At 52.8% G+C, this 69,320-nt stretch overlaps 2 protein-coding genes across 2 annotated transcripts; one reads left to right on the top strand and one right to left on the bottom strand.

Annotated features, from left to right (window-relative positions):
* Positions 1 to 13,351: 13,351 nt before the first annotated feature.
* IGFBP2 (insulin like growth factor binding protein 2) lies at positions 13,352 to 38,480 on the top strand. Its single transcript, XM_060623515.2, has 4 exons — positions 13,352 to 13,913; positions 35,291 to 35,520; positions 36,267 to 36,407; positions 37,979 to 38,480. The coding sequence occupies exons 1-4, from the start codon at positions 13,454 to 13,456 to the stop codon at positions 38,141 to 38,143; spliced, it is 996 nt and encodes a 331-aa protein (XP_060479498.2). The 5' UTR covers positions 13,352 to 13,453; the 3' UTR covers positions 38,144 to 38,480.
* Positions 38,481 to 45,018: 6,538 nt separating this feature from the next.
* IGFBP5 (insulin like growth factor binding protein 5) lies at positions 45,019 to 66,362 on the bottom strand. Its single transcript, XM_060623516.3, has 4 exons — positions 65,230 to 66,362; positions 51,611 to 51,840; positions 50,896 to 51,015; positions 45,019 to 49,768 (listed from the first exon to the last, which is right to left on the bottom strand). Exons 1-4 carry the CDS (start codon positions 65,561 to 65,563, stop codon positions 49,637 to 49,639), a joined length of 816 nt encoding a protein of 271 aa, XP_060479499.2. The 5' UTR covers positions 65,564 to 66,362; the 3' UTR covers positions 45,019 to 49,636.
* Positions 66,363 to 69,320: the final 2,958 nt, after the last annotated feature.

The raw sequence follows: 69,320 nt of genomic DNA, 5'->3' as shown, positions 1-69,320 counted from the left end.
AGAGCACTCCGGGACCTCACAGTCTGTTGGAGAAGGCCTGGGTGGGCCTGGGACGTGTGCTGGAGAAGGGGCCTGCAGGGACAAGGGTCCAGGCTGTCAGCTTCCTGGAAGGCCACATGAAACTCCTGCCTGGCGCTCCTCTCAGAGCAGGTGACAGCACACCTTCGGGGACAGGAGCAGACCCACTCCACCCCCTCTTCTGCATCCCTGCCAAGGCAGTCCAGGCGAGTTGCAGGACCCAATGCTGGTGAAACGCACCCTCTCAGCTCACACGGTGACCCAGAGGGGATGGGAGCCCAACGGGGTGGGGGCTGCACTGTAAACAGCTCCACTGGCTACACGCCGCCGTGCTTATCTCCACAAATATTGACTCTGAAGGATCAAACAAGTGGCCCAAAAAACAATAATATTTTCCCCCAGGGAGAAGCTCCTGTTCCAGACACTCAGGACCTACTAGGGCGGACAGGCCGCGGCAGATGGCAGTCCTGCGGGGTGAAGGTCTCCTGGGGGGGCCCTGCCTGGCCTGGTGGATCCCTTCGGAATCATCGAGTCCAGGGAATGAGAGATGGGGCTCAGGCGCTGACAGGTGGTGGTGAAGAATGCCAGGCACCCCATATTCTGGATCCGAGTTTTCAAAGTCTCAGAGGATGGCTCCAAGAGGCCAGAGCCCCTCAGAAAAGACCAGCTTGGGTTTGGCCGACAGTGAATGGAGCCTGCTCCTCGGACTGGCCGTCCCGCCAGGGGCCTTCACGAGTGATTCCACTCGATCCTTACAGAAACCCCGGGAGCTAGGTGTTCTTACCCCATTTTGCAGGTGAGGAAACTGAGGTTCCCAGCAGTTTGGTGACCTGCACAAAAACCACCCTGTGGATTACGTGGCAGGGCTAGCCCTGGGGCCCTCAACTAACAGCCTGTAAAGTATGTTGTGCCCATTCTGGTTGTTCCAAGCTACGAAGTCAGTGGTGTTATGACTCAAATGCCCCTTTACATACTGAAGGTCCAGAGACCAGGATTCTGGACAAAGAACAGGAACTGAGGTCATTGACTTGGCCAAGCCTCCGGGTTGTTTACTATTTTGTAAAGATGTGGATGGAAATAATTATTGATTCTCCATTCTGGCTCATGGGCAGGAAGCACAATTTGGAAAGTATTGGCAAGGTGCCCGATGGGCTGCGCCCCAGCCACACGGGTGTGTGTGTGTGTGTGTGCACGCGCGCGCAATGGTGGTAGAGTTTCTCTGTGACTCTAAACTCTCCCTTCTTCCCATACCCCAGACAATGTTACCTCAGAGTCCTGGCCACTGATTATCATTACAATATAGCAGAGTCTTTAGGACTTTTTCTATAGAAGGGAAGGGCTGGGTCACTGGAGGCCTCTAGCCAGTTTTGGGGGGGGGTGGTGCATAGGCATGAAAACGAATATCCTTAATGAAGACAACTGATGAAAAAGAGGCAGAAAACTCAGGAAGACAGAAAGAGACCCCAAGGTAAGCTACAGTGGAACAGCGCACCAACAAAATAAGAGATAGAAATAGTTACACTGTGACAAGTTACAGAGAGAAGAAACACTTTACAGACAGTGAGGAAGATAAGTTCCCCGGAGGCCGCAGCCGAAAAGATTTCCAGGGAAGGAGGTGCCCACGGGAGGCTGCAGGTAAGAGGAGAGGAGTTGGGGGGCAGGCCATGGAGGGGACTCAGAGCAGCAGAAGGTGCTAGCCCTGGAACACATCACAGAGACTCTCTGTGTTGCTGTGGACACTCAGACGGCCCCGACATCCTGACAACCATCAGCAGCCCCCCGGAAAAGCAGTTTTTAACAGGTACCTGCTGTCCACGGCTAGAACCCAAGGGAATGTGGAGTTGAGATGGGGCAAAAGAAAAAAGGATTCCAGAAACATCCTCACAACCAAGGAGCCAGAACTGTGTTTCTAACACCACCTTCAGGAAGCCTTCCCAGCTCACTGGTTAGGCTGCAGAGCTCCCTCTGATATATCCAGAGGCTTGTTCTTCCCTTGCTTTACATTCTTGGCTCACTAGAATTACAATCAGGGTTATAATTCCCTATAGGTTCTTTTATTTGTGTTTTTCATGTGGGTGTGTATTGTTTCCTTTAATAGCCGGTACATGTCTCTACTATTTCTGTTATATCTCTTTGCAGTATCTGGTGCAGGGCTCCTGTTCCTTTGAGTTATGTATGACACTGTTGCTCTTTCCTCTTTTAGCAATTTATACTTAAAAAAAAAACAACCAACTCCTATGCCTATTAAATTATGCCATTCTCCTGGCCATGTCTTCTATTAAACAACCCCTTCCTCCTTGATAGCTACTGATCTTGCCCTTGACCCTTCATAGGGTATTGATTATCTTGTGAAGGCAGAACAGGCATTTTTCTTCTTGTCTTACAGATAAGGGGACGGATCCTCAGAGACTTGCCTAAAATATGCAACCTGACCAAAAGATTCAAATACTTTCTATGTTTTGTCCCAACATATGGTATGCAAGCCAATTTTAGGTGGTATTCCAAGAAACATCTTTTATTTGACAAGTTACGTATTTCATTGTCATGTGTAAAGGAAAAAGCGTGTTTTAAACCTGTGTTTTTAGGCATATTCTTGCTTACAATCTTTTAGTTAAATAAAATGAGTTGACTTAAAGAGAACATTAAAGGCATCATAATCAAGGCAGTTCAAAGATATGGCAAAATTAGGAGCAGTTTCTCGAATGGCGGATATTTGGGAAGTGCTGCTTGGCAAAAGCTCTGTACACAATGGCACTCACTCAGGGGGAGGTTATTACCTGCCCATGGCCAGCATGAAGAGGTAGGAGTGCCTGGTGGAGTGACCAGTGCTTGGGCAGTGAAATCACATTCACCCAATGGCCTGTGTGAAGAGGAGCTTTGTTTCTTCAGGTCGCAATTCCTCCATTCACAGAGGCATCGCCAAGGCTCGCCATAGAAGGGCATGTAGGGAGAATGGGGTAATTAATCTCCATCTACTGTGGGCAAAGTCAAGCAGAAGGGGTATGGGGGTGGGGGGGTGGGAGAGGGGTGCCCAGGAATCAGGGAAGACCAGTCCCTGCCCTCACCAAGCTTTTTGTGTCTTGGGAAACGGGAAGGATTGATGGGAGACCCAAAAAGAAACACAAAGTAATATAAACTAAGATCTTAGGACAGCTTGGATGGGGCTCCAGTCCTGAGTGGTGGTGTCAGAAGCAAGGGACGGGGACAGATGAGGTCTGCCTCACCTTCAGGAAGGTGCTCTATCAGGAGTGAAGCAAGAACCGAAGTCTAGAGAGCCTCCTTCTCTCAGGGGATTTCTTTCATCCTCCCCTGTAAAGAATCTTGGAACTTGTTGGGGTGGGGGGGTGAGGGAGGGTCTTTTCTCTTCCCCGAGGGAATGATTCTTTGCTACCTCCACTCACACCCCACCCCCAAGGGTTTAGTTTCCAACCTGGATGATTTCATCATTCCCTCCCACACTCAAATCTCCCTCCCTTCCCCCTCAATCCCCGTGGAGCAGTCAGGCTGGCTTCTGATTGGAGGAGAGAGGCTGCAGCTTAATTACAGAGCAAAGGAGAACCAAGGCCTGCCTGTAAAATTGCAGTGTGCAGTCTCTACAGCCTTCTCCCAGGCGGGAAAGAGGTGGGGAGGCAGAGGGGTGCTGTTCCAACCCATTTTTCACCACTGCTCGGCAGCAATTTTGTAAGAGACCAAACGTGCCTACAGCAACTTCTTGCTTTCCCTGCCTCTCTGCTGAGGCAACAGATTTCCTGGAAAGGGGAGTTAGGGCCATGAAGTGTGTGTGTGATGTTGAAGGAAGGGAGTGAGAGGACTGGGGAGGGGGAGGTCTGTGTGCTCAGCTGGACACACAGACTCTGCAGCCTGCGTTGCGACACGCCTTTGCGGAGGACTTGGGTTTCATCTGTAGGAGGGGTTCAGCTTTTTTGTTGATCTGACTATGGGGGGAGGGGTGGGTGGAGAGGCTGGTGCCCGGGGTTGGGGGGTGGGGGGTTGTAGAAGGCAAGCTGAGCCTATGCGCTTGTGATTTTACACCGCCAGGGCTCAGAAAAGCTGGCTGGGTCCCCTCCCAGCCTTTATTTATTTAGCTTTGCTTGCTCCTCTGTGGCCTCAAGGGGGTGAGGGTGGGGGTAATGGGGAGATGAGATAATTGTGGGGGCCTGAACAAGTTTGCTCAGACAGTTTTGTGTGGCTGAGATCCTCTGAATGAGATAGAGAGAGAGAGAGAGGACCCTGAAAGGAGGTGGGGGGGGGGGTGGGAGAAAAACCGAGTATAACAACACTGAGAGTAAACGTGAAGACTCAAAACCAAGGGTCGAGGGGTCAGAGGTAGCAAGAGTGAGCAATCCTTCTCCCAGCCGAGGGCTGGGGAGTGGGGGTGGCAGGGATTTGCAGAGAGGGGAGGGGGTGCCCGCAGACAGATTTAGGATTAAGAAGTCTGCTGTGTTTCAGAAGCTCCCCCATTGGAATAAGATGGGCTGTTGTTTGCCAGGGCCTGAAAGGTTTACTTAACGATTCCAGATAGAGTATCACTTGTTCCTCGAAAGAAGAGCTGCGCCGGTGGGGGGAAGGGGCAGGCCCATCTGATGGAGGCAGCGGCCCCACTCACGTTTTCTGGAGACACTCACCCCGCTTGAAACCTTTTCAGGGAAGCCAGTTACCAGTTCTCCCCCATTCTGATCCGTGACATCTGCCTGGCCTCCCTGTGCCTCCTGGCCTGCCTTCCTTCTCCAAGAAGTGTCAGGGGGAGAGCCCTGTCCTCTCCGAGTCTCGTCCTGGTGACCAGGAGGGTCCGCTGGGGCCGGGCCAAATGCCAGATGGAGACTCTCATCTGGTGACGCTGGGGACCCGGGCACCTCACTGTGGGCTTCTGGGAGGGAATGAGGATGGAGAGGAAAGCTGGGGGAGTGGGGACCCTTGTAAAGAATCCAGAATGTGATGTGTCTGCAGCTGGCCTTTCCAACAGGCATCCCGGGGGTCACATGTTGGGACACCACCATGCTGGTCACTTGAATCCAGGTTGGGAGTGATTCTGCGGGGTCTACGTTGTCTCCTAGGCCTGACAGTCTTTGAAAGCCTGCTCCCTATAAATAAGGAGGCCTTCGTGCAGGGGTCGGCGTACTGCAGACCTCGGGCCAGTTCTGGCCTCCATTTGTTCTTGTGAATAAAATGTTATTGGAACATAGCTCCTGTGTTTGACTGTCGTCCTTGGCTGCTTTGGGCCTGGAATGGTAGAGTTGAGTAGTTGTGACAGAGACCATCTGAAGCCCGCAAGGCCTAGAATATTCACTGGAGGGTCTTTTACTTTTGCCGACCCCCGATCTAGAGAATTCAGGCTGAGGGATGCTTTGCTCAACACCCCTCCTTCAGATGCAATGGGCCCCAAGGTCTTGAACCCATCCAGACTTTCCACAACATGTGGACCCCAACAACCTCACAAAAGGAGAGGGGGAGAATTTGATTTGTTTAACGGCAGACCTCTGCCCGAAGCTTGGTCTGCAGCGGTCTTTGTGAAAGTGTGAGCTTCAGGAGCTGGGGAGCTGTGGGTGCCCCAGTGGAGGGAAGGGCAGTGATTGGTTTTATTCCTATCATTGCCTCTGGAGAGCAGTGGGGGGAGGGGTGGGGGGGTGGGGGGGTGGGGGGGTGGGTGGGGGTCCTCGTCTCCAGGGAGGGAGCAGCAATTTGAGAAGCAGAGGGAGGTAGAGTGACAGCCTGCCTTCCATGCAGGTGTTCTCATCAATGAGGAGGGGTGGGGGGCTGTGCCCCGTTATGCTTTCCAGAGATGACCTGAACAATCTCTTCGGTCCCACGTGCCAATTCTCCACCCCCTTGAAGACGAGATGGCCTGGCGGCTGTCTGACCAGCAGAATGAGGGGGCATGATGTGGTGGGACTTCTGGACATCAAGGAGCCTTGCAACTTCCTCTTGGTTTCTCGGAACACTCACTCTTGGGACACTGTCTCAAGAAACCTAGCCTTGTCACCCTGAGAAACCCAAACCCATGGAGGAGCCAGAGGGGGGCGCTGTGGTTGACCACCTGGCTTAGCTGAGAACCAGGAGCCAGCACTAACTTCTGGCCAGGTGAAAGAACGACCCTCTTGGATGTCCAACCCCAGCCAGGCCTCCAGATGACCCATGTCGCAGACACTGTGAATTACAACCCCATGAAAGAGCCTGTGTGCAAATCACCCAGCTGAGCCCTGCTAATCCACAGTACCGCAAGAGATGATGCCAATGGTTGTTCCAAAGCTTAAGTTTTGGGATGGTTTGTTACACAGCGAGAGGTAACTTACCAGAACAAGGCAATGGCAGTGTGGGCCAGGAGGGGCATGGGGGACAACTGTGGCCACACCCCTCGATCTTAGCAGATCTTGGATTAGAGTTTTGGTCCCCAGGGTAGTGGAAAGGTGAGGGTTTGGCATCTGGCTCTATTAAATGCTATAGATCTTCCTTGACTTCCAGTGGGGTTATATCCTGATAAACCCACTGTAAGCTGAAAGCATCGAGAGTTGAAAACGCGTGTGATACCCTAACCTGCTGAACATCACAGCTTAGCCTCGCCCAACTTAAACATACTCCGGACACTATGTTAGCCTACAGTTGGGCAAAACCATCCAGCACAAAGCCTATTCAATAAAATGTTGAGTATCTCCTATAAATTACTGACTGCTGTACTGACAGTGAAAACCAGACCATTTATAGGGATCCGGGATGGTTGTGAGCGTGTTGGTCGTTGACCTTCACGATCGCTGGCTGACTAGGAGCCCCGGCTCCCTGCCACCGCCCAGCATGTGGAGAGAGGACCACCCCACACACCGCTAGCCCAGGAAAAGATCCAAATTCAAAATGCAAAGTATGGTTTCTACCGAAGGCGTATCACTTCCTCAACCATCGCAAAGTCGAAAATTGTACGTTGAACCATCGTGAGTCAGGGACCGTCTGCAGCTGGATGACCAGGTCACTAGGTCACTTCACCTCTCTGGGCCTCATCTGGCACTTAAGAGAATTAAATGAAATAGCACCTGTGGGAGTGTTTGCACAGAGGCACTGCTGGGAGTTTCGTTCCTTTCTTCCTTTCATCACTGCCCTCTGTTGCCTGTGGCTATGGTCATGCTGTTTTGCCACATCTTACAGAAGAGATAAGGTTCTGGATCCCGGACCGCTTCCTTGCCTTCTTCCGGGCTTCTGAGGGTTCACTGTGCTCTGATGTCTACTTATATTTCTTTCTTGGTACTCTTTTCTTTTTTTTTTTTTTTAGGTTATTTATTTATTTTGAGAGAGAGAGACTGTGCATGCACACATGGGGAAGAGCAGAGAGAGAGAGAGAAATAGAAAGAGAGAGAGAGAGAGAGAGAGAGGGGGAATCCCAAGCAGGCTCCATGCTGTCAGTGCAGAGCCCAACGCAGGGTTCGAACCCACAAACTGGGAGATCATGACCTGAGCTGAAATCAAGAGTCAGATGCTTAACTGACTGAGCCACCCAGGCACCCCACTTTTTTTGTCTTTCTTGTTACTCTTCATTGTACTTCCTGGAAGCCACGTGCATCCAACTATCCCCTTCCTGCCACCCTGCACCCTGGGGGAACTACTCCCACCCCTTCCCACCAAGCTTGGTGAGTTCCTCCTCCTGCAAACATCTTCCCAGCTTTATTCAAAGGGGCCTGGTGCTTGCCTGGCCTCCCACTGAGGAACTGTGAGGCTCATGCCCCATTCCTGTACTGTGCCGAAAGACATGGGCCCCTCCTTGTGAGCATAAGGTGATAACAGCACAACTATCTCCTGTCGAGGGCTGTGTGCCAGGCATAGTGTTTCAGTTACTCTCTGCAGCAGCCCTTTGAAATAGGTGCTATTATCTCAGCCCCTTATTACAGATGAGGAAACTGAGACTCGGACAGATAAAGTAACTTGCCCCAAATGACGCAGCCAGCGAGTGAAGGGGTTGGACGCGAATCCAGTCTGCCCCCAACCCTCTCTCTTAACTCTCCTGCCAGCCTTCAGTGCTCACGTTCTCATTCCGATTTTCTTTTGCGTCCTCTCCATTTGGTCACTTTACAGTCACTCAACCCAATTCAGTGCCTTCTAGAAATCAGGGCCATCCAGAAACTTAAGCCAGCATCAGGGTAGAGGTGTCTGGTTAAGATGCTCTGAGGACAGAGACAATGATGGTGACAGGACCTGATTGTTGGCCCGGCACCTGTGGCTGGTCCGGGAAATCACCACAAAGCAGGCAGACCCGGCCGCTTACTTAACTCTGAGCACGTGTTTCATTTCTCATCTTTTCCGCAGTCGTGCTCCTCAGATTTTCACCATGGAGTTTCCAACCAAGGACTCAGATCAGAAAAGCCAGACGTCCTCATGCTTGTTTATTTGGCTTCAGGGCTCATCAGGAAGAGGTGCACGGGCCCCTGGCCTTTCCCAGGGGTGTGGATGGAGTGGAGGCCATTTCTTCTGCTCAAGCAACACTCTCACCCTTTTCCACCGCTTCTCTTCCACTCAAAACAAGTAAAACTGAAACAAAATTTCCATAATAAAAACGTCTGCAACCCACGTGGCCAAGATGATTTTAGGTGTTACTCATGGTATTTGATCATGATATGTGGGCATGACATTATATAATATTATGGAATATAATTCTCTCCCTTTTTTAAAGTTTAATTTATTTATTTTGAGAGAGAGAGAGAGAGAGAGAGGGAAAGAGAGAATCCCAAGCAGGCTCCTCACTGTCAGCCCAGAGCCTGATGCAGGGACTGAACTCACTAACCATGAGATCATGACTTGAGCTGAAATCAAGAGTCGGACGCTTAAACGACTGAACCACCAGACTCCCCTATAATTCTCTTTTTAAAATGCATCCCCTCCTATCATTAAAAAGGTGCTCACCTTCCTGGGTCATCTGGGAACTGCAAAGTAAAAACCACAATGAGCTGCAATTACACATCCACCAGAGCCCGTACACTGAGAAAAAATGGAATGTGTCAAGTGTTGGCAAGGATAGGAAGCAATAAACTGCTGATATACCGATGCATATACATATATATATATCTGACTTCACAAAACTTTCTGCCTGTCCTGTGTCTCCTCAGGCTGAACACATGCATACCCCATGACCCAGAAATTCCATATCGAGTGTGGTTACAACAGAAATGTGTGCACATGCTCCACAAACAGCATGTTCTGGGAGGTTCACAGCAGCTGCGTTCAGAAGAGTCAAACACTGGACACTATCCAAATGTCCATCAACAGTAGAAAGGATGAATAAATTGTGGTGCAGTCACAGCACGGAACACGACCCAACAAGATTGAACCCATAGCTACATACGAGAATATGGACAAAGTTGACCAGTGTTAGCTTTGAGAAAAATAAGCCAGAGACAGAAAGACTGTATATTGTATGTTTTTTCATTTATGTGAAATGCAAAAGCAGGCAAAACTCATCCAGGATAATGGGGTGCTGGAGGTAATAACTGGAAGGGGCATGAAGGAGGCTTTTGGGTACTGTTAATGCTCTCTTTCTTCACCTGGGTACTGGTGATAAGGAATGGTCCATTTGTGAACATTTAGCAAGTTTGTGATATGTGTACTTTTTTGTATGTATATTACATTTCAATGAAACGTTTATTTATTTTTTTAAATATTTTATTTTTAAGTAATCTCTATGCCCAGCCTAGGGCTTGAACTCACAACCCCGAGATCAAGAGTTGCACACTCCACTGACTGAGCCAGCCAGGAGCCCCCTCAATAAAACGCTTGAAAAAAAATTCTCCTCCTTCTGATGACTTAATGGAGATAAATCTCAACTTGGGTCTGGCTGGCCTTTAATTCTTCTCTTTAGACTGGCTCATCTTTTGTCAACCAGAGGAGTATGCCAGGCTCACAGGCTTCAGCAGGCAACTGTATCCAGCTTGAATTGAATAGCATTGTTTTGTTTTCATTGTGTTTATTTTTATGGTTGCTATCTATCTATGGCCATCAATCCTGGTATTTCGTTTATGGTAGTGATATAAAGTTTATTTTAAAAATAGCTTTTAGTTGCAAAAAAAAACCCCAGTGAATTGACTTAAGGTTAAAAAAAATCTTATGTAAATAAAAGTACAGGTGGTACTTGGTGAAGGTAAACCTTATGGGGGTGGAGTTTGTGAAACACTTTTCAAATGGAAAAAGGCAGGGATTACGGTGAGAGGAGAAAACCAGTTTCAGCCTGTCCCCATCTCTGGAAAAGTCCTCGATGCCGATGCCGGGCACAGCCAGTGTCTCAGGACTAAGGACATATCCTTTGCCGAGGACTCATGAGCGATTTAGAGTAAGGTGTGCTCCAGGAACAGTGGGCACAGCAGGGACAAGTACAGACAGCCTGGGTTCCCTCAACAAATCTTTGTAGAGCTTCCTGGTCAAGCTCCTCTGCTTCTCCAGGCTTCGGTGGATGGCAGGTGTTCTGTGATGGAAGCTGTAGCAGCAGCAGCAGCAGCCTGGAGTAGAACTCTGAACCGCAGGGGGGTGTGGAAAGGACTTAAGGAGATAGGTTCAGTGGTGATGCGTACGGAGCCCGACGCGGGGCTTGAACTCACCAACCTCGAGATCATGACCGGAGCCGAAATCAAGAGTCGGGATGCTCAACCGACTGAGCCACCCAGGAGCCCCGTAAAACTGACACTTAACCAGGAAACTAGGACAAAAGAATTGGGCTTTGGTCTTCAGGCTCATTGGAGAGAAATCTCAGGGAGTTTTTTGCTTTTGTCAAGTTAGTCTCACTTTGCTCATCTCCCCAGTTGTTGGCTAAGAGATCGAGAACTTTAAGCAGGGCTGGAATGGGGGTGCTTGGGTGGCTCAGTAGGTTGAACTTCTGACTCTTGATTTCGCCTTGGGTCATGAACCCCAGGGTCGTGGGATCGGGCCCATGTTAGGCTCCGTGCTGAGTGTGGAGCCGGCTTAAGATTCCTTCACTCCCTCTGTCCTTCTCACCCACTCATGTGCTCTCTCTCTCTAAAACAAAAAACCAAAAACAACTAAACAGAGCTGGAAAGAGAATGAATCTCAAATGGTAAGGGAGTAGCTGAATGAATGAGTGAATGAATGTCTCTCCTGTCCCCTCAGTAGGTTCATTGCTACCTTTCCCAGCTGCCAGACCTAGCAATGAAGACTGAGAAGGAGGGGTCCTGCCCAGAGTACTTTCCGAAACACTACTAGTCATTCATTCACTCATTTATTCATTCAACATACTTACTGCGTGCGCACTAGGTGCCAGGAGCTGTATTTTAGACCTGTGCCCTGTCCAAATGATAACTGCTAGCCATACGTGAGTATTTCAGTTTTGGCGAGTTCAAACTGAAATGTGCTCTAAGTGTAAAATACATCTCAGAGCTTGAGGATTTAGCATGAAAAAAGGAATGTGAAGTATTTCTCTAATAATTTTTAATATTGATTACATTTGAAAATATTTTGAATACAATGAGTTAAAGTATTTATTAAAATGGGTTTCACCTGTCTCTTTTTCCCACATTTTAACGTGGCTCCTAGAAATGTGAAAATTGCACGCGGGGCTCACATTTGTGCTGTGCGTTCGATTTCCACTGGGCAGTGTCACGCGGGACACTCTCCCTACTCTGAAGGCACGCAGACCCTAGTGGGTGAGAAGAGCAGAAACAAATGTTACCAGGCAGGCATAGGGTACACCCAGGAGGAGGGACCCGGAGCCTCCCTTCCACTGTTGTCTCATTTCTTTCGGATCCGCATCAGATACAGCGCTAGTGATTTCCCGAAGTTCAGCAATGTGGGTTTCACTCCTCTGCTCAAACATGGAGGCGGAATCCCCTGCCCGCTAAATGAAGCCACACCTCCTCCCAAGTCCACTGGATTTCCTGCCAGTGCCCCCCACCCCCTAGCACGCTGCTGGCCAAAGTGAGCTTCCTTTCTTCAACCTCACTTTCCCACTTCCGTGCCCTTGCTTTGGTCCCTGTGCTCCAGCTGTCCTTGCTATCCCTGCCTTCCCCCTGTTCTAAGTTTCAATTTCAATTCTGATTCACCCCTGACCCCCACACCCTCATCACTTCTCCATCTAAATATAGTTCTCCTCCAAGCCTCTGACAAACTGGTTATTTGTTCATCTTCCCCCAAACACTGTTAATTCCTTAAGCCAGAACGTGCCGTCCCTGGGGCATCTCGCTCACCTTCAGGGCCAGGTGGCCACTGGGTAAGCAGCGGCGGAGTTCTTGAGTTCGGTCAAATGGCTCTGAGTCATAAAGTTAGAGCTGGCGTGGAGGGCTCCGGCAGGGGGAAGGGGTGGCGGCGGTATCGGGGAAATTAAACCTGGGCTGGAGGCAGCTTAATGGTCCATCCCGGGCCAAGACAATCTCTCTGACGAGGGCCTTTGTTAGGGTCACAACCCAGGGACATGCATGAGAATTAAAGCCTGGTCAAGCCTGGAATGCGGGGGCTTGGAGGCAGCAAGGAGAGAAGACTCAGTAAATCAAACAGAACAATGGAGGGAGGCCATCCTCCTGGATCTGCACTGCTGGAGAGCTTATGAATGCCCTTACCCCTGGGCTTTCTCTTACACCTGGAAGGCTGATCTGACCTCTCCAAGACCCCTGAGGCAGGGTGTTTTGGGAATCTCTCCTGCAGCAAATGCCTCCAGATGGGAGAGTGGAGGCAACTAAGCGATTACTTGGGGGAGGGGGGACAGAGTAGGCAGAGAGGAAGGGAGCAGGTTTCTCAGTGCCCAGAAATTGCATTTCTGGTAATTATATGTTACCAGATGCTTGCAGGGTTGGGAAACTGCAGTGGTCACTAAGAGGGGCTGTTCGGGGCTGGGCTGCTTGAGAGGATGTGAACCTTCTGATGGGCTCACAGAACACCAAAGTCGTTGCCCCAAGCAACACACCAGCACCGAGTGGAAACCAGAGGCTGGAGGGAGATGGAGACGGTGGACTGAAACCTACATGAAGGTCAGGACTGTCTCGCGTCCTTTGCATCGCCCCAGCAGTTAGCCCAGTGCCCGCCACACGGGAAGGGCGCAAACTAAGTCCTTCCAAACTGAAAACAGGAGACAAAAGCGCCCACTTTTCTGCACTCTCGTGCCTGTCCTATTCAAACCCCCAAGTTACTCGCACTCCCGGGGAGTCAGGGAGCCCGAGGTAGAAGGGTGTGGAGGCACGGGGGGCCCGAGGTAGAAGGGGGCAGGGGACCCGCAGAGCAGAGAAACGCGCGGGGGTGGGCGAGTGGGCGTGCGCGCACGCACAGGCGGGCGCGCGGGAGTGTCGGGGGAAGGGGGTGGTCTCCAAAAGGGGGAGGGGAGAAGGCAGGGGGCGGGGAGAAGCAGGGCCCTTTAGGACCCGGCTGCGGCTGCGGGGGAGGAGGAAGAAGCGGAGGAGGCGGCTCCCGCGCTCGCAGGGCCGTGCCACCTGCCCGCTCGCTCGCCGCCGTCGCGCTCACCACCGCCAACATGCTGCCGAGACTGGGCGGCCCCGCGCTGCCGCTGCTCCTGCCGCCCTCGCTGCTGCTGCTGCTGCCGCTGCTGCTGGGCGCCGGCGGCGGCCGCGGGGTGCGCGCCGAGGTGCTGTTCCGCTGCCCGCCCTGCACGCCCGAGCGCCTGGCCGCCTGCGGGCCCCCGCCGGCCGCGCCGCCCGCCGCCGCCGCCGCCTCCGCCGCAGCGTCCGGGGTGGCCGGCGACGCCCGCGCGCCCTGCGCCGAGCTGGTCCGTGAGCCGGGCTGCGGCTGCTGCTCCGTGTGCGCCCGGCTGGAGGGCGAGGCGTGCGGCGTCTACACCCCGCGCTGCGCTCAGGGGCTGCGCTGCTATCCCCACCCGGGCTCCGAGCTGCCCCTGCAGGCGCTGGTCCTGGGCGAGGGCACTTGCGAAAAGCGCCGGGACGCCGAGTACGGCGCCAGCCCCGAGCAGGTTGCAGGTAACGCGGGGCTGGGACAGCTAGTTCGGAGAAACTTGGAGGGCAGCGGAGCGCTGGGGGCGGCCGTGCCGCGGGGGACAGGCGTGGGGCCCGGGGCTCCGCGACCGCTTGAGCGGCGAGAGAGCGGAGTCCTCGACCCGCAGTGGGGCGGCTGCTGGGAGGGGGACCCGAAAGTCCGGCCCGGGGAGGGGAGCTGGAGTCAGAGCGTGCGGGAGAGCCCTGGCTGCTTACTGATTTGGTCGGGATATACGGGCAGCGGAAAGGCATCTCCGGTTACCCTAGTCTTCCCCGGCTGGAACGTACCTTGACTTCTATTTTGGAGGGGGGATTTGCCGTGGTGGGGGGGAGGGTGTTGGTCAGACCCCGGGGAGTGAGAGCTTGAGGCTTATTTGGGGAGCACGGCTTGAGTCGGTGACCGCCGACCAGAGGTTCCTGGAAAGGTGCCGGTGGAGGACGCTGCTGGGGGGCGGAGGCTGGCGGGTGCCGGTGACTTCGGGGACGTCTGGGGAGAACGGGCGCTAGGAGGAGGCGGCGGCTCGTCGAGGGACCCTTCCTTCTGCGATTGTAAGGTGGGAAGAAAGGACTTGCTGGCACTTTGTGGGGTGGGGAGAAAGGAAAACGAGCGCTACTCGTGCATCTCGTTTAGGGGGAACAATGCAAGAGGGGCGCTTGGGAGGCTCAGCCCAGCGGTTCAGTCTGTGTAACTTAAGCCGGGTGGCGGGCTGCAGCCCCGGGTGAGCCTGGGACCGCCGTGCCGCTCACTGGAGCATCTGGGCCCCGCGGCGGACGGCGGGGGGATGCGGGGCGCTGGACGCAGCCGTTCTTACCGCAGGGAGGTGTTACCCCCGTCCTAATCCGAGGGATTCTTCCTGTCCGGTAGAACGGGGCGGGGGAGGGGGGGGCTGGGAGCCTTTGTAAGGGATCCTCATTCCCCAACCCCCCCAAACCGGACTGTCAGAATCTCACTTTTGTTTTTGTTTTCCGTTCGCTTTTAAAATTACAAAAACCTCCCGCCCCCGTGGTCTGGAGGAAACTGTAATTACTTTCTTCTTGGACACCGTTGGGAAAGGTGTCCATTGCCTGCTGCTGTTGTTTAAAAAGCAAGCGAGTCTGACCAAGTTCCTCCAGCTTTTTAGAAAAAGAAAGAAGAGAGAATAAGTGAACACGTTCTTGCTTGTAAGCTTCTGCGGCCCTAGTACAACTTTCCCCACCCCCCTCCCCAAGACCCCCAGCCCCCCTACTCTTCCTCCAACCAGCTATTGTTTTTCCCCTGTTCTCCTTGAGAATGAAATTGGGGGTCAGAGTTGAAATATTTCTTCTATTGCTCTGGCTCATTTTGACCTTGAGTGCAGAGCAAGTTAGGGCTTCCTCCCAGGGAGCCAGAAGAACCACTGAGTCCTTTCTTCTGCCTCTGCTTGCTTCCCTCCCCAGCATGTCTCGCCTCCAAGTTAACCCTTCTCTCCTGCTTCTCTTAGAAAGTAATAAAAGGAAAAGTCTTGGTCCTGCCTTCCTCCTCCATCGCCCCCCCCTTCACACACCCCCCCCCCCCGCCCCCCACCAGGGAGGTGCTGTGCTTTCTGAGCTGAACTCTGACCAACTAAACATCTTCCTCAGCAGGATGAACTTTTCCAAAGGCCTCCAAGTTCATAGACTCGCTTGGATTTTGACCATCTTAACACAGTGCGTGGTACAGGTCCTTCCTGACCATCGTAGAATTGTTTTTTCATTCTTCATCCTTCTCGCTGGCAGCCCGAAAACCGGCTCTCCTGCTTCCAAGCCCCAGAACAGATGCAGGAGATTCTCTCCATTCACTCCTCCCTAGAGCCCCAGAGGGGGGAGTTGTCAGGGGAGCCCAGGGACAATGGGGTGAGTTCATGGGAAGAATGTCACTCTGGATTTTCTGCCTGGTTATGGGACTCCTTTCCGCCAGCTAGCCCCAGCTGCCTCCTCAGCCATCTCCTCCCAGTGCCCAGACAGACGCCTTCCGCATTTTTCTCTTGTGTTCCAGACTGGGAAGAGGGGACACCAGGTTGGGGGCGGGGGTGGGAGCTAGATGCAGAAGCCCAGTGGGCACCCTGGAAAGGAGTGACCCAGAGCACGGTGCTCAGGGGTCAGTAGGGCTGGGGGAAAGGGGGCACGGTGGGGAGAAGCCTGGGCTGGCAGGGATGCAGGGAAGACAGGGGCAAGTTTGGAGGCTTCTGTGCAGGAGAGGGTCTTGGGCTGGGGCAGGGTTGCGGCCCTGCTTGGAGAGCGCCGGGGTCCGGGCTGGGTGCAGGGGCGGACACTGGCCCAGAGGGGACCATAGCGCCGAGTGCTGCTGCCTCCCCCTCTCCCTCTCCCATCCCCTTTTCTCCCCTCTCTGAAGAACCGGCTCTCTCCCATCCCAGCCTGCATTCCTCTTTGAGCAGGTTGCTTTTGAGAATTTTAAACACACCCTCTTATTTTGAGGCAGAAAACCCCAGCAGTTCCGGCTTTGCTGTTAGCTCTTTTGTCTTTGTTCCCAGGACTCAGGGGCCGTGTTGCTGACTTCCTGGGGATGGCTGGGATGCAGGGGGCGGGGGTGGGCACATCTGCGGGTGCTGAGCCTGCGTCCCTTGGGGGCGAGGGGTCGGGACTGGTTGGTTCAGAGCCACTCAGAAGTGAGACTGAGGGTTGGAGTAGGTGAGCCTGGAAGAAAAATGGGGGGGGGGGGGCTGAGATGTGGTGAGGTCTGGGTCTTAACAGCGCGTGGGTGTGTTTGCTGGTGGAGTGGGCAGAAGTGCCTAGAAATGTCGGGGTAAGAAGAGGAAGTGGGCTGGGACCCGGCCGGGCCCTTTCAGAATTCTGGGCCGGCGGGGCGACTGGCTCCTTCAGCATCTCCCCTGCCTCCTTCCCCGCCGGGTACAATGCCTGGGATTATGCCGAGGGGCGGAGCCGCCCAAGTGGCCGTCTGGCCCGCTGCACATATAAAGGTGCTATAGAAATGTGCAGTCATTCAAAGTCCCGGGGCAGGCAGGCCGGCAGGCGGGCGGGTCTGAGGAGGCTTTTGCATCTGCAGTTGCTGGGGGAGCGGGAGCGGGAGGGGGGGGGGCAGAGGCGAGCCCTGATTTACAGTGGTTCCGTGCAGCTTCAAAAAAGGGGAGAAAAGCAATGGGGCTTCTGGCTCAAAGCGCTGTTTTGCATCTTGTCTTGCATAAATTTGCATACTGAGTTCAAAGTCGTAAAATAGACTTGGGGAATGAGTGGGACCCACTGTCACCGATTGCTAACACCACTACCTTCCGCCACCCTCCCCCCTTCTGGACAGAATACCCAGAACTAACTCTGCTAAGCTGCTCTGAGTCACCACTGGAAGGAGGAGATGGGGGAGTTGAGGGCTACTGCTCCTGGGTCTCTGGGAGGGAGCTGTGTAGTTCCTGGGCCACAGGACCCAGCGGGGTGTGGCTGGGTGCACTCTGGCCTTGGAGGCAGGTCTGGTCCGGAGGGTGTGGCTCTGACAGGTCCGGAACCCGCAAGGCAGGCAGTGTTTGGCCAGCTGCCTCCTCCGGCCATTGTGCATGGAGGGCTGGAATTTGAGTAAGTCATAGAATCTGGGTTTTTGCCTGCAGTCTCCTTACTCACCTTCCACTTATGTCCAGATTGTTCACTGAGATAGTTCCCTTTGTGTGGTAGCCATGATCCCATCCATTCCTTTGACAGAGGTATTTGAAGAAGCTTCGAGAAAAAAAAAAATCGTACACAAGGTCAAAGAATCTTAGGAAAACAAAATCCAGGGCCAGGAATCTCTGAATTAGAAGAGGTGGTGGAAAGAAGAACCTAACTGTTCGTGACCACCACAGGGGTCTATCTGTGCACTGGTTCTTGGTCAAGTCAGACCGTTGAGTTTCCTGGTAGGCAGAGGGAAGAGGGAAGCTTAGGTGGTTTTCACCGTTAGCTTACCTTAGCATTGAGCTTTAAAATGAAAATTTCAGGCAAATCATTCCTTTGGGTTAGGGGACGACATGGAAGTTAGTCCTAGAAAAATAATTGCATGTTATTCGAGAGCAGGCGCACATTCAGTCACCACTGTCCAACATTCGAGGGCTTAATTTGAGAGACTCACTGTACTGTGGCCCATTTATCGGGTCAGAATATAGTTGGGTCTCAGGTTAGCTATTCCCTGCCGTAGAAAACTGGATGTGCAATTGCTAAATTTTGGTACCGGGAAGTTTCGAAAGTCCTTGGGTCCAATGAAAAGCAGAACAGGAGGCCAGTGCCTGGCCAGGGTGGGTGGGTGGTGGGGTGGGGGTGGGGGGTCATGCACAGCAGGGGGTGCTGAAGGGAATGAAGATGAGCAGAAAATACACAGGCTGTGCCCACATTTGGTTTTGTCATTGACCCTCCTCATACCCTACAACAGGGTACCAACAACAACGAGAGGATTGGTTATTATTATTGTTGAAGAGCCTCCATGACTAGAGGCTACATTTAGTTTCAGTCTGTCCCTTCCTAGTGTTCCCAGTGCCCCTTTCCTCCCCTGCTTTCTCCATTCTGCCTTCTTGACCACCCCTCCACCCCGACCCCCACCCCAGCATTGGTCTCCCATGCATCTCCCATTGTGGCTAGGTCTTGAACACCTGGCTGGATGCTAAGTAGCTGGGAAGGGCTCGAGAAAATGGCATGGAAAATCTATCGCCCCCAGCCTTCCACGGGAGTCCAGGTAGATGGAGACCAGGGAGTGATTGGGGGTTGGAATGCTGGCAACCAGTCTAATCCTGAAATGATGGTGGTTGGAAGCCGTGCAGGGGCCAGGCTGTGTGGGTGGGAAAGTGGCCATGTTCCCTGAGCGGGTTTGCGCTAAGGCTGCTCCCGCCGACACCGAGGCACAGAGGAGCGAGATTATGCTTTTTAGTCGCCAGGGGAGCTGGTGTTCTGCTTGGCAGATGTTCTAGGCCTCTCTAGCACTTCTTGCGGTCTCTGGCCAGTGTTTTGCTGAGGTGGCAGGCAGCTGCCAGGGGTTCAGCCACCTTCCCATCTGCGCTCATCCTTTTATGAACTGATTTCTTCGCCTGCTTTGTCTTCTCACTTACAAGATCCGTGTGAAGGAGAGGGGGAGGCTTTTTACCCCCATTTCACAGGTGTGGACTCTGAAGCTCGTCAACGGATGCCTTAGCAGTAAGTAACGAGACGAGAGGCTGACCTTTCCTCTGTACCCCTCTGCCCCCATGGCCAAGTAAGGGATGGGGCTGTCGGCAGGAAAAGCCTTTGACCCTGTCAGCCAGAAAGTTTGTTCCTGGACACCTGCCGTGTGCAGCTGATGGACGGGCCAGGTTCCTTACTGCCAGGTTCGGTCGTGTGCATTCCCTCCAGTCCACTGAGAGACCCAAGTCCTGGGGACTTCAGAGGGGGAAGTGGCCAGTGTGCAGCAGGCAGGAGAGACCAAAGGGTCCCAGGGTGGGCAAGAAGAGCTGGTGGGCAGCAGATGATGCTGGAAGCAGCCTGGCCTCTGCCGTCAGGATGAGCGGGTTCCATTGCAGCCCCATCTTCGAGATCTTGATTGCTGATGCCCAAGGGCCTTCCTCAAAGACCGGTTTCCCTGTTGGTGAAATGGGAGTGATTGTATCTCTTCATGGGGTGCGTGTGGGGCTGGCAAGTGTCTGGCACATAGTAGGTTCTCACACATTACCTGCCTTAATGTCCACAAGCTGCGTCTCCTCTCTGACGCTTAGTTCGGTGGCCTTTAGAACGGAGGCCAAACTGGCTGTGCCAGGCAGGCCACTCGTCTCTCTGCAGGCTTTACCATGGCCTTGAGTGGCCTCATCTTGGTGTGAAGTTGTTCCAATTCAAAGCCCAGTTTGCAGCCACATACGTGTCACCCAAGGCAAGAGTTTCCTTATCTGTAAACCAAATATAGATAGTACCACTCCGTGGGGTGGTGCTTGCATGCGTGTGTATTTGTGTGTGTGTGTGTGTGTGCTCAGGTGTGTAAAGCTAGATAATAAGACAAAGCCGAGCACTTTGGCGGTGTGTGTGTGTGTATTTGTGTGTAATGCCTCTGTTGGGAGTGGAGAGACTGAGGGGACAGAAGTGGCTCTGGAGTTTGGACCCTGGGTACTTGTGCTGGCTTGCTGCTCATAAGCAGGTGACAGGGCAGAGTTCTGCCTTCATCCAGCCAGCCAACCGTTAGGACCCAGCCCTCCAACTGCAGGTTCTCAGAGGACCAGAGAATCTCTGAGGCCACGTTTCAGGGGTGGGACGCAGCTTCCTCCATGGACAACCCTCTACAGGAAACCTGCTGGGATCCAGGCTTCAGAATAATAGGGTCGGGGAGGAACCAGACCCGTCTCAGCCCCCTTAGTGCTTTGGGCATGTGTGAGGGTGTACGCTCACTGAGTTGACAAAGCCAGTGAAGGGACTCTGTGGCCCTGATTTCCTGCTCCAGGAAAATGGGCTTTCACATCTATCCTGGCTGAGCCTAGGGTGCCAGAAAGTTGAACGTGATCCTGGCAAAGAAACCGGACGTTCTATCCAAAAAGTGACGTTTCCTTACTACGCTGTCTCCAGAGTTGACCTCACCCCCGAGTCGGGGAGTGGCGCCTCATTTTGAAGGGGTTGATGGGTTCTCGACAGGAATGCTGGGCGGGGGACTGTTTTCTGGGCCCTGAGATCCTTCCTAATGTCTCATTCCATCTGTGGTCCCAGAGAGCCCTCCGAGTGACCGCCTGTCTGGGCATAACGATACAGTGACTCTGTTCTTGAGCATTCTGGTAGAGGGGAGGCCCCAGGAAGCAGAGAACGGGGTTGCTCGAGTCATCAGGGGTCAGCATATGCTTATGGTGGTGACAAAGCACAGGATCTGCCACTGGGAATCCGAGGTGGCCAGTTCCTTGGACTCTGGGGGCCTTTGTGATTGTGGGGAGGGGGGGCACCAGGAGGAAAAGCCCACTGGACAGCTGGGGTAGTAGATTCAGAGAAGCTCGTTGGCTTTCTGGTTCCAGGGTAACTGCCCCCACCCTCACCCCCACCTCCACAATGAGTAGAGTGTCTGGGCTATAGATTTTTTTTTTCTCTCCTGGAAAATGGACCATCCCCTGTGCCCCTCCCCCTGCTCGGCCACTCCTGCCCTTTAACAAAGCCAGGGAGGATCTGCTCTGGCTCAGCTCCTGGGTGTCAGTCAGGACGCAGAGGGAGACCTTGCTCAGACAGCCACCTCCCCCGGAAAGAAATACAGAGTCGACTGTAGTCAGGAATTGTTTCTTTCCTCCCCCCGCCGCCTTTTTTTAAGCAGGGGGAGGGGGCATTTGGCAGCCTGTGGGGCCCCTTCTGGCCGCCAGCCCCGCATCTCTTCCTGGCTGTTGGGAGGTAGCAGGAGGGGAGATTGGGGAGAAGGGGCAGGGGCTGGCCGGCCTCCAGCTGCGGGGCAGGAGAATTGGCCCCCAGGCTCCAGTTCAGCCGGCCGGCGCGGAGCCAGGCCTGGGGTTTCTAATTAGCGGATGGGTATAGGTGTGTCAGCCTGTGTTTCATTCAAGGAGCTGAGTTCTGGGAGGCAGGAAGCCAGGAGGGGCGCAGAGCCCAGGAAGGCCTCAGCAAGCTGGGGAGGTGGGACTGGGGGAGACTTAGCGTACTCAACCCCTGAGAAGTCAAGGAGGTGGGAGGCTTCCAGCTGGAGGGATCGGAGCTGGATTGCAGAGTGCAGTCAAAGGGTCTACCCCAAAGGGTAAATGACAAAATGACGGTAATCAAAATTGCTTTTTCTCTAGACATCGGCCACTTTCACCAAAGCGCCTGTAGGGTTTTTTTTGTTTTGTGTTTTCCAGCTCTGTTTTAGCCTCAGGATTCTCCCCACTTGACAGATGAAGAAATCAAGGCTCCGTTCAGGTTCCAGTGGCGAGGCGAGCACAGACCAGAATGGAGTCTGGGTCTCCAGCTTCTCGTTCCGGGGCTCCATTCCATCAGACTCACGCATGCAAAGAAGCAGCGAATTATATATTGCTGCTCAGAAAAGCTCCTTTTCCCTGGGAGGCAGTAATTAAGGCATAACTTCTCAAAAATGTTCCTTTATGCAACTCCCCAGGAAGTTTCTTTCAGGTCTATTGTCTTGGCTTCTGGATGGGGGTGCCAAGTTGCCCCTGGATGGTGAACTTGCTTTCTAAAGTGCCCGAGGCCAAGATAAAATGAAAATGGCGGTTCCCTTGGGCCCTGACTCTGCAGCTGCCTGGGTAGTTTCTGTAGCAACAGTGGCAGGAGGTGTGTTGGGAGGGATAAAAGGGGGGTGGGTGTATGGATCAGAAGGCTTTTGAGGTTGGGTGGGGCTGGCTGGTGTCTGACTGATGACTTCCCTCCCTGGGAAGATGAGGGTCCCATGGAGGTGCAGAAGGGACGAGGTGGTGGGGGACAGAAGAAACAAAGCCCTGGGGTTAAAAGCCTTCAATGGCGTCTTTCCGTAGGTGATGCCGATGGCCAGATTAGATGCCATTCTGGTTGTGTAAGAGCTATAAAGCTGAACAACCTGGATTTGGTTTTGGCTTTGCCATTGTCTACATGACTGTGCAATTGGCGTCAAACACCATGGTTTTGTTTTTTTTTTTTTGGGGGGGGGGGTCAAGGTGAGTGTAGATAAGAAATTATCAACCTCATGTGATTGCTTGATGATAAAACAAAGTTATGTACATAAGCCACTTAGCACAGAAACTCAGATAATCGGGTGAAGTCATACAGGTTCTGACCGCCCCCTGCCCCTCCACCCTTAACCTCCTTCCTTCTTCCTCTAATCTCAACACCCAGAAAAGAGGAGAAGGCAAATGCCTCTTTTTCCATGTCCTCTGATGGGCCAAGTTTATTAAGAAGAGGCACTTAAGAATCCATTTCACAGGCATGGCTTCTTCCACGGGGTGTAGCTTACCTGGACAGCTGCCCTTTGCTTTGGAAAGTCCAGAATGGGGTTAGTGGCGGAGGGTTTTCCACTGGACAGTCGTGGCCTTTGATGCCACTGTCATTCACTACGGCTGTACCAGTGGTGGAGGGCCCAGCCCGTTTATGTCCCAGAGGTGAGGGTTCCCATTTGAACCCATTTGCTTGTCTCTGGTTCAGCTTGCTGCCTCTAAAGGGAGCATAAGCAAGGAAGACCCCTGATGCGATGCAGTATTCTATCAGACACAATTAGTGAACTTTTAGTTGAAGAGAAAGAAAAGCATGGTGACCTATTTAAAGACACTTATTTATATTCAGGACACTTCTTGTGCTGGTTTGAGAGTGTGGCAGGCAATCCTGGACATCCTTACAGGTTTTTAGTTTCTGTTTGCACCCTCTGGGTTCAATTTGTCAGGCCTACAGTCTCTGGGAACAGTCTTATGGGGATGGACAAGAGGTAGGCCGAAGGGGAGGGTGGGAGGAGAGAGGTGGGTAGAACCCAGTCTTTATCACTCTGGGAGCTACTCTGTGGGGAACTGAGCTCTTTGGAACTGAGCACAGGCACAGTTGTTTGTATATGGGTCCCCTGGGAGGGAAGCGTCTTTTCTCTCCCATCTCGTGCTTCCATTTAATGATTTCTTTTTTTTTTTTTTTTTTTTTTAACTCCTGACCGTCCTTGCTGCTCCGGGGCCTGGATGGTGAGGGAGAGGCCAGGAAAGTGAGGAGAAGTAATACAACAGGATATTCTAGGCCAGGACTCCAGGTGGGATGTTCTCCAAATAGTTAGCTTTCCTGAGGTTTAAATGTTTGTTTGTTTATTTATTTATTTATTTGTTTGTTTGTTTATATTATTTATTTTAAGGGAGAGAGAGAGAGAGAGAGAGAATCCCCAGCAGGCTCTGCACTGTCAGAGCAGAGCCCAACGTGGGGCTCGATCCCACAAACTGTGAGATCATGACCTGAACCAAAATCAAGTCGGAGGCTTAACTGTCTGAGCCACCCAGGTGGCCCCTTTTGTTTCTACTTTTCTTTAAAGCACTATGGAAGTGAAGTCCAAGTTTGTGTCTTCAAGAAGCTCTGTCCTTTGGAGGAGGAGGGCAAAGCGTGGAGCGACGGCTTTTAGCCAGTGCGCCCTGGCACATTTTTTGTGTATGGTTAGAGAGGCGGGAGGGAAGTTCACTCAAATTCCAAGAGTGCCTTGCCCAGGGTTGCCCTTCATAGTCTCAGTCAAGCGGCCTTTGGACATTTTGGAAGCCATATTGTCCATCCTCCCTCCTCCTTGAAAGTCTTTCCCTAAACCATGTGGTTTTTCCCATCTGCAGTTTTGTAACCTGTTTTAGTCCTTCCTGTGAAACTCTTGAGTGGCTTCTACCCTGGCTCTCTCCTGTTTCAGTTTAAAGCTGCTATCTCTCTGGGCCTCGAGGAACAGGTGCACCCCTTCCACTGGGCATGACTGGCCCTTGGGCACCTCCCCCACTGCACACCTCCAGTGCCCTGTGGGCTATACTAGGATGTGCTCGTCCCTTGGCTTTCCGTTCTCAGGCCTGCACCGTCTTGATTCCTTTGTCGTCCCCTCCTTGACCCTATGACTGTCTTCCACTCTCTTTGGGTCTTTCCTCTGACTCATTTCCTACTTCTTTTTTTTTTTTTTCTTTTTTCTTTTTTTAACGTTTATTCATATTTGAGAGACAGAGAGAGACAGAGTGTGAGCAGGGGGAGGGCAGAGAGGGAGACACAGAATCCGAAGCAGGCACCAGGCTCCGAGCTGTCAGCACAGAGCCCGACGTGGGGCTCGAACTCATGAACTGCGAGATCATGACCTGAGCTGAAGTCGGATGCTCAACTGACTGAGCCACTCAGGTGCCACTCATTTCCTACTTCTTCATGCCACGGAGACCTGGCCAGGAGCCCCTGGTGATAGGTGGCCGTGGTGACACTACTCTGGCCTCAGAGTGGCAGGGCAGTTGTCCCAAGTCACTGATGTTCGGTCCTCTTCCAGCCAGTGGGCTTTCAGAGGCACCCCAACTTACAAATACCCCTCTTGACAAGGATCTGGAAGAGTGAATGCAGTGAAGGAAGGGACTTTTTCTTTTTAAAGTTTATTTATTTATTTTGAGAGAGAGAGCCGGAGGGGGGCAGAGAGAGAGAGAGAGAGAATCCCAGCTTGGGGCTCAAACTCATGAACCATGAGATCATGACCTGAGCCAAAATCAAGAGCTGGAGAAGGCCTGAAGAGGCCTGAGCCACCCAGGCACCCCATGAGGGATGGGACTTTTTTTTTAATGTTTATTTTTGAGGGAGAGAGTGTGAGCCTATGCACGCAAGTGGGAGAGGAGCAGAGAGAGAGGGAGGCAGAGAATCCAAAGCAGGCTCCATGCTGTCCTCGCAAAGCCCAGTGCAGGGCTCGAACTCACAAACCGTGAGATCATGACCTGAGCCTAGTCGGTTGCTCAACCGACCGAGCTCCCCAACTGCCCTAGGAAGTGACTTTTAAAAGATAAATGGTTGCGGAGTGCCTGGCTGGCTTGGTTGGTGGAGTGGGTGACTCTTGATCTTGGGGTTGTGGGTTTGAGCCCCACATTGCATGTAGAGATTACTGATTACTTAAAAATAAAATCTTAAAATGGTAACACTGCAGCCAATAATAAGAATAACGCAGTAACTCCAGTCTACCACCCAGAATTGGGAGCGGTTGATATTTTGTCATTTTTGCTTTATGTCTCTTTAAAAATCTCTTCCTGATGGCCTTCCACCAGCCTCTCGTTGCTGTCCCTGTCCCCAGAGGCAGCCACCGGCATGCATTACTTAGTGTTTCTTTTCCTCGGCTAAACAAATTTGCTAATGGATAGCCAGCATCTGGAAATGTTCTCTGAAGATAAGTTAAATGTGCCCAAGAGGTGTCCTTCTGCCACTTTTTTGCTCTGTCAATATTAGGTTTTTGAGATCTGTTCATGTTGGGTAGATCTCTGAGCGATCACGGGTCAGAGTGATTCTTGCCAGCTGTTGGGTATTATTCCATTGTTATTACCCTGCTGATTTTATTCATCCATTCTCCTGTTTGGATCGCATTGCCGATGGTGTTTTTTGCAACTACAGATGATGCCGTAATGAACATTGTTGCCCGTGTGCCCACTACACGCGTATCTGAGAGATGTCGAATCACTGGGTCAGGTTCATTCTTCCCGTTCCCATAGTCCCTGGTCCAAGTTTGCACCAAAGTACACCGTCTGCTCCCATGGGCTTTCGGCAGACAGGTCACCTTGCTGGGTTGTTGGATGACTTCAGTTGAACCGGAGGAGAAATGTTTGGGACCCACGGAAAGGAGTGAAAGCTGAGAGTGCTGTTTGCCATCTTGATATCAGTTTCTCTGGCTCTTCAAGGACAGCCTGGCTCACTGAATCCCAGAGGACCTTGGCTGAATTTGAGCATGTTTTTGTTTTCTCAAACGTTCTGCCTCAGCGCTGACCCTCCCCAGGTCTTTGCCATTCCAGGAATGACCCTGGTGTTTATAAAGCAGCCCATTAGGGAGTGCGTAGGCAGGGAAGTTCTGTAGAGGCCGTGCTATTTCTGCAGCAGCGTGAGGGCATGCTCTAGAAATCTCCATGATGCCTGGCCAAGAAGGACCCCCTGTGTGCACCCAGGCATGCGTGTGTGTCTGTTTCTGAACCCGTGAGTCTAGGGGCGGAAAGAGCTCATGGGGCTGTGTCTTCGCAGAGTGTGTCTGTGAAGTCATATCTTTTGAAAAGAGGAGGCCTCTTTCCCATCACTAGGAAGTTCTTCAGGAATCTGAGGCCAGAGAGAGAGAAGCACAAAGGAAGGGGGCCTTGGAAATGCCAGAGCTTGAAGGAGGTTGTTAAAAATACAGAGTCCCCGACCCTTGCCCAGGCTTGCTAGTTCACAGACAGGTGAAGTCTGGGACCATTTTTAGCAAGCTCTTTGGATGATTTCTCTTTTTCTTTCTTTCTTTTTTTTTTTTTTTTAATGGGAAATTTCTTTATATTTTACTTTTTATAGTTTTTTTAACTTGTTTTATTTTTAATTTTTTTAAATATACATCCAAATTAGTTAGCGTATAGAGCAACAATGATTTCAGGAGTAGATTCCTTAAGGCCCTTTATCCATTTAGCCCATCCACCCCTCCCACAACCCCTCCAGCAGCCCGCAGTTTGTTCTCCATATTTAAGAGTCTCTTATGTTTTGTCCCCTCCCTGTTTTTATATTATTTTTGCTTTCCTTCCCTTATGTTCATCTGTTTTGTATCTTAAATTCCACATATGAGCGATATATTTGTCTTTCTATGACTGACTTGTTTCACTTAGCACAGTACCCTCTGGTTCCATCCACGTTGTTGCAAATGGCAAGATTTCATTCTTTTTGATTGCTGAGTAATACTCCATTGTATATATAAACCGCCTCTTCTTTCTCCATTCATCCATCGATGGATATTTCGGCTCTTTCCATACTTTGGCTATTGTCGACAGTGCTGCTATAAACATGGGGGTGCATGTGTCCCTTCGAAAGAGCACACCCGTATCCCGTGGATAAATGCCTAGTAGTGCAATTGCTGGGTCATGGGGTGGTTCTATTTTTAGTTTTTTGAGGAACCTCCATCCTGTTTTCCAGAGTGGCTGCACCAGCTTGCATTGCCATCTTCAGATGGTTTCTGACAAACACCCATGACTGGGAGCCATTCCTGTAACCTAACTCCCTGAATTTGTAAATGAACACACTGAACCCTGCACATCTTGACCATAGAAGGTTTTTTTTTTTTTAAGTAATGAACATCCAACGTGGGGCTCAAACTCTGACCCAGAGATCAAGAGCCCCATGTTCTACCGACTGAGCCAGCCAGGTTTCCCATATATTGAAGCCTACACATCTTTTAAAAAATATTTTTTTAATACTTATTTTTGAGAGAAAGAGGCAGAGAGAGAGGGAGACACAGAATCTGAAGTGGGCTTCAGGCTCCAAGCTCTGAGCTGTCAGCACAGAGCCCAATGTGGCGCTCGAACTCACGAGCCACGAGACCATGACCTGAGCAGAAGTCAGGCGCCTAACTGTCTGAGCCACCCGGGTGTCCCTTGAAGCCTACACCTCTTAAACACCCTGTCGAGCATCATTCAGAGTCCCAGGCATGATGGTAGCAGGGGAGCAGAACTTTGGACACCACCCCCACCCCCAGCTTTCATACCAGCACTTCTCTTCCTACCATGGCCAAAGCTTTGGCCAGAGCTTTGAACCCAAGAGCTATTGTTCCAAAGGGAATCCAGAAAGTTTAGGGTGGTTTGGCAAGCAGTGGGCCCTCTGCCCTGCTTTCATACACTGTCACCAGTAGCAGGCGACTCCTTCCCTGTGTGAACGTGGGTACCGGCCATTCCTCTCCCCAGAGCTTATGAGCTCAGCAACAGTTGGCTGGGCAGTAAGCCTGAGGCAGTTGCGGGTGCAGGGAGATGATCCCCAGCTGAGAATGGCCAGGTCCTGCACTTGTGTGCCATAACCTGGATGACCTGTGGATCTAGAACATCCGAAGAGTCTGCTCGGAGCTGTTTCCTACCACAAGGGAGTTCTTTTTGTTCTAAATCGTGCTGAGTTGCTACCGGTCTGTTGCCAAAGGGGTTTCTCCCAGAAGGTGGTAGTGTCTGAGACCTCAGATTTGCTTTGCAGGCAGCCATGCGGGGAGCAGGGCCTTAGAGGGTGGGGAGAGAATGGGAAGGGAGTTTGGAAGGAAGCTGGGTGTCAGCAGGAGGTAGATGGGCTGACCAGGAGAACATCATTCGCGAAGCTGGAATGTGCCCCGCACACGGCAGCTGTCCATGCACACACGGCTGCTGCCTGCCGCCTCTGACCTTTAGGCAAAAGGGTGGAGGGAAACACATAAACAGTGTCACTTACCCAGAGAGACAAAGGACCTCAGCTGAAAAACAACAAGCTCCCCTTTCTTCTGTACCATTGTTAACTTCTGCCTCCCTCCCCACCTCCCAGCATGGCCTGGATTATCTACCCCAGCCTTGGTGGCCTGCATTATTACACATAGTGGCCACAATCAGCCATCCAGAGGGACTGGCTTCAAATTCTCTGAAACAAAAGCTGTTTCCCCTGTATGTTGGTGAATTTGCCTGTGAGCCCTGTCTGCCCTGTGCATGCAAGGCAGTTATGAGCCACCTCCCCTCCCTCCTTCCATGCCGCCTTCTCTCCCTCTCTCTCTCCTTCCCTTGCTCCCTCCCTTTTCTTCCTTCCCATAGATTCTGTAAAGTTAAAGTAATTTAGGCAAATCCACACTCGCCCAAGGACTTCCATCAAATGGTGGACAACTATGCTGTTTAGCGACATACAGAATTCATATAATCAACAAAATCAGGCTTTAGAAGAAACATGCAAATAGTATTCTAGAACTTTCTTGTAACTCATTTTCCCCCCGTGTGCGTGGCCATTCTACAGATCAGCTATCACCCACCCTTCCCCTCTGCCTAGCACATACATCTTTCATTTACCCGTTAGATCATCTGCGCATTTCTTCTGGAGCTTGCTTCTCCCATGTTGGGCAAATGCTAACAACACTGTATCCAGTTTAAGTAGCGATCATCCTGTATCCGGTAGCAACCTTCACTTTAGTAGGATTATTATTTGCATCTGTCACTCTTGAGGAGTTGGAGCTCAGAGAGGTTAGACGGTTTGGCTACAGTCATGGGTGAATCATAAACAGCAAAGCCAGGCCTGGCATTCAGGTCTCTTGACTCCTGCAATTCTTTGCCCATTTGAGCTTGTTAGTGAATTGTCCTCTGTCCTGGATGTTCATGGAGAAGCTGTCCAGGAGGAAAGAGGAAGATGGTAAGTTAGTGTTCATTCTTTTGCCCAACACGTGTCAAGATTAAGTGCCTTTGGGGAGAGACCAACAAAGGGAGCCATGTGAGGTCTGTGCCCAGCTAGAATGGAACCAGGAAAGCAGCCCGCGTCACCCCGGCCCATTACTCAGAATCCAGTCTTACGGGGCCTGGAATGCTATCACCTGTTTGAAGGAGGTGAATCCACTGGAGGGAGTGATAGATTTAGGGTCAGATTGGATGATTCCCTGTGGTGTTCCCAGCTCTTAGATTTCCAAATAGTCAGGAGGTAGACTAAAGAGAAGGTTGGAAAATGGCTAGGTTTTCTTCAGGGCAGGGGGTGGGGGAAAGACAAGAAGAAAGGAAGGAGACCTTAATCTGTTGTGAAGATGTGGTGTATTTCTGGGGGAAATTCCCTTTTCTCACCAGGCCTGCGTTAAGGACAGAGCCTCATATTCTAAGCAAGAGGGAGTAGGGGGTTGCTTTTGGATCTGGGGGCCTATTTTCTTGAATGCTTTAAGGTCTTCCATAGATCAGGAATTACCAACTGTCCTTTGGAGCACTGAGGTCAGAGCATCGCGCTAGGGGAAGATGGGGTTTTGTGAGAGTAAGGATCTGATCCGTTGGACCCAAGGGTCCATGACCTTCATGGAGTAAGGTCATCAGTGCTACAATCCAACGAGATTACACTGGGGGAAAAAAGTCTAGGCCAGAATTAAAATTTAAAACTAGGGTATTAATGCGTAGTCTAGAATGCGGAATGCAGGTGTAAGTAAAGCCCTATCTTCTGGAATGTCTGCTTCCAGCTGCCCTCCTGGGCCACTCAGTAAGGCTGGGTCAAAGAACAGCGTGGGGACCCCACGCCAATTGTGAAGCGTCTCTGATGATGGCACGGAGGTTGTGTGTGCTCCTGTAGACCACGTGGTAGTCCAGCTGGGCCTCGAGTTTGGTGTCTGTAAAACGGGGCAGCTCGTCCGTTGCCTCTCATTCTACTTGCCTTTCTCCTCTCCAGCCCCCCTTCAGGTGCATGAGGTCGAGCGGTGTGGCAGTCCACTACGCGGGATGGGAGTTCTCACGCTTCAGGTCCTCCGGTGTCTCCCCCACTTTGGAAAAGCTTTCCTTTCCATGTATAATGGGTGAATTCCCTGTTTCGGTGTTGAACCATTGCCCGGGATGCTACATAGAGAGTGGCTAATCCTTAGGGGAAAGTCTCCGGGAGCCTCTGAGCCTGAAGCCTTTTCCAGTTATGTGATCTGGGCTGCTAAGAACCATTTCTTAGACTGACCTTTGCACTGCAGCCCACGGAGCTGCATACATAAGTAGTTGCATAATAAATATTATTCTGAACCTCACTCTCAGGCCGAAAAAAAAAGTGCAGCCTAGTATTTTTGTTCCGAGGGCAGATTCCATCTCTAGCTGGAGTTCTGCATCTGGAATGTTCTCCTGCGGATTGCTTCTGTCACCTATAAGAGAACATATGGGAAGAACTGGGTAATAACGTGACGATGCTCTTGTCCTACTGAGCATAGGGGATGCCACGTGAGCACTTCCTCGAGCCGGGGGTGGGGGGGGGGGCGGGAAATGGGAGCAGCTGAGAGCTGACTCCGTGTGCTCCTGCTGTGTGCCTGGCACTGCGTGTATGTGCAGCTTCTGGAATCTGGCTGCCCGCTGGAGGCAGGTGCTGTTTGTCCACAGTTTACAGATGAGCCTTGCAGCCACAGAGAGCTTAAGTAACTTGTCTGGGGCTGCACAGCTAAGTGGTAGACCTGGAATTCAGTCCGGCGATTAGACTTTGAAGCCTGAATTCTTGAACTTCCTTGGCTGGGAATGTAACCGCCAAGGAATCCAGGCTTTCCTCAGCCTACAGTCTTTTCTGAGCCCCACCCCGTCAGCTCGCTGATCTCCTTCCCTCGGCTTCCATTTCAAGGTGTGGAGTGTCAGCATGTACGTCAGCAAATCGGACCCGGACCCGTGGATTTCTTCATCTTATTGGCATGTTCTTTGGCAGCATTGAGATCAATAACGGAATGGGACAAAACATAGCCTTGAATCCAAGTGGCCTCTGCGAGGGTGGACAAACTGACCTTGACTCTAGAGAGATCGGGGCTGTCTCAGGACAGGAAGCCGAGTCCGTCCTTGGAGAAGACTGTCCAGTCGGCTCCCCTCTCCTGGGACCTGGTGCAGGGCTGTGTTAGGGACTCTGTGGACCCTGGACGCCTTTGCGTTTGTGGCTTTTCTTCTGTGAGAAAAAGTTCCAAAATGATATTTGGTAACTGGGTCTAATAACTGAAAGTATTGTATATTAAGACCTTTGTTTGTTTTTTTTTTTTTCTAATGTAAAAGCTTATTTTTCCTTTTGATTTTAAAGTGGATACATTTCCTAGGCCCCTGGATGCCTGTGCGTGTTGCACCTAATGACGGGCCAGCCCTGCCTAGAGCCGGTAGGCTTGATGCGTACTTACCTATGCGCCTCTCTTTCATCCAGCCTGTTTCTTTCTTTCTCTTTCTTTTTCTTTAAGTGAGGCTGGTAACTTTTTTTTTTTTTTAAGTTTATTTATTTATTTTTGAGACAGAGAGAGAGAAAATAAGCCGGGGAGGGACAGAGAGAGAGAGGAGAGAGGGAGACACAGAATCCGACGCAGGCTCCAGGCTCTGAGCTATCCGCGCAGAGCCCCTTGTGGGGCTCGAACCCACGAACCGTGAGATCATGACTTGAGCCGAAGTTGGACGCTTAACCGACTGAGCCCCCCAGGCGCCCCCATCTAACATGTTTCCAGAGTTTGTTGTGAGCAGTAAAGGTGGGCTGACCTCTGGGACTCAGCCAGGGGATGCTGCTTTGGCCCTTCTCAGTGGTCTGAGGGCGGGGAGAGCTCAGGGAAGGGGGACCAGCAGCCTGGGAGTCCTCTGGATGCCTAGGGAAGACCCCCCCCTCTGCCGGAAGGGAGACTAGTGGGCCAGAAGTGTGTTGGAGATGGGAGAGTGGTGGATGGTCCTAGCTGAGGGAGGGGAATGTGGTAGAACTCAGATCGACCTTACGTGGGGCCTGGGGTCATCGGTGCTGGGCTGGGCAACTTCCAGGCCTCTGGATAAAGCCTAACTTCTGAAGGGCGGTTTTCAGTGGGGGGCGCTTTCGCTTCCCGGTGCCTTTTGGCAATTTGTGGAGGTATCTTTGCCATCTGGTAGGGAGGGGCCCAGGATGCTGCTTGGCATCTGTAATGCACAGAACAGCTCCCCAGTGAATCCTCTGGTCCCAGTGTCGGTGGTGCCAGGTCGGGAATCAGGGTCGGTGATGAAAATTTGGGGTGGGTTGATGGGTCCACTCATACATGATGGGACAGGACTCCCACCCAGCTCGATGGTCAACGCTTCAAATAGCTCTTCCCCTGCAGGTGGTGTTGGGGCTTCTGGAACAGGATTTAATCTGTGGTCAGTTTACTTAGGGTAACACCCAGGCTACCCAGACATTAATCCCATCCCCTTTTGGATGTCTCAGGGTCATTGTCATTAGTCAAGACAACTCTTGTTTTGGGCTACAGAATGTGGAAGTCCTCAGGGGTCATCGATGGGTATGGAGTTGTAAGCTCTGCACTAAATATCCCCTAAGTTCTTATGTTTGGTTTTTTTTAGCGTCCTCTTCTCTCCCTGCCATTTGATGCTTCTTGCCACTATCCACATGCCTTTTTTCTTTCTCCTTTTAATTTTGTTGATTTTATTCTGTGGTGGCCTTGGGAACCAGACATCCAGAAACCGGGCTTGCTGGAGCCATGCTGCTGTGAACCGTCCGTGTTCTTCCTGTGCCGAATGTCCCCGCGCCTTGTGAGGAAAGCGCTCGAATTTGACCACGCATGGATACAGTGACAGCTGTTCTGATGTTCGGGGGCTTCTGTTCCTCTGCTTCCTGGTCCTTGGTCGGGTTCCGCATTGCCGAGATAACAGATGACTGAGGCCATTTCATCACTGTCAGAGTAATAACTATCACAAGCAGGGCCTGGGTTTCTGTGTTCCAGGCCTTATCTTAACTGCTTGGCCTCTAACATGGTCTCAACAGTCTTGTGAGGCGGGAGCTGTTAGGATCCGACAATTGAGTTAAGAAAACGGAGGCGCAGAGAGGTTATGTGTGCAGGAGAAATACAGCTGGCATAAAAAGTGGGGGAGCTGGGACTCGACCCTACCAGGTAGTGCTCCCTCAGTCTGGAGATAACGTGCAGAGTTTCTGAAGGAAACCGCTGTAGCTGATGGGGACACCTGGGCCAGGTGGCAGGTGCCTGGTCTCCTGGAGCCTTCTGGAGCACGCTCCGTGAAAGCAGGTGCCAGTTCCCCATGGCACTCATGACTGTCCCCATCCCTTAGTTGGCAAGTGAGAGTGAATGCCACAGCTTTCGCACAGGGCAGCGTCTGCTCTTTCTACCGTGAACACTGGTCAGGACAGGGGCCATCTGAACCCACCACACTGAATTCTGAGAGGACAACCAGGTTCTAAGTGCCTCACCTGAAACTCTTGGGTAGAAATATTTTAGGAGCCATGCAGTCATGTTATCAGGGCTGTAAGTTTTTGAAGGCACGAAAGAGGGGAAGAAAAAATGGGCCAAATTGGTTTAGAAACATCCCCTCCACATCTGTAGGTCTTGTTGGGACCTGAAGGGGGACCACTCGGGGGGGCATGGTCTGTGACCCTGTTTGCTCTGCCTTGTGTGCAAGGGGCTGTTTGAGTCCCAGCCGTCCTAGGGCCCTTGGGGATTTGGCCCCCTCGTTATGACTCTTCCGTGTACCATCCTGTTCCTCTGGCCTGGCTGTTGGGTGTATACACCTGAGCCAGCGTGAGACTGGGGTTGCCGGGGGCTGTTCTCAGGGCCCCCTCCACCCTGAGCTGTGCACTTAGTAGGAGCCTTTCCCTGTTGTTGACTGGTAGTTGAAGAAAGTTGAAAGAGACTTAACATGCTCCTTGGACAAGCATCTGGGTGAGGCTACGTGCCTTGTGATAAGCTGAAACTACAGAGCTGGACGGGTTCCTGTGCCTGGGGCTGGCGGTGCCATGTGTGGACAGACATGGGAACAATCCAGGGCCGCCTGGGCCGTGCTGGAGCGGTCGTGGGACTGAGTCATGGGGGCACGTGAGAAGGGGACCGTTGGGCAAATGACGAGTAGCAGCAGGGGTGATGGAAACCGTGGGTTCTGGTGGTGATTCTCCACTTTCTCCCTTGCCAGACATGGCATGTGCCCTTTTAGGTCACGGATGATGAAGATCTTAAACTGCAGGTTATGGCAGGTGAATCTGGGAGGTCTTTCTAGAGGAGAATGATGGATCCAGAAGGACTCAATCCCATTCCATGGTGAAAGCCTTGCAGACACGTTCATCCTTCCGTGCTCCTTTGCTGTGCCTTGGATGGAGGCAGAACCGGCCAGGCCTCCCAGGCATTTTGCTGGGGTCGGACGGCCTGCGTTCGGATCCCGGATTTGTGGTCTTGGTCTTTCTCGTGCGCCTTGACCTGTCTGTCTGCCAAAGTTGGGGTAATGCCCCCACCCCGCCCAAGAGTTGCTGCGAAACTGAAATTGACAGTCCATGTAAATTGCTTAGCTCAACTGCAAGGATATCAGTCCTCTCCATCTCCAGGGGTTCAGACAGTTGCTGGGGGGCCCGCTGCTCTAGAAACAGCACCCTGAGCTGGTCTTCCCTTCCTTTTTCTGCAGACAACGGAGATGAGCACACTGAGGGAGGTCTGGTTGAGAACCACGTGGATGGGACCGTGAACCTGTTGGGCAGTGGAGGCAGTGCTGGTAGGAAGCCCCTCAAGTCAGGCATGAAGGAGCTGGCCGTGTTCCGGGAGAAGGTCACCGAGCAGCACCGGCAGATGGGGAAGGGTGGCAAACATCACCTTGGCCTGGATGAGCCCAAGAAGCTGCGGCCACCACCTGGCAGGGTCAGAGGGGCCGGGTCTGGCTGGAGGGGCGGGAGGACACGTAAAAGGGGTCTCGCGGTGGGGGAGGGCACCCACTACCATCCGTGTCCTGTGTTGCCGGAAGGCAAAGCACTTTCCTTTCTGGTTCTGCCACTAACATATTCAGTGACCTTCAGACTGATCACTGTCTCCTTTGGGGGCCTCAGTATCTCTGGCTGTGAAAGGGACTGGGCATAGGGTTTCTTGAAGTCCCTTCCTTCTGAAACCTCCACACTTCTGTTTGGCAAGGAAGTGGATGCTAGAGATGGGGCCGGACCTCCTTAGACTTGCTCAGTCTCGCTGGGATATGCCCTTCCCTCTCCCCAGCTCAGCTCTGTTGTCTTGGGTCTTGGCCTGGCTGGGTTGATGGAAAGAAATGGGGGTTGGCCCACTGGTTTGGGGTAGAGATGCTCTAGAGACAGTCACTTGAATTCACGTTTTGCAAGTAGATCCCATTTTGATCCCTGAAAGCCACTGACACAGCACGAGAGAGGGGTGAAAACTCCTATCCACGTGACTTTCTTCAGAGGGTGGAGTGGGGCACAGTGACATATCCATGAGGTCGCTGTCGGAAGTCCCTGGTTCCACCAACTTGCTGGGTGGCCTTGGGAAAATCCCTTCCCTGTGTATGAACTTCTTTCTGAGCTTGTTCCCAGGACCGGTGTTTTGTGAGCTCAGTCTCACTCCGAGCTCCCTCTTTGCCCCTCTGTGTCTGTCTGTGCCCGCAGACCCCCTGCCAGCAGGAATTGGACCAGGTCCTGGAGCGGATCTCCACCATGCACCTTCCAGATGAGCGGGGCCCCCTGGAGCACCTCTACTCCTTGCACATCCCCAACTGTGACAAGCATGGCCTGTATAACCTCAAACAGGTGAGAGAGGATCTCCTTGGCCTTGGGCCCCGGGTGTGCTTGTCCCTGCCCCACCCACTGGTCATCTTCTGAGGTCTGAATGCTGAGGGGGCGTGGGGATGTCAGCTGCCAGGCCTCTGCACCTCCAGACGCAGAGGCTGACTCCACCTACCCAGCCACCTGCCATCAGCACTTGGGGTCCAGGTTGGGAGGGAGCCTCTGGGAAAGGAGATGTCGGGCTACCCTAACGCCTGTCAACTTATTATTGAGCATTAGAATCGCCTGGCAGTGACTTCTGGGCCTTACCATTCCGGAAGGTTGGGTGGGGACCAAAAAAAAATTTTTTTTATGTTTATTTATTTTTAAGAGAGAGAGACAGAGACAGAAACAGAAACAGAGCATGAAGAGGGGAGGGGCAGAGAGAGAGGGAGGCAGAGAATCTGAAGCAGGCTCCGGGCTCTAAGTTGTCAGCACAGAGCCAGATGTGGGGCTTGAACCCTGAGAACCACAAGATCATGCCCTGAGTCAAAGTTGGGTTCTTAATTGACTGAGCCACCCAAGCGCGCCAAGGATTTGCATTTCTAATAAACTCCCAGGGATTGCTGATGATCCATGGGCTATACTTGCAGAATCATGGATTTAAACAGTAGCCTCTGCTGACCCCTAGGGGGTCTCACTCCCCCACTTTCCTCACAGCCCCCTCTAGATATCAGTGTAGTGTTCAGAGCTATTTGTACATGTGCCCTCGAAATGTCAGCTTATTACTTCATTTGGAGATCAAAAGTGGAAATAGTTATCTCTTCTAATGAAAGACAGGCTGTGGCCGGTCCCTACGGGTAACTAAAGGGGTTTTCAATGGTAATTAGTTTATGGGTAAGAGCAGGGACCGTAGGACGGGAATGCCTGGGTTCTTATCTCAGCCACGCCTCTTACTAGCTGTGTGACGTTGGGCAAGTTACTTAACCTATCTGTGCTTCCTTCTGATCATCTGTAAAGTGGTGAAATAATGGCACCTAACTCACAAGGTGGCTGTGCTGGCTCGGTGTGAGGAGTGAGCGACTCCTGATCTGAGGATCATGAGTGCGAGCCCCACGGTGGGGGTAGAGATCACTTAAATAAATACGCTTTTAAAAAAAGCGTTGTAAACTGTAAATGAGCAGTGTGTAGACTGTTCTCACGGTGCAAAGCACCTGCTAGGGCCTGTGCTAGTGCTGACTTCTGCTGTCACGTGCTGTTTTCCCTTCACGCTATGACTGAACTCCAGTCTGCTGGGCCCCCACTGGATGGTCCCCCCTCCTGCCGGCGGGCACTGAGTCGTTGCGATGTGGGGCATCCCCTACTAGCGTGGTCCCTGGGCCAGAGCACCCGCATCACGCGGGAGCCAGACAGAGTCTTAGCCCCGCTCCGGGCCTCCTGAAGGGGAATCTGCATTTCAGGGAGGTCCCCTGGCACCCTTCACGGCCGAGAAGACCACCTCGCGGCACCCTAGCTCGGGCGTCCCGTAGCTGCTCGGCAAACCTCGGGCTGAGGGAAGCAGGGAAAGCTGGTGGCCTCAGGCCTGTCCTCCATACCCTTGTCTTCTCCCTCCTCAGTGCAAGATGTCTCTGAACGGGCAGCGTGGGGAGTGCTGGTGTGTGAACCCCAACACTGGGAAGCTGATCCAGGGAGCCCCCACCATCCGGGGGGACCCCGAGTGTCATCTCTTCTACAATGAGCAGCAGGAGGCTCGTGGGGTACATACCCAGCGGATGCAGTAAACCACAGCCAGCCGGTGCCTGGCACCCCCCGCTCCCGCCCCCTCTCCAAACACGGGCAGAGAGAGGAGAGCCTTGCGTGGTGGGCGGGGAGGGTTTTCCAGGAGTGTTGACACGTGTATTTATATTTGGAAAGAGACCAGCACCGAGCTCGGCACACCCCCGCCTTCCCCCTCCCCAGATGCCTGCACCACCCCCCCCCTTCTCCTGTCCCTGCTGGGGAGGAAGGGGCAGTTGCAGTGGTGGAGCTGGGGTGAAGATTTGGGGGGGGGGGGAAAGAAATTTTTATTTTTGAACCCCCGTGTCTCTTTTGCTTAAGATTAAAGGAAGGAAAAATAAAGTTGTGTGTCTTTTGCCTGAGTCTTTGGGGGGCTTCCCCGGGAAAGCGATCTGGCGCTGGCTGGCCTCGTCTGTCCAGCTCTGTCCCCGACTGCTGGGAGTAGGGGCTGGGAGTGAGTGGGACAGGCACAGCCTTGGCTGGGCTGGGAATGAGAAGGATGGGTCAGGAGGCAGGGGAATCTCCTCCCTCAAGTGGCCTATGGAAACTTAAAGTCTTCAGTCCAGGTGGACCCTTCCAGTGCGGCCACAGGACTCTGGTGTCTCCCCTGGACTGCCAGCTCAGCCTCTGGCCCCCAAGCCGCCCCTGGGTGGGCAGTGAGGGAGGAGCGGTCGAGCGAGTGTCTTTCTCTCTCCCACGTTCAGTCTCACGTTCAGGTGGTGATGCAGAGGGCGACAGAACGGGGAGACACTGGATCTGAGGCCCTCTGGCCCCTGAAGTAAGGACAGCTCCCTTCTGGGCAGGGGGAGATGACCCCCAGGTCCCCAAGGAAAGGGAGCGGGTTATTGTATGCCAGCGTGTTCACCAAGGTGTTGCCTCTGGGAATTCAGGTGCTGTTCTCCAAGGGGCCCAAGTAACTCTTCGGCTTCCAGAACAGCAGTGTTCACAAGACTACACATGCACCGATGAGCACCTGTTTCTGAAGCAAAATTCTATGAGTGTTCTACCCACTGTACTGGGGGCCCCTGACCCCTGGCGAGTTGCAGGGGCCTTCGCACTTGGCAGTGGGCCACAGGGAAAGGAGTGCCCCCCTCTCTCCCCTCCCTAGCACCGGGCACAGAGCCCCACCTTTCCTGGTAGTCCCTCTTTTGTGTCTGGAGTCACTTTCCTGCCACAGGAGGTGAGGGAAGGTGGTTTTGTTCGACCATCTCCCTCCTGTCCTTCCTTCTATCGACTCAGGAGAGGCAAAAAGGCACTTGGGACCTTTAAGGGGGTGAGACTTGCTTCTCCCCTTAGAAGGAAACCAGGTCCCCCAAAGCAGATAAATCCTGGGCAGAGTGCTCTAGGCTGCATCAGGCCAAGGCCAAGGCCTGCAGGCCGTTTGGTCACTTAGGCCACGTGCTCTACCGCTCCGAAACTGAGTTAATTCTGTCAATCCTCATGAATCTATCAACGAGCAACTATTAGGCCCACTCTACAGATGAAGAAAAAACCCACAGAGGTGTCCAACCTCCACGGCCCAGGCTGGGGCTCCAAATTCCAGAGTGCGGAGGCTGCTCAGCTCTGAGTTACGCTGCCCTCTCCGGGCGGAAGCAGGGCGGGGCTGCCTGGAGGGACCCCAGGGCGCTCTTGGCGCGGGCTGGGTCTGTACCCTGTGGGCCAGCCATCCTGGTTTGGGGTCTGATTTTCCTTCATCCACGGGTGGGTGCTCTTGCCGCCCACCCCTCGGCTGCAGCTGCTGTCCTGGGATGGGGCAGCGGGTGCTGGCTCTCCCTGCAGGTGCAGGCCGTCTCGACCCCGGCTAACATTCGAATTGACCGGGGTGCTTAAAAAAACATGCATGTCAGCATCCCACCATCAGAGATTCTGATCTAATTGGCCTGGAGTGGAGCCCAGGTAGGGCTTTCATTCCTTCCTTCCTTCCTTCCTCTTTCTTTCTTTTTTTCTTTCTTTCTTTCTTTCTCTCTCTTTCCTTTCTCTCTTTCTTTCTCTTTCCTTTCTTTCTCTTTATTTTTCTTTTTCTCTCTCTCTTCCTTCCTTCTTTTCTTTTCTTTTCTTTTTCTTCTTTTTCCCAGGCGATTCTAATGCAGAGCTGGGCAAAAAGAAAGCTGGAGTCAGGACACCTGGGTTTGAATCCTGTCCCACCACTTAACTGTTTTATTGCCCTGGAGCTACCCGCCTTCTCTTGAGACTCAAGTTTTCTGCATCTCATGGGGATGATCTCAGCCTCAAATAACAGGGTGGTAGCAATGTGAGACCATGGGTGTGAAAACCATATAAATTGGGTGGATTATGAAGGGGCCGTCGTTGGAGTTAACACTCGCGCCAGACCCCCCCTCCCCCGCCCCCGCCCCCGCCGTACCCCAAGACTGCCAACTCGGGCCCTTTCTGTAGTATTTTTGCAGAGTGCTCATTTCCACGTCACTTGCTCACAGCCTCCCTGTGCTCTAAACCCTCTGAAGAGGATTTTATGGGTGAGCCGCACCCCCACTGTGGCTCTAGCTACAGGAACCCCCTGATGGATGGATGGATAGTATGCCCTAGAAACCTTTGCTGAGGGAAAGTATAATTGCTCCCAAGTGGGAAGATGGCTGGGAGGAGTTGGCGGGGGGAGGGATCTTGAGGATTGCAAGCTGGTTGCTCACCTCCTGGAACTGCTGGGCTGTTGACAAACACTGGGGCTATACTGCCACCGTGGGGGCAGCACGGGAAACTGCTGCTGGGTCTCGGAGGGTGATTTTGCTTAAGCGGTGGTCCCAGGAGTCCATTTGGGAGCTTGGGTGCTTGGTAAACTCGCAGAAACAGGGGACCCATTGTCGAAGACCGCCTGAGCTAGAAGCCTGGGAAGGGATCTGGGAATCTGCATTGAAACACGCCCCCTGGGCGATTCTAATTCATAGAGTCACCTAGTTTCTCGGTGACCTAATTTGTACAATTTGGGGCAGATTCAGAGCCCCTGGTTTAGAAATTATTAAGAATTTCAAGGGGCGCCTGGGTGGCTCAGTTGGTTAAGCGTCTGCCTTGGGCTCGGGTCATGATCTTGCGGTTCGTGAGTTCGAGCCCTGCATCGGATTCTCTGTTGTCAACACAGAGCTCGCTTTTCGGGTCCTCTGCCTCCCTCTCTCTCTGCCCCTCCCCTGCATGTTCTCTCTCTCCCTCTCTCTCTGTCTCTCTCAAAAATAAACATTTGAAAAAACAGAATTTCAAGACAGTTATGGCAGAGGATTAAGCCAGGCCCAGGCCCTGTGTGACCACACAGGCTTCGTGCCTGGGAAGCTGGCCTTGTTGTTAAGCCCTCTGAATCCGGACGGCCACTGCTGTAGAGACTGGACCGGCTCCATAGGATGTGGTGGGTGAGAGCGCCCCCGGGGGTGAGGCAGTGTTTGAACGGAATTTGGACTCTACTACTTATGACATATGGGACTTTGGACACATTCCTAACCTCTGAGCTTTATTTATTTCCCTTTTAAATACTGGGATGATTTCTTTTTCAAAGAATTGCTTTGAGAATATAAAATCATTTCTGTTGTATAGGAAGTGCTGCTTACGTGTAGTTAGTGCTGCACCCTGGGCTCAGGGTTAGGGTTCTTGGAGGTGAAGATGAGACAGATTATGGCCCCTGTCCCGAAGGGTTGACACTGCAGTGGATGGAAACAGCCACGGGAGTCTGCGACGTCCATGGGAGGGACAGAGGTGTTCCCGAGTGCACTTGGGAGGAATGTACGTCCCACAGGAACAGTTGTAGGGAGGAGGTAGGAATTTCAGAGGAAGATGTGGTGTGTGTGGGGGGGTGTTCAGGCCGAGAGAACAGCATGAGCTACGTGGAGGCTTGAGGCTCCCTGTGGTAGAGAGAGGGTGTAGATACAGGAGCAGCTGGGGAGGAAGTCAGAGGAGAGCTCGTCAGGAAGGATTTTGGGGGTCTTGCTGAGGGATTTCAGCTTTGGACTGAAAGGAAAGCGTTTAAGCAGAGGATGGGCATGACTAGATGTGTGATTTTTTTTTTTTTTAATTTTTTATTTGAGAGAGAGACAGAGAAGAGAGTGCAGGGGAGAGGGGCAGAGGGAGAGAGAGAGAGAATCTCAAGCAGGCTCAGGGTGGAGCTTGACATGGGGCTTGATCTCATGAACTTGGGCTCATAACCTGAGCCGAAATCAGGAGTCAGATGCTCAACCGACTGAGCCACCCAGATGCCCCAGATTTGAGAGTTTTCGATGAGGTAGCCAATTCCTGGGACATGGGGACGTAGGAGGTGAATGAGGAGTCAGCAATGACACTGGGGGTCAGGCTAAGGCAACTGGGTAGATGGCGGTACCATTCTCTGGGATAGCAGCCGGAAAGGGAGGAAGGATTTGGGGAGGAGGAGAGGGTGGCTTAGGAGGGAAGGTGATGAGTTCAAATGGCGTTCTTGTTCTTGAACTTGCAGTGTGTAACGTGTAAGATAAAATAAGATGGGCAAGGTACCTGAGCGTACAGGATGAATTCGATTTTGGGCACACTGTATTGGAGCTGCCCGGAGTGCCAAGAAGACACTCTTGACTTTCCCATCACCCTCATCTTGACATCCAATTCATGAACAAGACCCATTGGGTTCTATCCACAAGACACTGTTCATATGTGCCCCTTTTGCTCCTTCTCCACCGTCACCTCCACGGCAGGAGAGGGGTGGTTAATGGCGAAGGGTGGGAGCCGCAGGTGTGCAGGGCACAGGAAGGCGGCTGTCCTTTGGAAGCAAGAAGAAGGGTTCAGGAGGGAGGGGAACGGGGCGGTGGCTTTCTGGCTAACTCCACAGGGGTTTGGATGCGAAGGTAGGACATTCTCACAGGCCGGTCTTGCTTTTCTCTGATGGGGAGCAGGGGGTACGGAGAGGAGCACGAAAGGGTGTTGTAGACACGGGGGAGCGTGGGAGGGAGGCAAGGCTAGCAGGATTTGGAGCCTGGGGATTCTGTGATGATGCCAGCCCACACCACGGAGGGACTTTCTCCATCAGGGCTCAGCAGGGCTGAACGGGAGTGCCACTGTTGGCTGGTGAGGCTTCTCCAGGGCTGAGGTGCTGCAGGGCAGGTGGGACCCAGAAAAGCAGAGGTAACAGTGGACCCGTGCGTCTAGTCTCCTCAGGGAAGGAGGCAAAGCCGGAGAGGCTCGACGGCTTGGAAAATAGACTGGGGAGACCAAAGACTCACTCTCCCCCGAGTAAGATGCCGGCCTTGCAGCCCCCACCTGTTTCCTCACTGCGATACAGAGTACGAGTGGAGTGGGGAGCGGGGTATTGGGATTCTCCGTGTGGAGCCCTTCGGGGTCCTGAGGCTCAGAGCGTGCCTTCTGAGCTTTGAGTGTTTAGAGGCGAGACTGTTGAAGTCGACAGCACAGCGAGCAGTGTCTCTGGAAGTGTGGCCATGGACCAGCGCGGCCGGCTGGCGGTGAGGGAGGCGCCAGCCCAGTCCTACTGGGTCACAAGGACCCCGTGAGTGTCTGATCACTGGGGTGCTGTGGGGGTTTTCCAATGACCCCTGAATCGTGCAGGGTGGGGTGGGGCGGGGCCAGGTCTGGAGCAGCCGGGAGCCAGAATCCTAGGTGACCTCGTGGGTGAACAGGAAGTTCGCAGAGGAGGGTTGTCAGGGCAGGGGGGAGGCCCACGGGCAGCAGCGGAGCCTGGTGGAGGGAGGAGCAGTGGGGAGAAGACTCCGGGTTCACATACCCCCACCCCCAGCAGCATGGGGGTGACAGCAGGGTGAGCGGCTGCCAATGGAGACGCCAGGAGACAGTCCCGGGGCAGGGGTACCATGTGGCTGGACCAGCAGAGCCTTTCCAAGCACTACTCTCCCTGGGCTCCCTCATCAACCCCCCTGCAAAGGGAGGTGAATAGATACCCCATCGCTCTCTGTACCTCCTCGTGCATCTAGGCAGAGGCAAGGCCGAGGGGCCTGCTCTATCTTTGCCTTTGCTGCTGGGCGCTGTCTGAATGACCACATGTCTGAAGGGTCCCAGGGAAGAGAGTTTCAGCGAACTTCAGAAGGATGCATGGCCAGTGACAGGCCAACCTCTTCACCAGGCAGGATGCTCCTAATCACTCCATCGGCCAAATGACTCGGATGGGGCGGAGGTACCAGGGTTTGGGCTGGGCAGAGTGGGGATGCCACCAACTCTGTCTATGTGCTGTGCCCGAGGACTGGGCAGCCATCGGGTGCCGTCAGTGGGATGCACGAAGGGCAGTGAACTCCTGTGCACCCCACACGTGAAGGGGGGGCATGGACATTAGGAAGAAGGGACCCAGGAGGAAGGAAAGACAGATAGTGGGGCAATGTAGGAATTGTGCTCTTTCAATGGCTGTAAGGTTAAAATCTGAGTCATTAGCCATTTTATGGCTTTCTTCTTCACTGGGCGGAGACAGCTGGGGGCTGGGCAGGAGTGGGAGGTAGGATTCACGTTGGCCAGAGGTTCCCAGGAGTTAAGAGTTTATACGAGGCACCAGAATCAGCGACTGAGGAACATTCTAGAAATGCCTTCCTGAAAATCCTCTCCAAGGAAAAGGGACCCGTCATTTGCTAAAGGGTAGATTAAGGCCACTTTACGTAATAGCAGGGGCTGAGATTAAATGATGATAATAACGGTAAAAACAGTAGCTGAGCGCACATTGCCTAATTGCTCTAAGCACGCTGTGTCCGTTAACTCACTGGAATGTTTTGAACGGATGGAGAAGGGGGCGCTCAGGTTTGGATGGGAGGCTGGGTCTGGGGGCTCCTCTGTGGAGGGAGCAGGCCCGTCAGCCTTTCCTCTGCCTGGCCCTTTCTCCTCGCCCTCTGGAATGTGGCCTGAGGGGATCCCTGTGTGCCTCTCACCCTTCACCTGCCTCCCTGGGCCCTCGGAGGACGCTGACGCAGGCTAACTGAATGCATAACTTTATTAAATAAATGCTTTGTCATGACAAAAGACAAAGATCAAGGAGTAACATAAATTATAAGTTGAATAAATAGTATACAGCAATCTTCACTTTTTTAATAAAACGTGAGATCCTCTGGCTTTTTGTTTTTGTTTTTGTTTGTTTTATTTCCTCAGGTACAAAATGCTTAAACAGGAGGCGAGCCCCTCAGCCTGGTTTTATTTGCCGATTTATTTTTTCATCCTTTTCACCAGTAAAGATTATGAGCATTTATTTAAAAAAAAAAAAGTTGAAAACAAAACAAGGGGAGAGAGAGAGTTATGGTATGTACGTATGTAAAACTACAAAAAGCTACAGTAATATGTGCTGTGGTTATTGCTGTCTTAAAAGAAGAAAAAAAAAACCGGTAGGCAACTCGGAATCTGAAGGAATCTTGTCTGACAACTGTCTATCCATGTGGGCTACTATGCGGTGGTGGTGGTGGTGGTGGGAGACTGGGGACTCAGGCTGGTGGCCGGGGACCAGGGAGTGGGGGGGGACGGGCACAGGTGGCCGGTGCTCCCCACCTTCCCTCCCCCCATTGGAGAGGGGGCCAGAGTCTGTGAAAATGGCTAACCTATATACTCCATTAGAAAACCAAGAAAGTATGTTTAAAAAAAGAAACAAAAACCTAGGAGGAAAAAAAAAGTGGAGAAAAGTGCAAAAATAAGTCTTGCACTTAGTGGTTTTAAAAATAAAGACAGTACAACACCCAGGTGGCCGGCTGGCAGGTCCCCGTCCCCTCGTGCCACCACTTCTCTAAACCCAGCCTCCTTTCTCTCAGAAGCCAAAAATGTCCTCTTTGAGCCCAAGGATTGCTTCTCCTTGGCCCACTCCCCTCTAGAGTTCCACGGGCACGGCAGCCCTCTCGGGGGGCCGAGCAGAGGGAGAGGGGCAGCCGTGGGCCACCTTGGGGGGGGTGCTTGGCAGTTGAGTGGGGTAGCCGTGTGGCTGCCACCAGGCTGGGTGGTGGGAGAGCAGAGGTCAGGCCCCCTTCCCCCAGGGGAGGCTGACCCTGCGGTTACCATGGAGACCAATGAGGTGGTGACAGCAGGGCGGGGGGTGGGGGGGGGTGGGAAATGGGTGAGGAGACAGGAGGTAGACCCCACGGCCTCCTGGGCCTCCCGTCCTCCCCTGTGGGGAGTTGAATGTCTCCAGGCCTGCCTGTCCAGGCCTGGCTGTCTGAGAAACTTTCGAGTCTCTTCCGTCCCAGATGCCCTGCTTTGCTCAGGTGGGTGGGGAAGCTCTGGGGGAAGGAGGCTCAGTCCTGGCGAGGCCTCCCTCAGTCAGCGGGAACCAGTGGAAATGACGGATATCCTCTCGCTGCTAGAGTGAGGCATGAGTCAGAGGGGGATGGGAAGAGGCCCGCTGTTGGGTGGGTGAGTGGGGCGGGGGCAACACTGAGTCTTGAGGCCACAGAAAACCCGGAGCCTAAGGCCTCTAGGTGGATAAACAGCAGCCGTCAGGCAGCCTGGAGTCAAGAAGATTCCTGCTCAGGATCCCAGCTGGTGGCGTTGCCCACCTGCCTCTCCTCCTGCCCTGCCCCGGGCACGCTCCTCGATGGGGACATCTTCCTCGATGACTGCCTTTGCAGGCCAGGCCTCCCTCTCATCCTGGGAGGTCACTCTCATCCGTCACGAAGGTCCAGCATCCTCCGGGGAGTGGCCAGCTGACCAGAGTCACCCTCTGCAGAAACACTGGCCTCACAGGTTCGGGTGAGGCGGCCTGAACGGCAGAAACCCGAAGGCGCTGGTGGAGTTAAACCAGACCATCCTCCCCTACCTCGTGGCCGACAGCAAAGAGCCGAGATCAGGGGCAGACGCCCGTTCAGAGTCCAGTAAACAGCAGGGGGAAAAGAGGGGGCCCCTCTCAGGAACCAGGTCCAGGTCTTGGGAGGGGTGTGGGAAGGGGTATGCAATCCCTGGCTCAGTCTTTTCTTAGGGGCAACGGCACCCCAGTATCCACTTGGCAGATCCCAGTTAGAAGACTGCTCAAGATCCACAGAAAGAAAGGGCAGACAGAAGAGTGAGGTGGGAAAGGTTTACAATACTGGCCTAAGACACAGAAACGTGAGTCGGGGGTTTGGGGACAGTTGTGCAGAGAGATGGGGCGCACGGACGCAGCAGGTCAAGTGAGTCCTCATGGCTGTCCTATGACAATCCTATGACAATCGACCATCTTTCCTGTCCCAGCCAACTGTCCAGTTGGGGGGGGGCAGGAGACCCCCCCCTCCCCGAGTTCCATAGCTACAAGTTTCCCACCAGCTGAAATCTATCTGCTTCTCTGCTGTCCCTCTTCACTGCCCCAAGTTCGGTGTTGGGGTGGCCTCCATGGTGCCACGCCATTGGGAGAGAGTGGAGAGAGCTGTGTTCATGGCAAGAAGGGGTCTCCTTTGCCAGTTTCCTGCCCTTTCCTGGCAGGTCTTCTCAAGCCTCAGAGGACAGCCCACGGCTGCATATCCGTGGAGGAAGTCAGCAGGAATGGGAATTTTCCTGGTTCCAAATCTGGCTGCCAAATGACAGCACCCTTGGAGCATCCATTTCCTGGTCGTCCTGGCCTCTCGTCCATCCTCCACACCGAGGACAAAGCCTGCACCGGCCCGTGTGGGTGGAGAGCTCGAAAGACTCTGGCCTCAGTCCCTCCTTGCGGGTTGAAGGTAGCCACCTGAGCGCATGGTCTTGTCCCTTCAAAAGCACAGCCAGTCTCTGCCGATCCTTGCTCCTGTCCAGCAGCGAGGGTCTAGAACCTGCCTAAAGTTGCCCACCTTACTGGCCCTCAGGCCTGGATTAAGCTCATTTCTGAGAAACCGTGCCCCCATCTTCCTCTTTCTTTCCTCTCGAATCCCAAAGGGTGTAGGGGGTGGGGAGCCAGGGAGGCTTCTCTTGGCTCTGTCCTCCTTTCTGTTGCTTTGCTCCAAAGCTAAAACAGGGCAGTCCCCCTGCCCACTACCCCCGTCCCTCCAGCCCCCGTCCCTCCATATGCCCTCTACGTGGGCCTGCGCAATGCAATCACTTTTACTGTTTCCCTGTATTTAAACCGGTTCACTTCCATCACCCCTGCTGCCACCTCTCACTTCAGTCTCTCTCCTGCTCTGCCAGCGTGAAGGCCCAGAGAGGCTTTCAAAATGCAGGCTCTGCCCGGATGAAATGAAAAGGCTGGGCAGGACCAGGGGGTCCAACTTGGAGCTGGTGTGCGCGACTGGTGCAGGGCCCAGAGCCGGTTACTTCTGGAGGGTCTAAAGGATGTGCTGGGGGGGGGGGGGGGGGAGGGGGAGGGGGAGGCAGGGGATGGTGCACGCAGGGGCAATGCACCATCAAGAGCCCTCATCTACCTGGCTCGGTGGTACCTATGGACACACACACGCGTACGGGGAATCGTGAAAAAATCCAACACCGTGGCCTGCCCAAGGTTGCGTTTGCCCCTCGAGGGAGGCTGGCCAAGCCAGAGTTAAGGGTTGTGTTAGAAGAATTTGGGTTTTCCTGGTTTTTCCCCAAATGAGGAAGTTCCTCAGTGCCCCCAGAGGAACTCCTTTGAAAAGTTAATGCAAACCTTTGAAAGAAAGGAAAGAAGAAAAAAAAGAAAGAAAATAGATTTATATGCCTTATAGATCACTACATGGGAGCCTCGTAGATAAATACGAGGCCACATTGTTTTCAGCCTATCCTCCCCCACAGAGGCCGTGCTAATGGTGAATTGAGTGCAATGAGGGGCTGAAATCACCGTGCGTGTCGGCATGATCTAGTCACCCTGGAAGGGCAAGTCTGTCCACTCTGGGCGTGTGTACTGGGTTCTAAACGTCTGCACGGGGAGTGAAAGACGTACACACAATCTTTATGTATCTGCTTAGGAAAAATCTATCTCTCTAATGACACTCGGTTATTCATTTGCTCTGTTTGGAGAAGAATGGAATGCATTTTAGTTTTTAGAAGTTTTGGGGAGGGAGAACCCTCTGCCGGGTGAGAGGGGAGGAGGGGTGGGTGGGAGCCATGCAGCTCGCTGGCTGGAGGTGGAGACAGATCCAGGAGAGGCACTGACCCCTTCTGTCTTTTCCTTTCTCCCCCTGTATCCAATCCAGTCGGGAAAACCCCCAAGGGTGTCATCGAATGCCACACCTTGGGCCATACCTTCTAGTGCCCAAACGTCTCCCAACTCAGGCCAGGGCTGGACACGACAGGTGGATCCAGCCATGGTCCCGGTGATCTTTCCTTCCTGCCCACATTCTTCTTTCCTTTTTCGAAACTCGGTTTGTCTCCCCCTCTCTTCTACACGTGCACTTTATTCCTTTCTCTCTCATGTTCCTCCTCCCTTCCCCTCCCTGTCCATTCAACTTGCTTCAAAAAGAAAACCATTTTCAAAGGGGGGGGGTCTCCTTAGCTTTTTGCATCTCCGCTGTTGCCGGTTTGAAAGTTGAGACCTTGCTAGAGATTCCGAGGTCCTCAGTTTCCTCAAATAGATAGATATATGTATTTTTTTTTTCCCTTAAATGAGATGAAATGAGTGGCGTCCTGGGGTGGAGGGAGGTGCTGGCTTGAGTCGGGGCTGGGGGTGGGACGGGGCGAGGGAAGGATGGGGAGGGGACGCATCACTCAACGTTGCTGCTGTCGAAGGTGTGGCACTGAAAGTCCCCATCGACATACTCCATGCCTGGCAGCTTCATCCCGTACTTGTCCACGCACCAGCAGATGCCACGTTTGCGGCCGCGGGAAGGCTTGCACTGGGGTGGGGAGAGCGACAGGCAGTGAGGGTGGCTGTCCCCGGAGGCTCTGCTCCTGTCTGGCCTTTGTCTTCCCTGCCCCCAGACAGATTCTCAACCCCGACCTCAGCCATGGGGTTCCAGTAAACCCCCTGCACGGGGATGGCCCCACGGAAGATGCTAACTTAGACAGTCGGCCCCTGATTAGCTCTTACAAGCTCTTTTTTATGTCACCCGTTCAGGGTCCTCTGCCGCGGTGTTCTCCAGGCGGCTACATGATGATGAAGGCGGTGGTGGTGATGGTACCGGGCATCACTGGCACAGCTTCATCATGTAGCAGACACTGCTGAACACTTACTACATGGAAGGTACTGTTCTAAGGGTTTTACAAAGAAGAGTCCATTATCCCTCATAACTGCGTAAGGACAATGGGTGCAGTCATCATTTTGCATGAGAAGCTGGAGGCAGAGACATTAAATGACTAGGTAAGGGGGACACAGCTCGTAAGTGGGAGAGCCAAGAATTGACCCAAGGCCACCTGGCTCTTGACCCCCGACCCTTGTGGACCATCAGTGTCACCTGGGAGGGAACGTGTTAGAAATGCGAAATTCCCAGAGTTCCATCCCGGAAAACTCTGGTCAGCAATTGGTGTTTTAATAAGCCACTTCCCAGGAAGTGTGAGAACCATCGGCCTGAAGTAATGGGTACCACTTGAATAGGCTCAATATTCCGTGTTGCCCAAAGGGCAGGCTGGCTGCGAATGGGATGTAAATTATCTCGGGGGGGGGGGGGGGCGTGGGTACCTGCTGAAAATAGGTTTTGAAGTCATCATCTGCGGATGTATGTATTTCTGTGTGTGGGGTTGTCAGAAAATAGTAGGTACAACGTGCGATATGACATAGTGATATAAAGCTTCCTTTTTCAATGGATTCATGGAAACAAGGTGGATCATTAAAACTTAAGTAGATCATAGCACAGGAGGGAACCGGGAGCCCGGCGACCGGGGTACCTGCATGGAGACCGGAGGCTCAGGAAACACTATTGTTAATGACGGATATCTTAAGCATTCAGAGGTAAAAAAAATTTCTGGCAAGTGCCATTTCAGGAGCCCTCTGAACCTGGGGGCAGGGGCGGGGCGGGTGGCGTACCTGCTTCCTCTTGTAGAATCCTTTGCGGTCACAATTGGGCAGGTAGACGGCGCGGGGCACCATGCGTGGGCTACTTTTGAGCTCCTGCAGGGAAGCTTCCATGTGTCTGCGGCAGGGGCCCTGTGTGAGGACGGCAGGGGTGAGGGACACGGCGGCACCCAAATGGAGAAACCACCTGTATACGCAGAGCGCGTGGCCGAGGGCACGGGGGCTGAAGGGTCTGTCGAGACTGTCGCTCCAATTACTTGCTACCTAAGATCTTTCCTCCTCTGGGAGGATCCTGCGTGTGACTAGACAGGAAGACACATGGTCCCACTTACCTCCCACAACACCCACCCTCAGCTCTTCCGCTCTGCCCTGATTACATCCGGGGTGGTCGTCGGCAGATGCCCTAGGGGAACGTGCAGCCTCTGCCCAGGTGACGTCGCAGCTCCTGGTGTGTTTGCTGTGGCAGCCCAGCACCTTCCTTGAATGAGCACCGCCTCTACTCCCGGGGTCCCTCGGTCAAGCGCCGAGGCCTGATAAACGTAGGCTCTGAAAATCCTCCTGAATCCCAAGCTGATCTAAGCGGTAGGCCCTCAGCTAGGCCCAGCCAAAGCACCTGCTGCCCACGGATGCTCATTTAGAAGCAGTGGAAGGTCAAAAGTCAGGGGAGTGGCAGAGGTGGCCAGGTGCGGATGCCGACGGAGATGAGGAGAGAATCCTCGAGACTCACCTGCTCGGATTCCTGTCTCATCTCAGGTGCAGAGATGACCCGGGGGTGGGCAGTGTTCTCAGCGCCCCCCACAAACTTGGACTGGGTCAGCTTCTTTCTGCGGTCCTTCTTCACGGCCTCGGCCTTCAGCTCGGAGATGCGGGTGTGCTTGGGCCGGAAGATCTTGGGCGAGTAGGTCTCCTCAGCCATCTCGGAGGTGGTTGGTTCCTCGTGCTCATGGGAGTCTCTCTCTGCAGGAGAAGGAGGCAGAGGATCAGCCTCAGTGGTGAGATGCAGGCTGTTGGGGGAAAATAGGTGACAGCCCAGCATGGACAGGAAAGGCCAAGTCTATCTTATGTGGGGTCTTTGTGCCTCCAGGACTGTTGGAGCTGGGATGGATTCTGACTTGGGCAACCGGGATGGGAGTAGGACGGTCCTCGGGATCTAGGCTAGCAGGGTGGTGGTGGGGACGATCATGAAGAGGAGAAGATTTGAGAGAGCCAGACATGTGGGGCTTGGAGGGGAGCAGTGCTGGTGGCGGGGTGGGGGGACCTGGAACCCTTGAGCTGGCTCTGTGCTCCGGGCCCTGGGAGGCTGGAACATAACTCAGCTCCAGGCCAAGAGAGGCTGACAGCTGGCTGGGGCTGGAGCAGTTATATATAGGAGAGACTTGGTGACAGTCTATACTTAGCTGACTTATGACCTTTAAAGAAGCAGGACTTTGTTCATTTATTTGTTGATCTGTTAATTCTACCCCTAGCCTTTTCTCCCTCCACAGACTTCCAGTACATTCCTCTCTCCTAGGCACCCTTCTCTGGGTCCCCATGTCTCCTCTCAGCTCTTTGACCCCACCAGCCTCGGCAGACACAGAGCCGCTCTTCCCAGTCGGTCAGGGCGTGGCCAGGATGCCCAGAGCAAGACCAGGTACAAGGTGGGGCGGGTGGGGGCAGGGAGGCCCCGTCTACAACACCTCTTTTCTTTTCAAATTTTAGAAAGAGAAGACAGGGCTCTGGAGTGACCCCGACTGACTCAAATGAGGAGAGGGAAGATCCGGTCCCCTGCCCACTCCACTGTCACTGGGCTCCCAAGGAGCCATGAGGACAAGGCATCGGGATGGGAAATGGAGGGAGAGGACTCCAAGGAGGTGCGGATGAAGGGATGCACTGGGAAGGAGAACCTTGGTGGGAAGACACTGTTTTGTGTCCCCGGGCAGAGGCCCTCTTCCCAGGGGGAGTTCCAGGTGTGGGGTAAGGAAGGCGTTTGGGGACCCGGCCTAACCCGGTCGGGATGGCAGGTGGCAGGAAGCACCTGGGCACCTGTTTGTCTCTTGGCTTGGGATTTGTCAAACTTAAGTGAATAGGTATCCGGTCTTTAAGGCCCTGGCAGGGAAGTTCCCCGCCCCGAAGAAGCCTCCACAGGTTTGCAGTGTTTTGGGTGGGGGTTAGCTGATTTGGGTATTTATCCATAGGCAGGGAAGTAGTCACCGGAGGGGAAGAGGACAGGAAGAGAGCAAATGGCGGAGCATCAGGCGGGCTTTCTCTGAGCAGAAAACTCAGTGCCAGGTCCCCATCCCCCACTTTTGGTCTTTCCCTCCCTCTTCCCACCTCGGCTTGACTCAGTGGAGTCAAGCAAACCTGCTGTGATGACTAACTGGCATGGTGATGTGCCTGGCAGATGGAGGATGGCTAAGGAGTGGGGTTTGGAGCCAACCAACTTTTCTTGGTTGCAGGACAAGTTAGAATGGGGTGCGGCACAGGGAGGAGCAGAGCCGGCTTGGGGTGGGGGGGGGGACTCTGTACAAATTGAAAGGCTAGGGCTCTGTTATCTAGTAACTTAGTCCCAAACCCGAGGCTCAGGTCTTGGGGAGAGATGCGTGGAAAGGAAAAGCCAACTGTGGCACAGAGGGTTGCTGAGCCCATCTTGCTGGGTGATCTGAGACACTTCACTCAATCTCTCTGGGCATCACCAAGCATTCGGACTTTTAACAAGCAGTTGACAGCTGAGGTAGGAGAGAGGACAAGAGATGGTTGCCACTGAAAGGTTGGGGGCGTTCTGGGGTGCATGGCCACACCCTTTCCCTAATCGAGATGATAACCACGTGAAGTGAGGGAGGGTGGGGGGTGGGTGGGCCAGATGCCGACCAGCACCTGGCAGAGGGCTGAGTGTCTCCTTCAGAAACTGCTCCAGCCTGGGCTGCAGGGCCAGCAACTTGTCCTCAGGGGCACCTGCAGGGCCGGGCTCCAGGAGTCACCTCTTTCATGGGAGAGACCCCAGGAAGCTGCTCACCTCCAGGGGCTGGCTGTACCAGCTCCTGGAACCCTTCCAATAGACCCCCGGGTCCACGTCCCTGTGTCCAAGCAGGAACAAGTACATCCACGTTGTCTCAGGGTGCTCTTTCTACTTCCTGAAGACATCTGGGACGGGAGCACCACCCATCCTCCTCTGGCCACCTGTTTTGCAGGGGCCCCTCCGTCCCTTTGGTCAGAGGTTGCCATCCTCCAGATCTCGTGTCGCCTCTCACGGAGCTCCTCTGTCTGCCTTGTGGGCCTGGCAGCATGTTGGCTCACAGCACTCCATATATCGACAGCTTTTCTCAAGACTCTTTGCCTCTTAGGACTTTTTCTAGGAAGTGCTATGGGCCACCCTTACCCTGGACTCACTCTTCCTGGCGGGAGGACGGGGCTGTTAGCAGTGGTTCCATAAACTCGGGAGCAAATTTTCCTTCACCTTAGTCTTTTCTCTGAAGGTGTTCAAATACGGCCTCGGGGCTAGGCACATGTTGATATCGGAAAATGATGCAGATCCCTGTAAGTTCTCTGAGGAACTCAAAACACTCCTGCAAGCCCTCTCTCCTTCCCCGGGCTCACCAAGGCGGGGTTCCTGAGGGCACACCCTCCCCAGCGCACAGGCTCTTTGGCTGCTTCTGAACTTTAAGTTTTGATGTGCCTCCTGGTTTTTGGTGCCACTTAACCCCACGGGACCTCTTAGGCAGCAGGACAGTCGAGTATCAAAGATACTAATCAGGGTCTTGTGGTCACCTGCAGTCTCCAGAGACAGCGGAAACGTGGCACCAAGCCAGTGCAGAGCTACGAAGATTAAAAAGCTGGAAAGTAAGACCAGAGCTGGAATGGCAGAGCCGGCTAGCCCTACTCAGCTGCTTCCCGGCCAAGCCATAAACAGGCTTTCAATTTGGGAAGGGTTTAAGTTTTGGGTGAGACAGGCAGGCACAGGTAGCTGGCTGCTCCTGCACTTTTTCATCCAGAGGATATGGACCAAAGCTGCAGAGGGGATTTAGGGGAAGACTTCCTGGTGAGTTGCCCGGGCCCCTGAAAGGCAAGGGAACTTCAAGGGGCAGGGGGTTCTGGAAGCTGGTCCAAAAACAGGTCAATATCCCCGCATGGCCAGTAGATGGCGGAGGAGACTGACGGCCACACAACCTGTTTCCAGTGCTTCCAAGGATTGCAAGCAATTTTAAAATCTGGGATTTGGGTGCTTTCCTCCTCTACTTCTGTGACAGCTACCCAAGTCCTCTCCTTCTCTCTGTGTGTCTGCAGCATGCATTTGAGGAGTCGTGGGGATGGCCAGTGAAGAACTGGAAAAAAAACCCACGCGTGGACACAGTGGGAGAGTGGGAGGCTTGTTGGGGAGGGGGGGACGGACAAGACCGACCTGTGCATAAGCCCGTGTTGCTTCTCTAATCTGCAGCTGACAAGTGATCTGGGGTGGAAGCGAGACATGCCCAGGGCCTCCCTTCCCATCTCTGGATGTCATTTTGAAAGGATTCTGCAGCAGATGGAAAAGCGGCATGTTTGGTTATTGTTCGCTCCTCCACGGGATGGTGGAGGCAGGGCCCTTTGATCCCGCAATCTCACCCAACGACTGAGGGAGTGAGGGCTATCCCGTCATCCTGATGGTTGCCTTTCAGGTGGGTTCTGAGTCTGGTCTGCCTTCCAAGCTCAGTCATTCCAACCAGCTCCCTGATGGCCCCAGCCCCTGCCACGTCAGGGTGGCCAACTCCGTTCCTTTTCCGTTCATAAGGCGCTCCCGGTTCAGAGCATTGCCCCAGCATCCAGGGACACAACACGGCCGTTCCTGCACCGACAGGAACACCTCCTGGAGGGCTGTGCCATTTCCATGACCCAGCAGTCACAGAGGGTGTCTGGCTGTAGGCCCAGCTGCTATGCACCCGGAGGCACCCTAGGGTGGGCAGGTCTACTCACAGCAGAGTATGCGATGCATGCTTCCTACCCAAATGCCACCGTGCTGTCCACATCCAACCTCTGGCTGCCTCTGCTCTCTCGCAGGGGCCGGATGGTGCACCAGTAGGTGCATTCTGATTCCATCCTTCTCCCCAGCCCCGTGACGGAGGTGTCGGGGACCCGCTGCTCCCTGCAATCTAATCCTCCATCCTGGGGCTCCTAGTCCTGCCCTGGCATCATTAACTCCCTGCTCCTGGGCCGGCGGTAGTTTCCCAATCTATCTTAACCTCATAATCGACCTTAAGAGAAAACGGGGTGGCCCTGATATTGCGACTTTGCTTGCGGAAATTGAAGAAACCGAGGCGTATTTGGAATTCACAGCTCCGGAAGAATGTAGGGCTTTGCCAGGCCACCTGGACCTGGGGAAGGGAAAGTCTCTTTTTCTAGCCAGGAGACAAGATGGGTTTGCCCAGAATCTCTACAAGGAATGAAAAGGGGAGCTGGGTTTCCTCTGGCCCTCATTCTAACTCCTTCTGTGGAATTTAAGCAGTACATTTCTTAAGCACACAGCTTTGTCATTTATCTTTTTCTCTCGATTATATGGTAACCAGTATATAATCTTTAAATAGAGACAGGCAAAGATTTCCCCAAGAGTTAAAGAGAAGTGGGTCTAGAAGCGTTTCTGTAACATAAACTCAGGCATGTTAGGGTTCCTTGGATGCCTTGAGAGGTCACATCACTCAGGCCCCTGCCTTAAAGCATTGAAGCTGCTGCAGACGGAGCCAGAAAGCCAAGGAATTAGTCTTAGAGGAACAGGAACAAGGAGGGATCCCCGGATTTACTGGGCTTCTTTGATCTAAGGTTGTGCTCTCCAATACAGTACTCACTAGCCACATGTGGCTACTTAAATGGATAAATATTAAATCAAATCACGAATTCAGCTCCTCAGTCACTCTATCCACGTTTCAAGGACTCAGTGGACACAGCGGTGAATGGCTACTGTGTTGGACAGTGCACGTATAGAGCATTTTCATCATCGCAGACAGTTCTACTGGACAGCTGGTCTGAGGGCACTGACCCGTGCCTGGGTGTGGCTAGATGCTTTGAGCCGCCTCCCAACCTTGCCCTGTTTCGCAGCCAACCTGCATCCTCCTGCTTTTTGCGAGGACAGGAGGCTTACGGGGAAATGACGGATTGTCGGCTCACTGTTTAAAAAACCGTGAGACACGTTTCAGTCTCCTGAAGTCTGACCGTTTCCCAGCTGTGGATGCCATGTGAATCAATCACACTGTGTGCGCATGCCCTTGCGTAAACAGAAAGGGGACAGGGCGGTAGGGAGAGGCTGCTGAACCTTCCTGGGGAATTGCAGTGTCCCTCCTCCTACCCATTCCATCCCTGGCCCGTGTCTGCCTTGCCCTAGTCTCTCCTGGAAGACACTGTCTTCTTTTCCTCTGTGGTCAGCAACAGACGTGCGTGTTCTGGGCTCTTTTTAACCTGACTTATGGTCTGAGAAGGACAAAAGCACTGTCTTTTCAAGAGGAAAACAAACCCAAACAACCATCATCCTAAGGGACAGTTGCAGAAGACACTGGAGGGGAACTTTGACCTGGGGTGAGTGACAGAGGCGGGGAGCCGGTTCAGAGAATCTGTGAATAGACAGGGAGGCCATTAGGCTTACCCTGCTGAGCTCCTTGACAGCCCCTGCCCCATTTCAGGCCAGGAAAACTAAAGTACTCAGGTGCTGAGTACTAAGCACCTTGGCATTGGCTAAGCCAATGGCCAAGTTGGTCAACAGGGATATGTGACATCTCCTAAGCAGAGAAATAAAGACAGCATCTAGCATAGCGGGTAAGCAGTCAGAACAAGAGTCAGACTGCCAGAAAGTCTGATCACCAAGCCCAGGTAAGAGGAACCAGTCCCTACCTCGAGAACTCCCTCCAGAAGTTTCCCCTTGTCTAATTGCATTCCTAATTCCTAATTGCAATTCCTAATTGCACTGAGGTTGCCTAGATGGCACAGATGTGGCTGGTGTCAAGTTGGTAACACTCCCCAGAATGAAAGGCCAAGGTCTCCCTCACACACCTTCCACCGTCCTGGGATCAGAGGTAAAGAAAAAACGCCCCTCATTTTACTTCCCCTAGGGCCCAAGGAGGATTCAGGACTGCAGCTCCGGTACACATTTCTTGATCCCTGGAAGGCAGCTGGCGGTAACTTTACATATAAGAAACACACACTTATGCACACTGAGCCTTGGGGCGCCTGGGTGGCTCAGTTAGTTGAGCGTCCGACTTCAGCTCAGGTCACGATCTCATGGTTCATGAGTTTGAGCCCCGCGTCGGGCTCTGTGCTGACAGCTCGGGGCCTGGAGCCTGCTTCGGATTCTGTGTCTCCCCCTCTCTCTGCTCCTCCCCTGCTCACGCTCTGTCTCTCTTTCAAAAACAAATAAAGATTTAAAAAAATTAAAAAAAAGAAGAAGAAATACACACTTACGCACAACGTCAAGATCCCTTGCCAGGTTTCTCTGGAGCTGGCGAAGGTGGAGAATGCTCAGTAGAAATGTCTGTTCCCTACAGACATCCCAAACCAGAAGGGAGAGGAGGGGCCAGGTGGAAAGCAGCCTCTGAATGGAAAAGGGGGGAGGCGGGGAGGAGACACTTGGCCATTTCTCTGACCTGGCTACACTTCCACTCATGACTCATCACAGTCCATTCAGAACCTTACAATTAGGCAGCCACATTCCCTCAAAATGGTCCTGGATGGCCAGAAGGGGGTGGCAGGGAGCAAACAGACAGCGAGAATTCTCTCTGGTCCCCCTACGAATAGAGTGGCTAGGGGTCAGAGAAGAGTCCTGTTGTGTCTGGCAATCCAGACTCAAGACTCTTCCTTTTGGACTCCTTGGATGCCGGAGGAGAATAGGGACGTTATTTCCTTCCTCAGGTTGGGGAGGGGCTTGTGGTGGCCTCTACGCTGTCCAGTTACAGGGCCGCTAGCCACATGTGGCTACTGAAGGTTGAAATGTGGCTAGTGGGGCTGAATTCAAGAATGTATTTCATTTAAATTAAATTAAAATTTTTTTTAATTTTTGTTTTTGAGAGCAAGAGACATAGCGTGAGCAGGGGAGGGGCAGAGAGAGAGGGAGACACAGAATCCGAAGCAGGCTCCAGGCTCCGAGCTGTCAGCACCGAGTCCAATATGGGGCTCGAACTCACAAGCCGTGAGATCATGACCTGAGCTGAAGTCAGACGCCTAACCGACTGAGTCACCGAGGCACCCTTACCCCTACATTAATTTAAATATACAAACGAATACTGTTATTGGACAATTTTTGAGCATGTTTGGAACAACTCGGGTATGTGAATCCAGTTTTTCAACTGTAACTTTTATGAAACTTAAAACTACAGATCAAGTATTTCCAGTGAAAATGTAGTGTCCCAACTGAGATGGGCTGTAGATGTCAACTGCACCTCAGATTTCAAAGATTTAATGTGAAAGAAGGAACGTAAAATCCCTCATTATAACTGTTTGGGTGTATGTTGAAATGATAATATTTTGGATATATTGAATTAAAATATATGGTTAAAATTAATTTCGCCCATTTCTTTTGCCTTTTTAAAAAATGTGGTTAGTAGAAAATTTGAACTGACATGGGTGGCTTGTATTATATTTCAATTGGCCAGTGTTGTCCTAAAGGGTCTGGAAGGACAGTCATCTTCAGTGGGTGACAAACAGACTGTGGAGCATATACGCTCAGTTCAGCTGGGATGGAACAATCTGAATGGTTTGGGATAACTGGAGCATCGTTGCAAGACATCGTTGCAAACCAGCAAAGGTCAAAGGAGCCCAGGTTTTGAGTGCAAATTCAGCTTCAGGATTTAGCAAGGGAAGGCCCACATCTGATGGTTGAGGTTGAGGGATGGAAAATGAGGTAACCTATTTGTATTAAAAGTCCCCTAGGGTGCACCTGGCAGGCGTAACCTACCGGGAAGAGGGCTTTAACTTATCCGTCTGGTCCTCAAGAATCAATCCCCCAAGAGACATGGGACAGGATGCCACAGCTCCAGGATGTATTAGCATGGCCTTTGGCAATTCCTCAGATCAATCTGAGGCCCCCAGCTGTAATCAGGAGGCCTCTCTCTCTCTCTCTCTCTTCTCATTGGGAAAGATCGTCTGACATACTTGTATACACTCAAAATCTGGTGACTTGTTCTCCTCCTTATCAACTCTTGTGGCTTGTGGTTTTCTCTCCCTCCTCCCATCCTGCCCTGCACAGCTTGCCAGCTCTGATCTCCCCATCCTGCTTGCCTGACTCCACAAAAGGCCTGTGCTGGCGGAGGCTGGTGGCCACAGGAAGCTGGCTGCTTCTGGCCACATTCTCCTTGGACCCTGTGGGCCAAGGCACAGCCAAGGGGAAGCGAGGGCCTGCCTGCCTAGCTTCCCGCGCCCGGAGAGCGCCCTGCAGTTCAGGAAATGAGGTTTGGTACATGGATCCGAAGTCTGGGCTCAACACTGCCCCTTTCCACTCTCCTTGCCCCTGCCTGTCCCTCACCAAACCACTGGCCTAAGCCAGCCTTGTTCCCAAGCCCAGGTAGAGAAAGGAATGCGACCGAGTGGGATTGCAAATAAAAGGGGTGTTGCATTCTCCGCTTTGGGGCTACTTCACTTCCCATAAAACAGAGCACCCCCAAGTTCTGAGCCCTCCATTCACCTTCACACCCCCCACCATTGGGCTGTACTTGCCACAGCCTCGCTGCAGCTTGGGCCAGGCCCCAGGGACTAGTGAAGAGCCCGGAATGGCAGAATGGAGTATAGAATCAACAGGACTGTAAGACTGAGTTCTATCCACCCGACTCTGCTGCCAACTCCGCGCCTAATTTTGGGCAAGTGACTCAACACCTTCAGCCTCAGCGTCTCATCTGTAAAACCATTGCTTTGATTGCTGGGATCTGTGGGTTCCTTCCAGCATCAGCACTCTTTGGCCAATACCCAGACAATTCCTGGGGGCACACTGGGACTAGCTAAGCCGAGTGGCCAGACAGGAAGAGCCACTTTGTCTCTCTGGATTTATATTAAACAAAAAAGAAAAGAAAAAAAAAGGACATCATAACAGAAATCATGAAAAGAAATGGAACAGGAAACAAAAGTGGAGGAACCTCTGTATATGGGGCAGTGGGGAGGAGAAGCTTAGAACTGGCCTCCTTGTAGATTTGCTTATTAGTTTTTGCAAATAGGTAACAAATCTTATTGTTTTGGAAAACATATCCAGATGGCAATTTAAGGATGGTCTCTGGGGACTGCAACTTTTAGACCAACTGCAAAACGCAAAACAAAAACCCTAACAAAACCCCTCTGAACTGCCTCCTCGTCTCTCACCGAGTCCATTCTCCGGCCCTCTTCACTTGTACCCCGTGTTGGTCCCTCACTGGTACCTACTTTGTTTATGGCATTCTTCCAGTTTCTGGATGCAGTGGGCTCGGAGTGTGCAGATCCCTTTTCTCAAGTTCTACGTTCTTACACATTCAATAGCCCAAGGTTGCAAAGGCATTGCTCAGGTACAAAGCAAAAACTTTAGACAAAAATCACCTTCTTTACCCCGCTAGCCACCTCCCCCTATCTCCCTTTCCCCCATCCCCCATTAAGGGGACCCGGACTTCTGCTGGGAATCCTGCTCTCCTGCCCTTTGCTGGAACCCTCGAGGTGACCTCTGCCTCCTAGGTCAGCCCGGTCCTCCCTCTGCAGCTTTAAGCCCACTTGCTGTTCAAAACCAACCACCCAAGCCCCAGGCTAATTCGCAGCTGCGTGGACTTAAAACTGGAGCCCTCAGGGAAGCCCTCAGGGATTGCCGGGAGCTAGGGGCTGGGGGTGGGGGCGGAGTGGGAAGGAGGGGTAAGAAGAGAGAAAAAAAAATATGGAAAGAAAATGAGCTCTCACAGTGGCCAACTGTCCATACTCTTCCAGTGTGAGCTGACACAGCAGAAAGAGGTGGCGGGAGGTAAGAAAAGTCCAGTTAAAAGCACCATCTCCTGTCTTTCTGACTCCCATTTTGGTTGTCTCAGGGCACAGCCAGCCTCTCAAAGACTTGTTTCAAAGGGAGGGGATGCGGGTGGGAAAGGAATCTGGCTCCTTCAGTTTTCCATGATCTTGTTCAACCCAGACACAAATTTGGCCAATAAACCTAACTCTGGAACTTGATTTCAACGTGGCATTCGGACCAGGTTTGGAGTGGAAGCCAGGGTGATGGAGGCCAAACCCCTCAAAGCAGCAAAGGTCGAATTTATTTTTATTTAGGTAATTTTATTTTTTCTTTCCCAGAGCATACTTTCTGTCCTCTCTTATTTCTCAATGACAGAACTGAAACTCAAAACCCATTTCTCCCTGTATCCCAAGCTTAATGTCCCACAGGCTCAAGAAAGATCTCCCAGACCCGGGCAAATATGTGGGCTGCCCTCCCTCCCAGAAAGCCACAGGGCTCCTTCTCCAAACAATGCCCAAGCAAAAGCCCGGTGCTTCCTTGACTCGACCCAGCTCACCGATATTTATTGAGCCTGGCTCAATAAATAGCTCGTCTCCCGCCTCCCTCCAGCCTTCACACACACTGCCCTCTGTTTCTGTATCTATCTTTGCCCCAGAACTGGCCAAAATAAAATGTAGGGCCCGGCGCGCTCCCAGCACCCAGTTCGCGGGCGGACTCGGCTCTCCGGTTGCCCAGCAACGCGCCCAGCAAAACACCAGTCTCCGCCCGCCAGCCCTCGGCTCTTCCTCCCAGCAGCTTTGGCTGCCTGCCACCTCGCTCTCCTCAGCTCTCCATTTCGGATTCTAGAGATGCACTTTTTCTTTTGGTGAAAAAAAATATATATGTATCTATATCTGTATCTTTCTTTACATGCGCATGTATCTTTTGATTTATGGGTGTGTGTGTATGTGTGTGTGTGTGTGTGTGTGTGTGCGCGCATAATCTATATCTGTATGGCAACCGCAGGAGGGAGAGGCAAATCCGAGTTCTCATTGCTGATTTTGGGAGGGGGACATGGCGGTGGGGTGTTGGGGAACAAGATTTTTGGCCAAAGGAGCCGACACTCTCCTCCCGCTCTCTGTTCTTTTCCCTCTTTTTATGAACCGTCTCTGTCCTATCTCCAACTTTTTGGGGACCCACTCAGCGATTTTCGAGTTGAAAGGCGCTAGCCAGGAGCGCCCACTAGCGTACTATCTTCCGGAAGGAAGGGGGTCAGCTCCTGTAGCCGTTCGGAAACTGAGGTGGGTCAGGCACCTGCCGAAGGCGGGGTGGAGTCGCAAAGTCTAGGGTGGGGCGTGGAGGGTGCTACGTGTTCGCCGAGAGGCACCTTTTGGGTGGGGGTTGAGGAATGGGCTGCAGAGAATTCTAAAGGGCATCTTGCTTGGGACAAAAGCCAGTGTGTGTGTGTGTGTGTGTGTGTGTGTGTGCGCGCGCGCGCGTATTACGTTGAACTGGAAAGTTGGCTGATGAGCCAATTTGCTCTTCCAGCAATTGCGCGCGCGTGTGCGCACGCCCTGCGCGCACAACTTTCACACCAACCGCATCACACCAACCACACGGTTGGGCAAATAAAAGCGGGCCCAGAATGCGGCTGAGTGATACCTTGCATACTTTCGATGTGACCGGATTTTTACCCAGAGCGCTGGCTTCCAAGCCAGGAAATCGATTCATACCTTTTCTTCCCCCGTGCTAAGATTTTCCAAATCCACATCCCCCAAGATGAAGGCGGCCAGGACCGCCTTGGAAAGTGGCTCCTAATAAAAATAACTTCACAAACGGGCCTCTAGGGCCTCCGGGGCCTGCGTGTTGCCCTCTGTTCCTTTTTGCAGGCTGCAATCCGGAGAACGACAGCCTCTCGCAAAGTGGAGGGGCAGCCGCGGGCGATAGGCGAAACCTGCAAAGTTTGCGGGGATCCAGGAAGAACCCGGGAAAGTTCTCCTGCCGCTTCTCAGGAGCGGACTCCTTTCCTGTATGATAATGTCTGTAGTTTGCAGTTAGGAAAACTCATGTTGGGTGCCCTAATGGACGAGATAGGAGGGAAGGGCATGGTCTCAGTAAGAAATTACACAGAAAAAAAAATTATTTAGCCAAGTCTTAACCCCTTTTGGAGAGAATAACCAGGTTGATGTTTCAGAACCCAGATTTTTGTGTCCAATTCACTGGACTTTAAAAAAAAAAGTAAAATCAGGTCTAAGTCCAAACGGAAACCCCGTCTGGTGGTGGGGGCTGGGGATAAGGAGGCAGAACTGTTCTGACTGAACTGATTGAACAAGTAGCTCTGTCAACCTTTTAAACCCTAGACTCCAGACACAGAGAATTTGGGGGCGGGGCAACCAGGGGGCGGGGCTACTGGAGGCGGAGGGGAGGCTCCCTGAGCGCGGCTTTTCCGTCTCCGCCCACTTGATTTTGCATTCTGCGTTTCCAGGGCCCCTCTTGCATTTACACCACACCCACTTGCAATCCGATTTGAAAGATTGAGGTGGTGGTGGTGGTGGGGAGATTAGCACTGGCGGGCAAGTTGTGATGTCTGAGTTTTCCATCCCTTCTTGTCCCTCTACCCACCTTTCTTCCTAGGTGAAATCGGAATTTGGGCGGGGAAAAAGGAATTAGATTCGGGGACGAACACTCAGCACAGGAACCTAAACCTTACCCGTTCTTCCCCGCCCCCCGCCGCCCCCCCCCCCCCAACCGCCGCGGAGCGAGCTATTGTAATTTTTCCTTTCCCAGGAGGAAAGAAGGTATTTTGCATTGTACTATGTTTCACCATCTACCACAAACAGTCAAATCAAGTCAAGAGCAATGGTGTGCACGTGGGAAGGGCATCAAAGCCCCCACCCTAAAGACGTTAGCTTCCAAGCGTGCGAGCGTGTGCAGGCATAGAGGATAGAAATGTCAGGACGGACTGGGGGGGGGGGGGGGAGGGCAGGGACTAGGAGGCACAAAGGTGGAATTACCACAGCAGACCCGTAACGCCTCTCTCTCCAGGTCCCCAGTCAAAGCAATATTTTAACAAAAGAGATTTTCTTTATCAAGTCCAGAAAAAACCGTATTGGGTGGGGGTGGGGGATGGAGGAGGGAATCGATAATGTAACATGCACCCTCTCAGATTGGAGATTGAGTACCCGGCGGTTTGGACCGGGAGACTGAACAGCAGCTCAGAGTCAGTATTCGGGAAGAAGGGGGAGGGTGAGAAGGGTGGGGGTAGGGGCGAGGAGAAGGAGCGAAAACCGCGAGAGAAGCTCGGCTAGAAAGCAGCCTGGGGTAGCTGGATCGGCCAGGCTCCAATTCCGAGGTGCCCGGACCCTCCCCACCCTCCTCCCCGGCTACACCCCGGCTCTAAGCCACTTGCTGGGCCAAGCGCGCGGGGCCAGCTTGTCCCGTGTCCCCCGGCCGTGCGCCGTGTAACTGACTGGCACACCGAGCGCGCTCACCGATCTTGGCTTGCTCGCGGTAGCTCTTTTCGTTGAGGCAAACCCCGCGGCCGTGCAGCAGGGCGTGCAGCGGCTTCTCCTCGTCCTGCCGGGGGAGGCAGCGCAGCCCCTGGGCGCAGCGCTCAGTGTAGACGCCGCACGACTGCCCCTCGGCCAGGGCGCAAGTAGTGCAGCAACCGCAGCCCGGCTCTTTGACCAGCTCGCAGCCCAGGGGGCTGGGGGGGCACATGGAGAGGGCTTTCTCGTCGCAGGGCTCGCAGTGCACGAAGGAGCCCAGGCCCTGGGCCAGCCCCGCACAGGAGGCCAGCAGCAGGAGGACCGCGGTGAGCACCATCTTCTCCGTGTCTTCCCCTTTACCTTGGGGCGGGGCACGAGAGCGAGAGTGTAGGGAGAAAGGGGCCAGGGGGGCGCCCGGAGAAATTAAAAAAAAAATTTTTTTTTTTCCTGGCAGGTAGAGCAGGTGCCCTCCCCCAGACAATTGCAAAATGTAGGGAGAGATGGAGGGCTGAGGCGCCCACGATCAAGTCCCAAATGCAAGGATTAAAGGACTTGCAACAGGTTGGGGGGAGAAGAGCTGCGCCAGGTGCACGCGGAGGGAGTGGAGGCCGGAGAAACAACACCCCCCCGCGCTCGGCGGGACCCGGTCAGAATTACAGGGAGGAAAAAGCCAAAAATTGTTCACCCCAAAACAACCACCGGAATAATGCGCTCGGAGGCTGTGGAGGAGAAGGGGGTGGGGGTGGGGGAGAAAAATGGGTCTGCCTTCAAAAATTTTGTTTAAAATCTGAAGTATACCCTGCTCCTCTCTACCCTTCAGCTGCCTGCGGCGCGCGGCTGCCGCGGAACAGGTAAGAGGCGGCGGCTGTGGCCGCGAGGGTGGGGGGAAATTGTTGAAATCAAGAAATTAAAAGAAAAAAAGCCCCCAATCCAAAACCCTAACACCTCTTTGCTCCCACTCTGCCACCACCTCTTCGAAATTCGCAGGTTCCGCGTGAAGCTCAGAGAAGGGTGCAAACGGAGGAGGGGGGAATTAAAAGGAGCAAAAAAGGAGAAAAAACCCTACACCGATTTGCAGCTCTTTCCTAGCTCTTTCCCCCGGCAGAAGTTTCCAAAGAGACTACGGGCTCCGGTGGAGCAGGCGCTTTTAAATAGACGGCCCCTGGCTGCCAGCCAGTTTGTAGCTGCTATTTGAGCTCCCCAACACCCAACCCAGGCGAGGGTGCCAAGGAGCTTTGCAGTACAAACTCACACGGGGTGGGGGTGGGGAGAGGCCTTCTAGACACACGGGGGCTCCCCTGAGCTCCCGGAACAGTGCCCTCCTCCCCCCGGAATGTAAGAAAGGGGCATGGGGGACAGGGCTGGGCTGCCTACAGGGGGAGGAGGTGGGGGGGGGCGAGTGGAAGAGAGAATTCAAGGAGGTGGTGGACACAATGAAGAGTAACCCGGTCTCCCCCTCCCTCCCACCCCTCAACTAGCCAAGGCTCCGGCTGCCTGGAGAAGCATTTTCTTATTAGCCAAGTGGATATATACAGTGCCCAAGAAATTCTTCCCAGGCTTTGGGAAATGGCTGTCTGCTAGTGTTTAAGTTACTGTGTGTGTGTGTGTGTGTGTGTGTGTGTGTGTGTGTTTGAGTGTGTGTTTGATGGGGGAGTGTTAGTGTAGGATGGCCAGCTGAGAGGGTAGTGAGCTGAATGAAAAAGAAAGAAAAAGAAAAGAAAAACTGGATTTCCCCCCTTAAAAGTCTGGGCAAGGGGATTTAATTAAGAGCATTTCTCTTGCTGGTAGACTGACTGTCTTTGGTCATATGATCAAGAGGTGGCCACTTTCCTTCAGCTCCATTGTTGGCCCAGGGAAGCTGTGTGTGTATGTGTGTGTGTGTGTGTGTGTGTGTGTGTGTGTATGTGTATGCATGCACGTGCACACATGCTTGTGGGTATCTGTGCTGTGTGTACGTGCAGGAAGGGACATTCATACAACGGCATTGTGGGGAGCAGTGAGTTACAGAGACTGGCACTTTCCAGAAGATGCTAAGTCTGAAAATTTTGCTGGTGATCTAATGTGTCCTGGTGTGGAGTTTTCAGATGGAAGAAGGCAGATTGGAGAGATACTTTCCCTCCACGTTCTTTCACAGGGGGCATTTCTATGGGATAGGGCCACATCTCTGGAGGGGATGGGTGACGGACGGACCAGAGGAACACCTTGTTATAAGGTTAACTGCCATGCACAGGCACATCTCAGGACTGTGAGCTGACAGCTGTAGGACCTGCTCTGAAGAGATCCTGACCAGGAATATTACTGTTCTATCTGCAACCTCAGGCAATCTATTCAGACACTACTGGATCCCTTCCTTCCTTAGTAAAATGAAAGAAAGCTAAATTCTTCCAAGAAGGAAGGTGGCGATTTCAACTTTGCTTCTGAAATTGACACGGCTGGGCTGCAGACTTCGCAACCAGATCAGAGAAAAACGCACAGCCGGTCATTGCTGCCCCATCTGAGAGGACGGTCCTGGGTTGGACTCATCCCTTTTACATTTCCTTCAGCTCTTTCCAAGTGCTCTCGCTTTCCTTTGGAAAAGGGGCTGCATTTCATGAAGTTTGCCACTAGACTGCACCCTTATCTGTGATAAGAATTCTTTGCGTAGGACTGCTCTTAAGAAAAGATTTCTTTTGCTGGTGTGGTTCAGGAGCATCTCATGGTATGCTATTAACTTTCCCAGATCCTGATCTTTCTTCTTGATTATCTATTAGCTGAAAGGCACATTTTAAAACAAGGCTAAAGTTTAAAGTTGTGCTTTTGTTTGAATTGCCAGAGGGGGTGTAGGTATTAGCTGGGAGGAGGGGGAGGAGTTGTGTGTAAAGGTTAAAAAAAAAAAATCCCAAACAAGCAAACAAAAAAACCCTCCAACTACAAGACCTGTTTGCATTGCATTTCCCCCTCCATCTGGGGACTTGGGAAGTTAGGGGGAAAATTAATATCCAAAAATTTGGTTGAAATATCTGAGGAACTGGGGAGATCATGTGTTATTTTCCCTTTTGTGTCAAGTTCAGACTAGAAGGGTGGCCCAGCGGTGCGGTGTGCGTTCTGACCCCTGCTCCTCTGTCTGCACCAGCTCGCAGCAAAGATCCTCCAAGCACACTGGTAGCATTTAAGATGAACAGGGAAACTGTGGCGCTCTTTCCAGAGAAACATGAGTTGCTGCTTCCAGCCACCCTCTATTCCGAGAGAGACGGCCTCCGGTGACACGTCTTTTTGTCTAGCCGACTTCCAGTGGCTGGAAAAGAAAATGTGTGAGGACAGGTAGAAGGAAGAGGGGAATGATTCATGGAGAGGACGAAAAGCCTGTGGAGAGGAGGAGGAGGAGAAGGAGGTGGCTGGGGCTGGTCCTTGAGGTAGGGCACAGAGGGGCCATGGAGAGTGGATACACTGTAAACATTAAGTGATTCTGTTAACATTAAGTGATCATCACGGGTCTCGGCTTCAAAAGAGTTTAAGTTGCTCTCCCAGGAACCTCAGGTAGGCTTCTTTAGAGAGCACGAGAGAAAGAATTCTCAGGAGCCTGGGGCTGTCTGTAGTGGTTAGGTCCAAAGGTGGGACTGGCCAGATGGGTCTGCTTCCATACTTACATATGACAGCGGAAGGGAAGGGCTGGTGCATGATGTTGGATTGTGGGGCATCCCGATGAGCTTTTCTTGATTCTGTTACCCCTTCCCCTCCACTCTGAAGACCTACATCTATTCACAGTCACCTTTAGAAGATTGCTTTTGGAGCAAAAAAAAAAAAAAAAAAAAAAAAAAATCATTTGCATCAATGACTTTAGTTGGGAGGGGCTCATTTATTCCTGCCAGATGCAAATGTCAGAGGTCAGGTTCCCTTCCCTCCTTTCTTGCTGACTTGCTTTCCTTGCCATTAGCTTCCCACCCTGGCATGTCCAAGTTTTGATGTCTTTCAACCACATTTTTCTTGGAGAAGTAAGAAGTTAAATATCATCCACTTGTGTCTTATCCCCCTGGAGCTCACTCCTCCCCATTCCTTTAAAAGACTCACTGCTTATCAAAACCTGGCTCCAAGAAGTACAACATAGATTTATGTGT

Source organism: Panthera onca, chromosome C1 (genome assembly GCF_046562875.1).
Source record: "Panthera onca isolate mPanOnc1 chromosome C1, mPanOnc1 haplotype 2, whole genome shotgun sequence".
Lineage (NCBI taxonomy): Eukaryota > Metazoa > Chordata > Mammalia > Carnivora > Felidae > Panthera > Panthera onca.
Note: the sequence above shows the minus strand (reverse complement) of the source record. Positions and strands in the feature narration are given on the sequence as shown.

Excerpts from the sequence above, each read along its gene's own strand:
- IGFBP2 (XM_060623515.2), top strand. The coding sequence starts at position 13,454 with ATGCTGCCGAGACTGGGCGGCCCCGCGCTGCCGCTGCTCCTGCCGCCC. Across the intron at positions 13,914-35,290 it reads CAGCCCCGAGCAGGTTGCAG|ACAACGGAGATGAGCACACT; the intron begins GTAACGCGGGGC and ends CTTTTTCTGCAG. Across the intron at positions 36,408-37,978 it reads GCCTGTATAACCTCAAACAG|TGCAAGATGTCTCTGAACGG; the intron begins GTGAGAGAGGAT and ends CTCCCTCCTCAG.
- IGFBP5 (XM_060623516.3), bottom strand. The coding sequence starts at position 65,563 with ATGGTGCTCACCGCGGTCCTCCTGCTGCTGGCCTCCTGTGCGGGGCTG. Across the intron at positions 51,016-51,610 it reads TGAGACAGGAATCCGAGCAG|GGCCCCTGCCGCAGACACAT; the intron begins GTGAGTCTCGAG and ends GTCCTCACACAG. Across the intron at positions 49,769-50,895 it reads GATTCTACAAGAGGAAGCAG|TGCAAGCCTTCCCGCGGCCG; the intron begins GTACGCCACCCG and ends TCCCCACCCCAG.